Source organism: Meriones unguiculatus, chromosome 3 (assembly GCF_030254825.1).
Source record: "Meriones unguiculatus strain TT.TT164.6M chromosome 3, Bangor_MerUng_6.1, whole genome shotgun sequence".
Taxonomy (NCBI): domain Eukaryota; kingdom Metazoa; phylum Chordata; class Mammalia; order Rodentia; family Muridae; genus Meriones; species Meriones unguiculatus.
The window spans coordinates 71,408,051-71,480,139 of record NC_083351.1 but is presented as its reverse complement, the minus strand read 5'-3'; the positions used below and the strand labels follow the sequence as shown (position 1 = coordinate 71,480,139).

Here is a 72,089-nt window from a genome sequence, read left to right as displayed (position 1 = left end):
TCCCTTTCTGCTTCATTTAAAGGACCCCCAGAAGGCCCCTAGACACCCTCCATCTCAGAGTCTAAGCTCATTAATACAGTCAGAGAAACACAGAAAAAATACCAAAAGCAAAACAGACTTTGAAAAATGAAACATGTATTCCTTACACACACACCCATTTTCATATTCACTCACCCTTAGGTACAAACACTGAGCAAACAGTGCTGGCCTCCATCTGAAAAGGCATTTGCTTGTTTAACAAATAGTCCTAAAACACATACTTAAGCCAGATAGTCTGCTAGGTCTTAGCCATAAGGTATCTTTATCTGTGCCATGCTTATTATAACAGACCACCTGAGACTAGGTAATTAATTTGTTAATAAATAAGAGGGGGTCACGATAAGTCATTATATGTTTCTTGTTTACTATAAAAACTATTTGAAACTGGTTTATTTGAGAGAGAGGAAGGGTGAGGGAGGGAGGAAAGAGAGAGAGAAAAAGAGAAAAAGTCACACATACACACACACAGAGAGAGAGAGAGAGAGAGAGAGAGAGAGAGAGAGAGAGAGAGAGAAGAGATTCTAACAGTTCTGCTGATTAGGAAGGCCACCACCAAAATCCAAGAATGTTGAAATCCAGGATCTTCTGTTTCTAAAATTCTGTCAAAGTGAAATCAACTTCTTTTCAAACTGTGATGTTAAAGGACAACCAAGAGCATTTTGGAGAACATGGCTGGATGAGACATTTTCCCGCTTTTCTCACAGGGATGCTTTCCTGGCCACGGATGCCCAAGGGCAGCTTTCTGCACAGTCCTTGTTAACTAGGAAAATAAAGAGATGTGGATGGAGCCTTCAAGGCCAGGATAATCTCAGACAGGAGGCACCCACATCTGCTATCTCCAATTCCACTCTATAAACCAACCAGCTAGCACAAAATTTAGAGTGCTTGTACAAGGTTAAATAATAACTCCAGGAACCCAGCTCAGCTTCAAGACTTCTTTCCTGGCAGGTATCATGTTTTAACTTTTTATTGAACTTTTACTGCATGCCTTGAAGTCAGGATGCTCATCATCGTCCAGGTATAGAGAATTTTTGATGATTTTTATGATGTTGATAGTACTGATTTTGATGATGATGATGATGGGTCATCATCATCATGATCAGGATATGATGGTAATGGAGAATTTGCCTATAGAGGACTGAGCTCCTCCCAAACAACTTCTGGGTTTGTGGAGTGCTCGGAACACTCCTGGGTGAGGAAAGCCCGGTGTGAATGGGGTGATGTACCGCAGTACGGTCATTTCCCAGCAGTGCTTTGGTAAGGCTCTCTGACTGCTGCTGCAACTCATGTTGGCCAAAAAGCCATCACAGAGCCAGAGTAATGTCATTTCACTCCTTTCCTGGGTTCCACACAAATGGGCCCCTGAAGTACAATATCTCTACCAGTGCCCACAGCTGTCTTTCTTCCTTGGTGAACATCCCAGTACCCACCTCGTCCTCTGTCACTTCAAGATCCATTTCAGAAGACAGATGCTATTCATATTTCTCATGATTATGAATAAAACCCTATTAATAAGGAAACCAACTAAAAGAAAATATTTATTAGATTCTCAGGCCATTAATAAGACTCATGAGAAAATACAGACTGAGAGTAACTGAAGAGGAGCACAATGTCGGGTGCGAATGTAGCACTCTCAGCTTGACTGAATATAGAGTCACTTGGGAAATGGCATGCCTATTATGATGACTACCTTAATTAAGGTGGGAAGACCCACCCACTGAGGGGGCCCCTCTTCCAGGGTGGAATCCTGAATGGAGACTGAGGAGCTGCACACTTTCCTCATTCTCTCCTTTCTGACTATGGGTGTCACGTGACCAGTTGCCTTATGCTCCTGTTGCCTTGACTTTCCTGTCATCATGACTGAGAACTGGAATAAACCTTTCTTCCTTAAATTGCTTTTGTCAGAGTATTTTATCACGGAAACAGGAGAAAAAACTGAGACACCGGGCATGTGTGAAATAAGACACTAGACATGCATGAAATCCTGTCAAGAATATTCTATCTCCTTCAGGTAGACACCTTAGCTACATGAAGAACAATACCAAGGCTATTTATCTGGCTTGCTTGAGCCACTGACCACTCCATTGTCTCACCCCCTTCTAAACTCCTCAAGAAGCCCTTTACTGCTTGCTTTGCTTAACTCTCCTCCATCAACCTTTGCGATATTAAAACAAGAAGAACGAATGTAGTTATATCGATCCCTGCCTCATCGTATGACTCTCAGACATAGCAAATGCAATGGAGCTTACAAGGCTAATGGTTCATAATAAGCAGCACTGAACAGTAGCTATTATCACACACATGCATCCTCACAATCCTTGCTTATCTGCACCAGTCAGAAGAGAAGACACTAGGTTAGAAAAAAATGTCTGTAAGAAAGTCAGATAAATATGAGAGTCACGCTGAAGCCTGCTTACTGGGCATCTGAACTTTTTTACCACTGATGGCAACTGCAACTGAAAAGCAAAAGAATCTAACGCTATCGTCCAGAGTTCTTGGTCTACACTGCAATTGTACTTTTATTGTTTAAGTACCCCTGTTTTTATTACTGCCGTGACAAATCACCACCAACTCAGGAGATCGGAATAACATAAGCTTATTATTGTTGCCATTTCTGCAGGTCATAAGGCAAACAAGGGTCTCACCAGACTGGAGTCAACGTTACTGTATCAGGGCTACATTCTTTTCTGGCCCTGAGGAAGAACTCAATTTCCAGCTCACTCGGGTTATTGGACAAATAAATCCAATCCCTTGCATTCTAGGACAGCGGTCTGTTTTGGTGCTGGCTGGGAGTTAAGGCTATGAGCTCTCAGAGGCCTTGCATAGGTCTTTGTGTGGGGCACCTGCAATCTCAAAACCAGCAATGACTCATCAAATTTGCCTCCCATCTGGAACATCTGCCTTGTGCTTCTGAGGCATCTTGTGTGCCTGCCTCTCTGCTTTAAGACCCTGTGTTATCATAATGGGTCTACTCACCTGGATGTCCATGATTATCTCCCTGTTTTAGGGACTTTTATCTGAATTACATGTTCCAAGTCCCCTTTGCTATGTTATCTGATCTATTCATTTAAAAGCTTTGGGTGTCCACATGTGGATATCTTTGGAGGCCATCACTTGGGCCACTCTTGGTTCCAAATGTATTTCCTCATCTGCATTGGAATAACCCATATTTTTAACAGGATACAGCAACAACAAACTGAAGCCAGAATGACTGAATTTAGAGACAGGCCCCCAGACCTTAGGAAGATCTAGCAAGAAGGTGTTGAGGTACCATCGTTTGAAGATGGACCACAATGTAAATACCCCAGGCAGAATTTATAGACCGGGGCAGCTAAATAGGAAGCAAACTCCTGCCAGGACAACTAGGCAGACTTTCTGCTCACAAGGTCAGAGTGGTCTGGAACAAAGTTGACTGACTATTGGGCCTACTGAGCTTGCAAATCAGAGGCCCTTCAAATTTTAAGCCTTAGAAGAGGGTGGCCTAAAGCTCTGTTACTTCTCCATGCTCCAACTAGACAAACTTAAAGTTGGAAGGAGTACATTGGGAAAGTCCTCGTATCCTCAAGGAACCTCACTGCAGCAGCATCACCCACTACAAAACATTCAGACACTAATAAAACATGGAGGAATCCTACTTTCTTCCTCTGTGTTTTGAATGTGCATGAATCTCTAAAGTATAACATTGGACCAATTCCTTTCAGACCCTCTACCTGATAGGATGCTAAATACACTACTACCAATTATAAAGATTTTTTTTAAATGGAAACTTTGTAGCCGACGGAAATACAAGATCCACTAGAGGGTTCCCTTAAGCATGTCACGTTGAGGTATATCACTCAGGGCACGAGAGTGGAAAAGGTGGTAGAGAGACCCCAAGGCTGTACAGAAACAGTTCAAAACAAACCTCAGCTCTTGGAACCTTCTCCCCTTTCACCAGAAGCAAAACAATTGCTCCAGCTTCCAGAACCAGTGGTACTTGTTTCTGTCCTATACCCCACTCTCTAACTCCCTTTCCAAATCCCAGAAGCCACTTTTCCTTCTGGCTTTTCTGTTCTCCTCTTGCGTTCTACTGCTGGCTAGCTGCTTTGGTTAATTTTAATTGTCAATTTGTACTGGGGTAAGGGTGCCCAAATTAAACTCTAAGTGTCTATATGGCAAGACCAGCATCCCAGCCTACAGTCGTGAGATCACCCTCCCTAATGTGGATGGCACCATCCAGTCTGTGGAATAAATGGAAAAGAACAAGAAAGTGAGAACTTGTAGTGCTGGTCCTGGCTGCTCCAGAAGCTGGGGCAGGAGCATTCCTTGAGGTCAGGAATTTCAGACAAGTCTGGACACATAGCCAGACTCTGTCTCCAAAACTAGAACAAAAAGGTGGAGCAGGCAGGAATGTTTGCCTTCCCCTTTCTGCCTCCTGCTTGAGATTCAGGGTGTTGGTCATTTTATGCCCTTGAGCTAGCTCCTCAGGTTCTTCAGTCTTGGAGTCTAAGACGAATAATCCTCTTCACTGGGTTTAAAGCCTGCCTGCCGCAGGTGGCAGGATGCCTCAGCCTCCCCAATCACCGGAGCCAATCTGTCTTAGGTCTCCTCCTCTGTATGTCTAACTGGCAGTATTTCTCTAGAGGACTGCAACTAGAACACTGACCTACCTGTGGGTTCTTTGTCAGTGACAACAGCGTCTCTGGGTGCGTATTGAAACTAGAGTTTCCCGGATGAGAAGCACTTCGGGTCAGAGCAGGGCCCACAGTGCAGGATGCTCTACCCACCGAAGCCTTTGGATTGGTTTTTAGCACCCAAGTGTGCAATGGACTTTGCAATCACTTCAAGTAGCAAGTGTGCCTGTAATGGCACGAGGCTTTTCTGTGAATTCCCTTAGCTTACGGAAATGTAAGCGAAGAGAAACTCCCACACCAGACCTGTGTGGACTCCTGGGAAGCAGGATGGCAGAGTTCGAGGGGATGCCCCCCATTCTATTCTACCCTAAAGCTGACGTAGCTGCCTGGCGATGCGTTGAGTTGGTCTGTCCAGAATTCTCAGTGCTAAGACTCTCCTGTGTGCCGGAAGTTCTCACGTGCACACCATCCCCAAGAGCTTGCTGCATGACTCCTGGCAAGTCACACCCTCCTCGGGAACTCAGTGTAGTCAGTAGAGGAGCTCGGATGAGATTACAGTACGCACTGAGTACAATGGACCTCTGACCCTGCCCGCTTCTGCTTTCTCAGACCCCGCAACACCACTGACCCACGAACACCGTGGGAAAGTCTACAAGTTTTTAGTCACAAACACACTGTGGAAAGGCGCACTTCTGCCCTACTCTATGGTTTTTCCAACACAGGTGGGTCCCGCAGTAATCTTATAAATATGATGGAACACATTACTAGGATGTCAATAGTCCCCTAACTGGCATAAGCTCCTGAAAGTTGAGGAGACAGTCATACCTCTTCCGCGTTCTCACGGTACTTCCCTGAGGGTAGAACGCAGGTTCTCAAATGTGTTACAGTGAAAAGCAAGCCCAACTCATCTGAGTGAGTCCCAGAGCCAACTCACTCGGAATCTTGACAAGCAGGAAACTGGTGGTGGTGGTGGTGGTGGTGTGTGTGTGTGCGCACACGTGTGCTCCGTGTGTGTGTGTGTCAGTACATGTCCACATGTGTGTACAAAGTATAAAGGCCAGAAGACCTCAGGGGTCATCTCTCAGTTGTCTACCTGTTTTTCAATACAGGGTCTCTCATTAGCCTTTACACAATCTAGAATAGCCTGGAGGATGGGTTTCGTGCCTTTGAGGGATACTGATTACATGAACTGATGGAGGAAGATGCTTCTTAACTATAGGCGGGACGTTCCACAGGTAGGGGAATCCTGGGCTACAGATGGAGAAAGGAAACTGAGCAACAGAAAGCATGTACTACTCTCCCTGCTTCTTGACTGGATGGGATGTTACCAACTGCTTCAAGCTCCTGCTACCTTACCTTCTGTGATGTCCTGTGTCTTGAACTGCGAGCCAAAATAAGCCCTTTCTCCCTTAAGTTGCTTTTGCTAAGGGTCTTTATTACAGAAACTGGAGAGGAAACTGAGACATCCTGACACTTGCCAATTAAGCAAGTCTGGCTGTTCACCAAACCTCAGAGAATACAGCTTTTCCACTTCTTCAGAGCTGGCATTGAAAGCATACATCATCAAAGTCAGCTTTGCACATGGGCTCAAACTCAGCATTTCATACTTTTGCAGAAAGTCCAAAATTGTATTTTTCAAAGCCTCCAACCCCCCCCCCCCCATGATTTATTCTAGTGAGAGGCGAGCTTCAGAAGACACGGGGTGAGGAAAACACACATTATGTGTTGCTCTATTGACTGTATTTTGAAATCTGACCATGTGGTCAACCAAGTCAGATAACTAAAGAAGACAGAAGGGAAAAAGTTTTCATTTTTTTACTACTGTGAGTAAGACATCCTATGACTGTCCTGGCTGCAGGAGCAAACCCAAGCTGCTTCCAGGGTTCCATTTCTGATTAGTTTGTCTATAATGATTACATCTGCCCTTCAGGATCATAATTATAATTCTTGGAGTGGCAGGCACACTAAATTAAGATCACACAAGCACCAAATCCTTCCACCAGCTTTTAGGTACAGAAAATAAGCTTGGCTATTAATGAACAAAGCCAGCCTTAAGGATAAGAAGACAGCAATCGGTGCCCTTGGTCAATCACATCTTTTTATCGTTCATGTTTGCTAGATGTCAGAATGCAATAAGGTGTCTGGAGGATGGAGGTTTGGGGAGGGTAGAGAAAATTCTTTGGACCTTTTCTAATGTTTCAGTCTTCCTGAACATCCACTAGGGAAAGAAGTCATCCTTGGCACTTTGCCTTTGCCTGCAAATATTGATAATGGTTCCCTTGATCTAGACGAGGCTTGCAGCCCTAACACAAGAGATAGGATATCGCAAGCACCAGCCACTTGAGCTCTTTTCTCTCCCCGTGTCGGGCATGTGGTTGCTGCACACAAAAAAGGGGAGCAGGGGTTGGGGGAGGCTACCAGCTGCAGAGGCGGGGGGGAGGCAAAAGCAAGGGAGGCTTTTGGTGGGTGATTAAGACATTTTATGTCAGGGGAAAAAGAATCACCTGTGAGAGCAGATTGTCTTTGCCTACAGCTCAGTTCCTAGGCCTTGGTGGGTGGGCAGCCGTAGGCCTTTATAGGAAAGCACTATGACCTTGGAGGATATGAGAAGAACAAACAGCATCTGTTGCCTTATTTGGTACCAGAATCTCCCAGAAAGCTTGTTAAAGCCCACGTTCCTGGTGCCCACCCACAGTTGCCTTCACCCCAATACCAGACTGTTTTGGTAGACCACTCAGAAATGATACAGCCTCTTCACGGCTCCCCTGCAGGTTCATCAGCCATGGTCTGTTTGGCATATAACAAACAGTGACAGAGTGAGTCTCCAGCAAGACAGCTTGCCCTCAAAATTTGGTTTGTAGCTAAACTTACACTGGCAGAATCTGTGATCGTATTCTAAAAGTTAGCTGGCCTGGCCTCACCTGAGAGGAAACTCAGCTGTGGGTATGTGTCAGGAAAGCTGTGACACTTGAGAACTCACTGACAATGTGACCAGGGTTAGATTACCGTCTTTTTGAGCTGGTCTGGTCAGATTTCCAGATGTAAGACAGGCCATGTGGGGACAAGGCTCCTCTGTCATTGACAGTGTTCCACTTTGAACTGTCATGCTGCCCTGCAAAGAAAGAGACTGTGTTCATGTGTATGTGTGTACTCACAGACTTGGGGTACACAGGAACAATGGGTCTCAGTGGATGTGTATATATACATATATATATATATATATATATATATATATATATATATAGAGAGAGAGAGAGAGAGAGAGAGAGAGAGTAGTGTCTTTAGGGTTGGCTATCCTTCTTTAGCTTAAAATAAAACACTTCAACTGTATAATTGTTACTTGAACATCTGTGTATTGAACCATGAGAGGAAAAAAAGTGCTGTATGAGTCGGGTTTTTCCAGAACAGAAGCAAGAGAATAGATGGTTTGCTACATTATTGGAGGTTGGGTAGTTTTACCATGACTTTCTGTGCACTGGCAAAGCAGAAGCCCCAGTGGCTGCTCAGTCAAAGAAGCTAGAAACCACATATCAATAAGGACCAGTGAAGTAGCCCCAGTCCAAAGCTGAAGACCCAGAAACACCCTGGAAATTCTCTGGAGAATTGCTTGGTGGTCCACGTGGAAAAGCTGAGGAAGCAGGAGTCTAAAGCCAGACTGAGGTCCATGGGCAATGGCAGCATCAGTAGACCACTCACTTGGGAAGAATGGGGTCCCCATATGCTGCCTCACTTTCTTCTTCTCTTTCAGTTCTTCTGGACCCCCAGGTTAGTGGACGGTGCTACCCAGGTTCAGAATTGGTCTTACATGTCACTGTCTCTGGAAATGTCCTCGTAGACACACCAGAGGTGCACTTAGCTAATCTCTTAGCCATCTTTCAATCTAATCAAGGCAACAAACAAAATTAACCACCTCAGGCCCCTCCACTATCAGAACCCACAGCCTCATTAGAGAACTCTGCAACAAAGGAACAAATCTTCGTTCTCCTTATCATCCATTTCTAACCTATTCACACCAACCACAAACCATTTCATACTTCTCAAATAAAGGCAACCATTCCCATTTAGTCAGTGTTTACTGACCTACTTATTCTGGATGCTGCAGTATACCAAAGATGTGTAATAAATTAATCAGCAGGAAAAGATTAGAAGACAATTTCTGATGTCAATATTATGTATGTAATTCAAGGGTCTTTCTGTTCAGCTGGGTTTTCGCAAATTAGGATAATGATGGTGAGTCCTCTCAAAAAAAAAAATTAGTAACTTTCTAGGATTACTCAGAAAGCTTTTGTCATATCACCTATGCATGTATAAGTATAAAACTTGGTTCAGTTTTTTTAGCTTACAAATAAATGCCAGGAAAAATGTGTGCAAGACACACTAAGAAGAAAGCCTTTTGAAAAACTAATAATATTCAAATTAACAATACCAGTTTAATGATAGTGTTTTGCTGAAACCAAATTAGCAGTGTTAAGTTCAATAACAGAAAGAACCTCAGGTCTGGCTTTTTCTCTAATCAGCTTTGAAGTTTGTCTTTTGTGGTAGTAATTCAGCAAAGGCCTATTTACAGAAAAGAGCTGTTCACGATTATTATATTAATGGTTTCAAGGCTTTGTCTGCTAGTCGAGATTAATCAGACCTCAGACTTAACTAAAACTTACAAGCATGAAATTCTCAAATGCTTGCTTCAGAGCTGTATCTTCTGATAACATTAGAGAGTTCACTCAATTGAAGATAAGCTTAGCATTGTGATACAAACTCCAGAGTTTGTATCAAATTTCATCTTTTCACCGCTCATATTAAGAGAACAAAAAAATTTGCAAATTTATTACTATAGTTAGATAGAAAAATGGAGAGGGAGACAGTGAGTGGGAGGAGTGGGGAATCTACTATGTACCGTAAGCTGGCCTCAAACTCTTGACCTTCCTGCCTTGGCCTCTTGGATGGTGGATTCCAGATATTTTCCCACCAAGTCTAGATACTAAACTTATTAAAATCTGTACACCTACAGAAGCTAATGAAGAAGGAGGATTCTGGGTAAGATGCTCAATCTTCATTCAGAAAGGCAAAGAGGATGGACATCGGAAGAAGGAGAAAACAGGGAACAGGACAAGAGCCTACCACAGAGAGCCTCTGAAAGATTCTGTCTTACAGGGTATCAAAACAGATGCTGAGAAACATAGCCAAACTTTGGGCAGAATGCAGGGAATATTACGAAAGAAGGGGGAGATAGCAAGACCTGGAGGGAACAGGAGCTCCACAAGGAGAGTAACAGAGCTTAAAAAAAATCTGGGCACAGGGGTGTTTTCTGAGACTAATACTCCATCCAAGGACCATGCATGGAGATAACCTAGAACCCCTGCACAGATGTAGCCCATGGCACTTCATTGTCCAACTGGGTTTCCTAGTAATGGGAACAGGGACTGTCTCTGACATGAACTGATTGGCCTGCTCTTTGATCACTTCCCCCTGAAGGGTGTGCAGCCTTACCAGGACACTGAGGAAGACAATGCAGCCACTCCTGATGAGACCTGATAGACTAGGGTCAGACAGAGGAGGACCTCCCCTATCAGTAGACTGGGGGAAGAGCATGGGTGGAAAAGAGGGAGGTTAGAATGGGATTGGGAGGGGTGGAGGGAGGGAGCTACAGATGGGATACAAAGTAAATAAACTGTAATTAATAAAAAAGAAATTAAAAACAAATAAATAAACTTTGGGTTGCAAAATTCGGTTTAAAAACCAGTGTATCTGCTTTTAGGCAAAACTACTGTGACACTCTTCATCTGTGCCACTAGACACTATCAGAAGATAAGACTTGTCTAGATACTAAAAAGCTTCATCCTTGCCACTGGCTTATATTTCACTGGGCATCCACTTAGGACAAAGAGTTTTGGGTGCAGAAGTATAAAACTAAACACAAAAATATCATGATGTTTGAAAACTAGCTGTTTAGATTCGTAGTTTTAGTTTTTTCACTAGAGCAAAGCCAAAGTTAAAAAATAATTATAAAGGGGGCTGGAGAGATAGGGTAGGGTTAAGTGCACTGGCTGCTCTTCTGGAGGGCCTGGCCTCCATTTCTAACACCCACATGATGGCTCACCTTAATCCTGTTCCCCGAGAGCTGATGCCCTCTTCTCACCTCTGCAGGCACTAGTGGAGCACAGACATCAAGATAAAGTATCCATATATATAAATTTTCAATTAAAAAAAATCATTATAAATAAATTATATTATTATAAGGAAAACCACTGAAATGCACTTGTACTCTTCACTCAGACTGCCTATCAATCCATCTCCTCTGGTTCTTCATGCCAGCCTATATCGGACTCCACTCAGAAGAATTAGATTAGTGAAAATAATGCTCACTATCCAATGGGGAAGGGATAAACCAGAACCTGGAGGAAGCATGACTTTACAAGCCTCCGAATGAAAGGCAACTATAACCTGTTACCTCTACACGGGTGTCAAGGGCCTGAGTCTCTCTCCTGTCTCTCGTCATTCCATCTCCTTTCATCAGAGTTCTCAACTCGGAATCTCCACCCACTTTTCAAGAAAAACCAAGCCCTGTGCACCAAAAGTAACCTTAATGCCCACTCCCATCCACCTTCTCCTCATTACCTCATTTTCCAAGCCTAAGTCACTTGAGTAGTAGAAGGTTCTGAGAAAGCTTCTAGGTGGTTGTGGCTATGGCTTGAATCCATGTATCCCCTGGAACATTCATATAGAAACAGAATTCCCAATGCAACAAATGGTGTTCAGAGGTGGAGCTAGGACATGAGAGCTCTGTCTTTATAGATGGACAATGCTTTAAAAGATGACTTAAGGCACAAGGTAGCACTTTCCATCTTCATTTCCATTCCCATAATGATGGGAGACTCAGCATTAAGCCAGCCACACCAAAGGATGTCAAGCAGAGGACCCTCACCAGCAGACACCAAAACCTAGGACTTCCTAGCCTCCAGAACCATGACAAAAAAGTTCTCCTCTTTATAAATTACCTGGTATGTGGTATTTTGTTAGAGCAGCAGAAGCCAACTCGGACAGTCATTATATGCACATTAAACTCCACAGAACAGTCTAAGAGAGCAGCCTGGAAATGTCGGGTCTTCAAGGTCGGGTTTTTCTTGTGATCTCTCCCCTGCCTGAGCTGGAGGCTTTGCTACTCCTGTTGGACTTACTCTTGTAGGCCTGCTTTTACACATGGCTATACACATGAAAAACATGTTCTCAAAGATAATTGCTTGTTCTATGGAGGAAATATTTCTGACTTGCATAACTTTCAAAGTACCATCTCCATATCAAGGATTTAAAAAAAAATCACACTATTAGACAGAATAGTGCTTTCTTTCTTTCCTCAGTCCCCTGTGGATTTGGAGAGTAAGAAAGAAGAGAGCACACTCTTTAGTAGCTGCTCTGACAAGCTGCTCTTGTAGAGACAAGAGAGGCTCCGAGCTGACCTTTTCACAAGCCTTGTCTAGATTCCCTACCCTTGGCTTTCACCCATGGTGCTGACACTGAGGCATAGGGACACTGTGAGACCCTCATCTTAGACCCTCATCTAAGTTTTAACACAGGCAAGCTTAGCATGTTCTAGGGTTACCAACATGGCTTCATGAGCAAGATGAGGGCAAAGTAGCAACTGGGAAGATGAGTGGGCTCTGCTGTGGGCGGCATGCTTTCCCAGCTGGGAAGCTGGGTCACATCCCCTAAGAGGCTTGCATGCCAGATGTTTATATAATGATTTATAACAGTAGCAAAATTATAAAGTAGCAATGAAATAATGTTATGATTGGGGGTCCCCACAACATGAGGAACTGTATCAAAGAGTCATGGCATTAGGAAGGTTGTGAATCACTGCTCTAGGAGTGACAGAAGATGGACTGGAAACCAGGACAGGATAGAGCCCAGCCAATAAAACAGCAGGCTGAGGTTACGCTTAGCCCAAAGAGCCATGCAGAGCTACCACACATCTGTGAGCAGAGAACAGGAAGTTTAGGAATGAACTAGTGTTTGAAGGATATAAATTTGGAGTGCCTGGCTGTAGTGAGAGCTTCAGTTTCTGTTATGTTGTGTTAACATGCTTTTGTTTTAATTCTGGGTGTGGGATGTGGGGATGCTCCAGACTGTCCACAGCAGAGCAGACTATTTGCCTTGTGCATGCTCTGGCAGTGCTGTGATTCTGCCAGCTGAAGACAGGTTAATTCTGGGGACTCTAGAGAGAAGACCAGAGCCCCAAGAGAGGAGCTATGGCTGTTCCTGCTGCTGCTGTTGCTGGTTTGTCAAGTGGTCGCAAGTAAAGAGATGATAAGGAGTAACTGGAGATACCCTAATGAAGTGAAGATTCAACTTTCCTCAAGGAACTCAATGCCACTAATCAGCAGGAAGCAGTCTAAAAGGGACTCCTGCCCTCTCTCCCCACTAACTTTTTGTCTCTCCTACCTAGTGTTGTGTTCCACATAGACAGGCATGCCATGCAGGAATTGTACACCCACACAGGAGTTGCTCACCTCATTAACTAAATCTACTAAATAAAGCTCATTCAGGAGCTGCCAAGGATCAGTGTCCCTGCCCATATTCTAATAGATATTTCCCGATCACACATACCGCATAGCCATGATCTCCTGTTTGCTTTTATTTTAAAGCCAGACCCTCCTGAGGCTAACACAATCATCTCCCACTACCCAAGATAGGAAGAGGAGTGAAGAGCCAACTTAATTCTATCCAGAATCTTAAAAATAAAGCTAACATTGATGGTGTCCAAATTCAATGCCATGGGCGGGAAGTAGTGACCCACAGCACTACAGTGGAGTTCAACTATGAACATTTATTTTGTTCATGAGTTGATGGATGTGTTGCACCGTTATGCTGATCTGAGCAGTCCCGCTCCAGTGTCTAGTTGCCATTGTGTCCTTGCAAATTCACCTCTATGGTGCTCCTGTTTGGTGACCACACCAAATTCTACATCACAGAGGCAGAGTAGGCAAGGGACCAGAGTGATGCAATGCAAAAGGAAGGATTTAGATAAGCCATTCACGGGCCACTGATGATGTCATTTTGCTCTGGATCCTGAAAGGAAAAAGACTAGAAGAGACTAAAATTCCAAAAACAGATCAAGAGCTTGAAATGAGAAGAAAAAAGAATCAGGAGAGGCTCACCAGCAAAGTGAGCCTTTCGTAGCAGGATGTATGGTGTTACCAAAGGACCTAGTGACTTACTCTCAAATTTTCCATGCCTGTGCCTGGAGAAAGCTTGGGCACTGAGTGGCTGAGAGCCCTGTTTGTTTTCCTCTTCGTGCTCAACAACCATGAATACTTTTGTTTCCCGTGCTGGCTTCAACTTTCCCTTCAGCATTCAAGCATAATCTATTCGCCTTAAATAAACACACACTTGACCTTATGCGCCTCTCTGGATACTCTAAATTAAAAAAAAAAAAAAAAAGAAGGAATGAGGAAAAGACATCAGTGTCCTGACATGGTTGTTTCTTTCAACACAGCCAGGCCATGACTGTCTGGGGAGGATGTTGGCCTTGCCACAGTCTGTGAGGCTCAAAGATGGAGGCCCTGAGCATCATGTTGCTCTGGACTCTGAGATGTACAATAAAGCAACAATTACAGCAGCTCACAGCCTCCTCAGAAGTTAGCAGAGAGAACAGCACCAGGTCACAAAACTTCCATAGCCTACTTCCCAGTGACGGTGTCTGTAGAAACGGGGTACAAAGACATAGTCACGGGGCTCAGGAAGGGGACTTGGGCACAGCAGAGAAAATGTCCAGGAACCCAGGCCACTGGCATATGAGGAAAATGGAAGCCCCTAAGTAAAGGAATGTCACCTGGAAAGGCTGCCAAAGCAGGCTGAGTGTGTATGGGCAAAAGAGGAAACTGAGGCACTGCCAGCAGCAGCTGGCTCAGCAAGCAACCATGGAAGTGCTGGCTACAGGACCATCAGCCAAGCCAGCAAAGAAAGCAGAACTCAGGGCGCTGTTTTGGGCAGGGTGTAAGGGGGAAAGTTACCAGGAACCAAAATGGTCCAAAAGAAAAGCTTTGTTTGGACTGAGGCATCCAGATCCAGCATAGCACCAAAAGGGTTAGAATCGCCATGTTTCACGTCAACCACAGCTGTCAAATGTCAAAGGCCTAAATTGAGTGGACCGGTTCTCAAATCTGTGCCAAGCTGCTAGGGTAGCAAGCTTCTTCTCTGCAGCTCTTACAGGACTTCACTGCAGCTTGCAGCTTCTGCAGCTTGCAGGACGTCACTGTCACCGAAGATGCATGATGCGTGGAGGATGTGGGATGACGTGTTCCAACCGGAAGGGCTGAGGGAGGCCAAGAACTCAGAATCTGCAGAGGAATCTGAGACACTTCCTGTATCTTCCGTCTGGACCATGAGGTTGGCTGTGTTCTAGAACCTCGGGGTCAATGTTAATGTCCTCTCCTTAAGTCTCCAAACACAAGATTCACCAGCAGCTTTGGCCCGCAGTTCCCTCCCCAGCGTTGGCAATAAATAATGCTGACACAAATGGCCTCAGAGACACATTTATAAGACAGCAGACCACTGATTTTGGCCTTAATGTTGCTCATCTTAAGCCAACTGCGCAAATGCAATGGATTAGAGCAGGCACACAGGAGCCCAGCCCTCAGGCAGCTGGCTCAGCAGTAGTACTTTTTTTTTTTTCCTTTCTCCTAGGAAGACAGCGCCATCTTGTGGAGAAGCTGTGAAATTGGGAATACGCCATTCCATTTTCTTGAAGTTCATCACGTTTCCCCACTCAGTTTGTCCCCTTCTCTTAGACTTCCAGAATATACAGAGACACAGCTTTACAAGAAGCCTAAGAAGTTGCTAAGTACTTTACAAGACTGCCAGGTGTAGATCATGACAATGAAGATGTGGACCCGAGGGTGCATTCCCAAATATAAACTTCCTTCAGAGCATGTGCACAGGAGCCGGGGAAAGTCTGTGAAGTATGCTTGCCTGGAAGCATGTGGCTGATTTAGATCCCCAGACCAGTATAGAAAAGGAAGAGAGAAAGAAGCAAAGAAGGAAGGAAGGAAGGAAGGAAGGAAGGAAGGAAGGAAGGAAAAGGAAGGGAGGGAGGGAGGGAGGGAGGGAGGGAGGGAGGGAGGGAGGGAGGGAAGAAATACCATATGTGGTAGTCATACTTGTAATCCTGGTCTGGAGAGGCAGAAACAGCCGGATCCCAAGTGTTCACTGGCCAGCCAGCCTAGTAGCCTACTTGGTGAGTTCCAGGCCACCGAGAAACACCATCCCAAGAAAAGGTGGGGTTGCCCAAGGAAGCTAAGGCTGTCTTCTGGTCCCCACTTGTACACATACACACACACTCGACATAGGCGCACCTGTGCATATATAAATACATACGGCAATCACAATTTAAGTCTGAAGCACTCCGGCGAGCCTCCCTCACAGTACACAGGCAGTCCAGGCTCTTGGGGGTGAGCTAGTCCTGATTTTCCACATTCTGCTGACTTTCCTTACCCAAATACTCCCAGTGTGATGTCACAGCTACAGAAGAGACACAAGCCGTGACTCCAGCATGTGGAATGAGCTGACTCCATCATGCCACCAAAGACCACCTCTTGTGTTCATCTGTATAGAAGGTCTCCTGCTCACTGCTCAGAGAAGTCAAAAAAGGGCAAAGAACTGAGCACAGTGGTTCATATCTGTAATACCTGTACTTAAGAAGCTGAGGCAAGAGGGTTGAGAGTTCAAGGCCAACCTGAGCTACACAGCAAGACTCTGTCTCCCAAAACAAGATCTAGAAGGCCGATCTAGACCCTAAAGATCTAAAGAAATGACCAAGCAACATTAAAAATAGCAAGCAGAGAAACTGTATCTTCTCACTCATTCAGAAAGCTGGAAAGTTCACAGGTCCAGGATGTCTGTCCCGCCAGAGCTGCTTGTCAAGAGAGTGGTACGTGGGAGGCACGCAGTGTGGCTCTGGTTAAAGTTCATCAGAGCCATGTACCTGGGTAAACAGGTCATTTCCTTCAAGTAAGCTCCAATCTCATCTTCTCCCCGTCCTCCATTCGGTGTTTCCATAGGAGATTCTGAGGCTCTTCACATTAAAAGGACCGACAGCAGGGTGGGCAAACAGTCCTTAAAGCAGGACAATGCCTTGGAGACATGGCACTCATTCAGTGCCTGATCGTCAACTCCAGGGGCCAGCCTAAGCTCTCTTCATCCTTTAAGCAACTCTGTAAAGACAGTGCAACCGACTCAAGTGGTAAGTAAGAAATACAGAGGTTTCAGGGACATTAGGTGGCTGTTCAGGGCCATTCAATGAGATGGTAGATCAGCTGGGGTGACTCAAAGGGGGCATTTCAGAGTTCAGAGGATATCAGTGTCTCTATAGTGCTTTGACTGAAAGAAAATGGAGGTCAATGGAGACACTTTCCATGTCTTCCACATCATATTGCCGTGTGATCAACACCTGTGCCTTTATGCGGTGCAGGCTCTGTGTGCCCTTGCAGAGCTATGTGTGTATTTCTGCGCCCTCTTCTCCGTTACCTGTCTCCCAGGCCTGTTTTCTCTTCTCATCCCACACCAAAGTCAAACAAAGTTCCAAGGAAGCATGTCCTTCCCACTCCAACCCCTTGTCTGGAAGTATGATCTGGGGATCTCAGAGTTAGATGGTGAGTCTTGAGGCCGGGATGGGGGGGTGGGGGTGAGGCCAGGACCGATGACCTGGGTGTGGGCAAGGCGGGAGCAGGGGAGAGGGTGACAGCAAGGTAGTGGGGAGCCGGGGTCTGCTGCTGCTGGAGTCTCAGGCAGCCACTTGGTGAAACACATTTTTAACACTGACAAGACTGTCAATGGATCTTTGGCGATGAAGAAGCAACTGTGGTCACCTCGGGTGACCCTGGTGTGGGGGAGAGAGTATGCAAAATGAAGACTTAGGGACTGGAATCCACAGTATCCCTGTCTGCGCTGGACCCCTGGAGTTCAGGAAGCTAAAGGGTCAAGGCAAGCTGAACTACTTCGTGTGCCTATGGGAAGCCCACGCTGGCTTCTGTAAGAGCAGATGACAGAGGGAGAAACCGCCAGTCCAGCAGGGCAGGTTCAGAGGGAGCGACAGCGCGCGTCCGGTTGACGCCTAGGCACCCAGGTGCAGCAGCGCGCATGCTCTGAGCCCCTTGCCCACTGCAGACATCCCCTGCCTGCGGGAGAGCTGAGAATAGAGTATGGGGTGAAAGGGGAGGCTTTTTCCATCTTAAGGAAAGGACCTGGCCTGGAGAGATGGCTCAACAGTTAAGAGCACTGTCTGCTGTTCCAGAAGTCCTGGAATTCCTCAGCACCCACATGGCTGCTTACAACCGTTTGTATAGAGTCCCAGGGAATCTGATGGGGTTCTGTAGGCACCGGGCATGTATGTGAGGCACAGTCATACATTCCGGCAAGACATCCATACACAAAAGACAAAATAATAATTAAAAAAAAATAAAAGAAGAAGAAGAAAAAGGGACCAGGTGGAAATGTCTTCTTTCTGTCACGTGTGGTATGATAAGCATGGCTCCATCAGCCCAGAAATGCGACTGTAGTATTGCACGTGGGCACTAAATGTTTGTGGAGAGAGGGAGAAGGGAGTTCGTAAGCTAACGGTCAGCACACTAGACCCTCAGAACACTTGAGGGTGTGAAAGAAAAGTTAAGAGTTTTGACGATAGGGGGCGCTATCCTGTTGGTGATGGAGGAGAAACCTGACCTGACTGCACTCCGCAGGAGGCTGGGAGCCGAGCTCCGCCCACCTTCAATATGGGTTTCCGCAGTTGGCTTGCTTGCTTTGCTCTGATTCTCATGTTCAAAGGCAAAAGGGTTTGTTGATGCTTTGGATAAAGAACGTGCCTTCTGAGAAACTGCATTCTTCAGCCTAGAGTGAGAAGGAAGGGTAAGGATAACAGAAGCAATGTTTGGGGTATACGTTCATATCAAGACACCACGTGAACCTTTTTTTCTAGCTTCCTTCATGACCATGCTGAATCTCGAACCCAGAGCCTTGAGCTTTTGCATTTAACTACTGAGCTATACAGCTTTTTGCTTTTTAAGACAAGAGTCTCATTATGTAGCTGGAGTTGCCCTTGAAGTATGTAGCCGCTCAGGAGACAGAGGCAGGAAGACTGGAATCCTGGAATGCTGGAAGATGGCAGATCAGAAGACATGGCGAGACCATGTCATGGCAATCGGTCTCAGCCTAATAAAGGCAAATGCGTTTCTTTGGAGTCATCTAGGCGAGAAGAGGCACACAGCTCAGAGAACCTCTTATCTTTCCCTGTCTACCGTCCCTGAAAGGCAATGAAAACAAGGGCTTGCAAAACAGTCTGCCTGTGTTTAGTTCTGTGTGCCAACGTCGGGCCAAATGTGCTAGTTGATCTCCTGGCTGGTGGACACCTTTTTAAAATTAGGTACATTTTCAGCTAGTCTACTTATAACAGTCTTAAGTGCAGGGCCACAAGCTTTCCAGTGTAGTAGGAGACGGGGTGAGTAATGGGCTTTGGACCTTAAGAAGGCTAAGTTTCCACATCTAAGTAGCTGTGGTATGTTAGAACAAGAAACTTACTTTTGCCTTCCAAGGTGAGCCAAGGCCAAGAAAGCAGATTGCTGGGGGCCATGCAAGTTGACACATGCTCCTTAGGCCAGAAGCTAGATAGGGCAGAGAGGTCGCCCAGGGAGGTAAGCATTGACCCTGCAGCCTGTTCTCACTTCATTAGGCTGGGATGAGTCTTTCATCAGCATCTATACTACTCTCGGAGATCCTGGGGTTGTCAACACCAGCCTGAAACTGCCTATGGGCTCCTCAGCCTTGCGACTCTCCTTTCTACAAATGCCAGGATTCCCCGGGTTTGCTGAGTTTCCCATTCCAAGTCCAAAAGCTTGGTGTCTGTGTATTAAGTACACACAGATGCCAGAGTCTCTCTGGGGCCAAATGTTTGGATTGCACAACGCTGAGGAAGAGCATCCGCACAGTTGAGTTTTCCTTTAGATAGATATTTGGCACTGTGTAAAGACGGTTCGTTTTTAATAACAAACTCTAAGAATGGCCAGGGCTGGCTAGTGGCAAGATGATGCTACATAGAAATCATTTTATATTCTTAAAGCTGTTGACCATTTTCACAGAGCTGAAGTTCTGCTTTGTCTGAGGTTCTTCATTCCAGAGGCTCAAAGTGGGTGGAGCCCTGTGGCCAGCACAAGAATGTAGCTGCAGGGCTGAGGTCAACTCAGATTGAACTGATGCCACCAAAGACAAGGAGACCAAAGGGCAGGTCAACTGCAAAGAGCTTTTGAAGTGAAGCAAGAGAAACCCAAGTCCTGCTTCCCAAAGCACAGCCAACATGGTTAAAAGTCAAGGGATCATCATTCAAAGAAGCAAAGAAGGACAGGTCCCAAGATGGTTTCTGTGACTGGGACTGAAGCACTGGGCCTTGGCTACAGTAGATCCACTCCAGGACTAGTCAGAAGAGAGAGCTGTGGAAAGGACTCTCGTGCCAGCCCTGGGTCTGTTTAAGAACAGATTTCTTGGGACTCGTTCACAGAACCCAACAGTTGTCAAGATCAACTGGGTCGGCCCTGTCTCAGCTTAACAAAAACAAATATGTTCCTCAGTGTCATCTAAGTCAATGCTCCAAGTCCCAGATGCCGTGAATGAAGAGGGATATGAAAAACACATTAATTAATTAATTAATTAATTAATTAATTAATTAGCAGGACACCAGTTGGGAAGAGGAGGGGTTTAGCACCGGTGGGCAGGGAAGAGACAGTGAAGAGGATGGTGAATGTACGTGCATGTATGAAGATGTCATGAAGAAGCCCGCTGTTTTGGTGTTTGTCTTTATGTGTGGGGTGTTCTACATGCCTACATGTCTGCACACCATGTATGTACAGTATCCAGCGAGGCGAGGCCAAAAGTAGGCACTGGATCCCCTAAAATTGGAGTCGCAGACATCTGTGAGCCATCATGCGGGTGCTGGGAATAAAAGCCCTCTAGAAGAGCAACCAGGGCTCTTAACTGCTGGGCCAGTCCTCTATCCTCCAAAAAGCCCATTGTACATATAATTAATATATGCTAACCAAGCATTTAAATTAGTAAACTGATGCCCCGGAACAAACCCCCACTAAGCTGCAGATCCTGGAGGCGATAAGGAAGGAAATGTAGGCTAGTCTGAAAACAGTTCAGCAAATGGTTCACAATATAGCCCGTAAATTCAGGATTAAAGTCCCTGAATTAACTTCAAACTTAACTGATGTTTGAACAAAAGAAACTGACCTTCTCTGAGTATAGAATTTACAAAGTGATGTATCACTGAGTGGAAAGAAAGTCCCATGGGTGACATGGTCCCACGGCATGCATAGTGACAGCACTGACTCCAGGAGAACATTATGTGCTCCGAGGGCAGGATGGTAGCTCCTGCCTGGCCTTGGAGGATGCTGTGGGCTTATGGTGTTATCACATGCTTTGCAAATGGCAAGACACGGTGTCAGGTGAGGTATTGTCTGTAATTCTAAAACATTCATGAAGAAACTTCCAGTGAGCGACCGAAAAGTATTGTTTATTTAGTTCAAGTTGCTGTGAATATACAAACTTCTGGCGGAGTCTGAAGAACCACTGCCGGATGAGAAACTAGCCATGGCTTCTGCTCATGAGAGCATCTCATCTGGGATGGAAGACAAGGTAGACAGGTGCTTCCTGATGTATATGAGAGCGTATTTGTGTTGCAATCGATGCAAGAATACATGAGTATAAACAAGAGAATGAAACGTCATGGTGGAGGAAAAGAGGACAACAGAGTAGACAATGATGGTGGCCTCGCCCGCCACCGAATGTCACCTCCCTCCTCTCTCCCTTCCTAACAGTGCACTCACTCTCCCAGCCTCCTGTGCAGCGGGGGTTTGGCTACAACGCTATTTCTGCCATCAAAGAGAAAGGCTACTGGAGCATTTAAATGGTTTTTATTGGCGAAAGGGAAGCTTACTGATGGTGACAGCTTTGTGCTTCTTCCTAATTTGAGCATGGCCAAGCTGCTTGCTGCTCTTTGCAACCATCCTGCAGTCATCCAGCATGCCAAGATGCCAGGAAAGCACCATAGACACAGTTGAGCTGCAGCAGCAGCAGAGTCGGCCTTGATGCTTCTCCTCATGGGAACAAGTGAATATTTTTCATGTTTCCGTCACCTCTGGTTCAGTCTGAGGTTACTAGCTGCTGAAAGCATAAGCGTCCCTAGGAACAGAGAGCAAAGGCACAGATGTGGGAAAACCCAGTGTGCTTTCAAGGAAACACAAATAAGCCTTGATACGCTAGAGCATTAATAATAATAATAATAATAATAATAATAATAATAATAATAATAATTTAGAGATAAACAAGAGATGGAGCATAGAAAATTCTAGAAACATGGGCTAGGACCTTGTGTTGTCTAGTAATTTATACTGGACCAAGTGAGGAAATCAAGCTTTTGTGGAGGAGAATGATTTTATAAGAACTGAGCTCCAGCCCAAAATGCAGAGACTAGGTGACAATTGTGAGCCCAGCCCTAAAAAAGTCACCAATGCTGCCCCCTCTAAGGCCCAGAGGGAACATTCCAAAGGAGGGAATGTAAAGTATGTAAGAGCCAGATGACCAATGAAAGGCTGTGAAATTTTCTCTACTATAATCTCTAGCTCATATCAATTCTATTCGCCTACATTGGGCCCACAGAGGACTGGCCCTATTTACAGTCCTAAAAGGGGGAACCTCAGGGCACCCTACCCTTTACTTCTGAACTATTAGCTAGTGATAGATTCAGCAATTGATAGAGTGAGAGGGGGAGTCACTGTCTGTAGATATGTACACACTGCTGAGCCCAGCAGGCTCCAGTTCATGGCCATGCAGTTGCCTGATTGAAATCAGTGAGTCACACACAAAAATGGATGGATGGGAGAGAGGATGGAGGAGGATAGGCAGGGAAGGCAGGCGGTGGGGAGTGGTCAGTATACACTGCCTATGTGTGCAAGATTGTAGATTAAACTCTTTTTAAAAAAGCTGGTTTGGGGAAGATGCAGCTGGGTAGTTTGGAAGGAGAATCCACAGCCACTGGTTAACAAGCATGGAAGATGTTCAAGGAGGAAGCGGGAGCATTTGCCCTTGGGAGGGGAAGTGGGAAAAGGTGAAATAGGCCTTTTAATCTTTTTTTCAGTAAAGATGAAGTCTATTAAAAACAGGGCTTAATGGGGCTATTCATGGGTTAGATTCTACGCAAAATATGCTCTCACCACTCACTTTAAGGAAGTGTATCCCTGGGACCCGTGGACAAGGCAGCGGGCCAGCCACCATGAGCACTGGATAGTCCTCAGAATGTATCTGCTAAGGAAATATGATGTTGAAAGTTCTGGAAACACAAAGGAAGAAGCTACAGGTCGTCAGCACCTGCTTACAGCCTTAGATGGTTCCAGAAGTGTTCACAAACTTCACCTCATGTCCACTGCCTTGCAAGGCTGGCGTTATTCACTCTGTGCCACTAGAATGGGCCCACTCCTCAGGGTCAAAAGGATCCAGTTAGCTCAAACATCTGTAAGGGTCTCCCAAAAGTTAAACATACAATCAATATTTGACTTGGCAATCAAACCCTTACATAGACAAATTAATCATCAACCCATGTTTGGTAGGCTAAAGTGATGGCTCAGCAGATAACGAGTGTTTGCTGAACCAACACAAAGACCTGAGTTCAAATCCCCTGCCATGTAAGAAGCCATATATACCATTTTGTACACCTGTAAGCCCAGTACATATGAAGGGTGGAGACAGGAGGATCCCTGAGGCTTGCTGGCCACCAACCTAGCTCCAGGTTTAGTGAGAGATGCCTTTAATCCCAGTACTCAGGAGACAGATGCAGACATATCTCTGTGAGTTCGAGGCTAGGCTGGTCTGCATAGTGAGTTCCAGGACAGCCAGGGTTATATAGAAAGACTCTGTCTCCAAAATTTAAATAAATATATCATCAAACAAATAAATAAATGGATAAATAAATAATTGGACTAGCTTAGTGATGCTTACCTTAATCACAACAGTCAGGAGGCAGAGGCGGGTGGTTGCCTGTGAGTTTAAGGTAGCCAGAGCTACATAATGAGACTCCGACTCAAAAAAACAAAAGAGAGAGAGAGAGAAGGAAGGAAGGAAGGAAGGAAGGAAGGAAGGAAGGAAGGAAGGAGGGAAGGAGGGAAGGAGGAAGGAAGGAATGAAGGAGGGGAAAGAAAAGAATTGCATTGAATAGATGCAGACGTTTTTCCCTGTCATTATCCCTGGACAATACAATAATTATTACAGAAATGTGCACTGATCCAAAGATTATTCCAGTATGCAGGAGGGCTACACAGATCATACATAAGTGCAATCTGCTTTTACACAGGCCTGGAGCAGCCTTGGGTACCAGGGCCTGCAGGGTGCTGGGCTCCTCCCACCTCGGGCCCTGAGGAGCAACTGCATGAACTTCTCTAACCCCCTTCCAAGCACATCTTGCTTTTTAATCAGTTCACTAGCTACTACTGTCAACACAAAACTCTACGCCAGAGATGCCAGAAGAGAATGCTGCTCTAAGGAGTACCCCTGCTGAGTCCAGTGCGCTGAGAGCAGGGCGCAGCAGACAGCCTTGAGGGAGAGGACATTGTGCTTCTGGCCCAACAAGTGTGGTCTTCTGCCTCAGCACCCTGCAAAGCCAATGAGGAACACACTGCAAATAATCCACCATGACATTGTGTATAACCATGCACTGTAAAGCCAAGGGTTCGGTGGTTGACCCTGATGTCAACTTGACAGAGTTTAGAATGCCTTGGAGATGCATCTCTGGGCATGTCTGTGAGAGAGTTTCTAGGCTGCTTAAGCTGAGATGGGACCACCCTCTTCAAATGGGGATGACTGAGTGAAGCTGAGTGGCTCATCCAGACCCCCAGGAACTTCCTAAAGCTTTGGGCCCCCAAGCCTGGGTCCCAGAGAGTCCAGTTCAGCAGGTCTGGATGGGACCTGAGAATCTGTATTTTCTGGTTTTTTATTTCTTTTTTTTTAAGATGGATTTATCTTATTTTATGTGTGTGGGTGTTTTGCCTGCACATATGTCTGAGCACCACATGTATGCCCGGCACCCAAGGAGGCCCAAAGAGGGCATCAGATTCTCTGGAACTAGAGTTGCAGATGGTTGTGAGCTATCATGTGGGTGCTGGGACCCAATCCCTGGTCCTCTAGAAGAGCAACCAATGATCTTAGTCATGGAGCCATCTCTCCAGCCCTGGGAATGTGCATGTCTCTAACACTCCCTGGGAGCTGGGAGCTTAGAGCCAAGTTTCTATCCCTCCAGCCCAAGCTGTTGTCAGAACTACAGTCCGGGGGCGTGAAAGTAATTTGCCAATGATCTCCAAGCTGTGTAATCACTATGCCCAGGGCCATCTGGATCAGTGGTTACCACAGCTCTTTGGACATGGGTCACTTGTTGGCCCAGCCCAGATAAAAGCGTCCAGAGCAACTGGGATCTGCTAAGGCACCAGCAGCTCTTCCCAGCCTGATAGGAAGCCATAGTGGAAGATTCTGGACCAAGGCTTCTGGTTCTTTTCATTCCCACATACTGGATACCACATCAAGGCTAGAACCAGGGATCTCATGTCTGCTACCACACAGCTTCCAGCAAGTTTCAGTGGTTTAGCAACTATGCTTCCCCCATGAGAAAGAAGAGTCCTGAGAAAACAGAGCTTCCCACTGATATTGCAGGGCCGAGTATGTTGCCCATTTCCCATGGTAAAATGAATACCAAGGAGGAAGGAGCCGGTGGCCACGCCACCCTGAACATACCCCATCTCATCTGAAAGAGCAAGAAAGAGCCATTGTGCTGACCCAAACGGGGTGACACAAAAGGAAACCACATTCCTCTGACACCTCAAAGTCCTCAGGCCATTCTGATCCCTAGAACCTCCCTTCTGAACATATTTAAATCTCGGGATTGCTTAGGCAAACTCAAGGGCTGCCCTTCCTACATTCACTGCATGGCCGCTAGGTGTGAAAACTTCCTGCTAACTGTGAACCTGAATCTCAGGGCCCCTAAGCTTGAAGCTAATACTGCATCTCTGCATTTACGTGTTAAAGGATTGTGATTCTTCTCAGTTGCCAAGAAATGAAACCAACTTAGTTGCCCATCAACAGGGGGCATAAATCTGGAAAACACAACTGCAGTTTCATGTAGCCATAAATGTAGATTTGGAGATCACTATTGTTGAGTGAAATAAGCCAGAGTCAGAGAGACAAATACTATAGTTTTCTCCTTTAGTCTAGATGTTTAGATAATAGATGTGTGTAATATAAATGTGTGTGAGTGTGTGTATTTGAATGACGTGAGTGTGGAAGGAAGACTATGAAGGGGAAGCGATGATCTGAAGGGTGGCAGGGTGATCTAAAGGGAACAGGAGGTAGTGGGGGGGAGGAGGAAAGATAACTATTGCATGTTCACTCCCACCTGTGGAATTTGATTCATAGATATGACATGACATGAAAGCAGAAGAGGGACTAAGGGTAGGAAGGGCCCAGCAGAAGCCAGGATAGGGGACAATGGCATAGGGGTCATCATGACAAGCAACCTGCAAAGGTATGCACAGATGAACTTGTCATAATGAGATCTATTTTTTCATGTGTTAACTAAAATTTTAGTTTTTAAAACACAGTGGCCCGGGCATGGGAAGTTTTACTATTGGGGTGGTCTGTGTTCTCTGGGACAGTCTTGCTGACATTAGGCCAATGTTTCCCCACTCCCGGGTGGGCTCTTTAAGTCTGTCAAGATCCTTGGTGGGATTATGATCTTAGAACATCATTCTTGTCTAATTCTCTCTAACTCATCCTTCAATACTGAGCAGATCTGAGAGTGTTGATGCTGTGAGTCAGCTATGGCTTATATGGTTCCACAGCCAAACTGAATATGGACTTCAAAGTCTTGGCCCTCACCTGAGCCAACATTAGGCCAGAATGTCCAGAGACAGTTCATCTGTCACCGTGTCAGTGTCTTTGATTTCAGCAGCTTATCACCTCTGCCTCCTTGTCATTTCTCAAACCTCTCTCGTGTTACTTGAAATGCTCTTTGCTCTTGAGCCTCAGCACTTAGTAGTAATATTCTCCCTCTCTTCCCTGACATACGCACACACAGTAATCATTAAACGTTGTGGCTGCATAACATGTCCATTGTGACCATCTGCCAGGCTTGAGCAGAGCTGGAGAGCTCAGCTCTGAAGCTCTGCAGGCTCCAACTTTGCAGATGAAGAAGCTTTTGTGCAGTGCTCAGACTTCGCAAGCCCCACTCTCAACCCATGATGTCTGTTCCAGGGCGTGAGGAATGATGGACCTGGAAGTCACATGACAGGGTGGTGGAGACTCCATTCTTCAGAAATAAAGGCAGTGCGGCTACAGCTGTGGCCATGCAAAGGCACCCTCCCCCAGCACTCATACCCAGGAATGGTATATGTCATGGAAGAAGGTAGGAACCCACGCTTCAAATGGCAGAGAGCATCAAAGCCTACTTTTTTATTTTAATTTTGTTCTTTTTTTAATTTTATTTTTTAATATCAGCTACAGTTTATTAACTTTGTATCCCAGCTGTATTGCGCTCCCTCATTCTCTCCCAATCCCACCCTCCCTCTCTCATCTCCTCCTGGTCCCTTTCCAAGTCCACTGATAGGGAGGCCCTCCTCCCATTTCATCTGACCCTGGTTTATCAGGTATCTTCATGACTGGCTGCAAAGTCTTCCTCTGTGGCCTAGCAGGCCTGCTACAATTTATCCACTTTGTATCCCCTGTAGCTGTAGCTCCCTCCCTCCTCTCCTCCCAATCCCACCCTCCCTACTTCTTCTCCACTACTAATAGAAGAGGTCTTTCTTTCCTTCCTTCTGATCCTAGTCTAGTAGGTCCCATCAGGACTGGCTGCACTGTCTTCCTTTGTGGCCTGGTAAAGCTGCTCCCCCCTCAGGGGGAAGTGATCAAAGAGCCAGCCACTGAGTTCATGTCAGAGATAGTCCGTGTTTCTATTACTATGGGACCCATTTGGACACTGAGCTGCCATGGGCTACATCTGTGCTGGGGTTCTAGGTTATCACCATGTGTGGTCCTTGGTTGGAGTATGAGTCTCAGAAAAGACCCTTGTGCCCAGATATCTTTGGTTCTGTTGCTCTCCTTGTGGAGCTCCTGTCCTCTCCAGATCTTACCATTTCCCACTTCTTTCATAAGATTCCCTGCACTCTACCCAAAGGTGGGCTATAAGTCTCAGCATCTGCTTTGATACCCTTGTAGGGTAGAGCCTTTCAGAGGCCCTCTGTGACAGGCTCCTGTCCTGTCCCCTCTTTTCTCCTTCTTCTGATGTCCATCTCCTTTGCCTTCCTGAATGGGGATTGAGCATTTTAGCCAGGGTCCTCCTTCTTGATTAGTTTCTTTAGCTGTACAGATTTTAGTAGTTTATCCTATATTATGTGTCTAATATCCACTTCTGAGTGAGTCTATACCATGTGTGTCTTTCTGCTTTTGGGATACCTCACTCAGGATGATCTTTTCCAGTTCCCACCATTTACCTGCAAATTTCATGATTTCCTTGTTTTTTACTGCTGTGTAATATTCCATTGTGTAAATGTACCACAATTTGTGCATCTATTCTTCAGTTGAGGGGCATCTAGGCTGTTTCCAGCTTCTGGCTATTACAAATAAAACTGCTACAAACATGGTTGAGCAAATGTCCTTGTTGTGTACTTGAGCCTCTTGGATATATGCCCAGTAGTGGTATGGCTGGATCTTGGGGAAGCGCTATTCCTAGTTGTCTGAGAAAGCGCCAGATTGATTTCCAGAGTGGTTGTACAAGTTTACAGGCCCAAAGCCTACTTTTTTCATGTATATCTACAGGAAAATATATACATGTGCACACGTGTACACACACACACACACACACACACATATACACATGCACATACACACATGCAATCGTGGCCATATTTTTTCAAACTGGATCAAGGATAGCTCCAACCCTGAAGCCCTCTTGAGCCCTGTCGGTGAGCCCATCCTCAGAGCCTCTCACCATCCATTCCTGCCACCTGCACTCGCTGGGCCAACCGTAGACATTTCTAACAAGAGTGGGGGTTGCTGGGAAGGTTCCAAAGGCTCAGCCTCATTCCTCTGGACATACTCCCATGGAAACCTCCCCAAGACTGAGAACTTGTCTGACATGTGTGCCACTAAAGAACATTCCATGAACTTCCCAGAGGAAGTCAAGAGAGTGGAGATGGGGCTGGAGAGATGGCTCAGAGGTGAAAAGTTCTGGCTACTCTTCCAAAGGTCCTGAGTTCAATTCCCAGCAACCACATGATGGCTCACAACCATCTGTAATGAGATCTGGTGCCCCCTTCTGGCAGGCAGAACACTGCATACATAATAAATAAATAAATCTTTAAAAAAGAGAGTAGAGGTAAAAAAATAAAAGAGAAATAAAAGTAAAACACCATTATTCAATTTAGGGAGAAAAGATGGACTTATACTTAGATTTTAATTAAAAATTTAAGAATTATTATTCAGGGTTTCTATGATGATAATCCAGAAAATTCAAGAAAATCAACAAAAAAACTTACCAATAAAATATTTAGTATGTAAAATCTGTACACCTTAAAGAAGCTAATCAGGAAGGAGGACCCTGGTTAAAATGCTCAATCCTCATTCAGAAAGTTAAACGGGATGGATGTTGGAAGAGGAAGAAAACAGGAAACAGGACAAGAGCCTACCACAGAAGGCCTCTGAAAGATTCTACCCTGCAGGGTATCAAAGCAGACGCTGAGACTCATAGCCAAACTTTGGGCAGAGTGCAGGGAATTTTATGAAAGAAGGGACAGATAGAAAGATCTGGAGGGGACAGGAGCTCCACAAGGACAGCAAAAAAAGAAAAAAATCTGGGCAGAGTGGTCTTTTCTGAGACTGATACTCCAACCAAGGACCATGCATGGAGATAACCCAGAACCCCTGCACAGTTGTAGCCCGTGCATCTCAGTGTCCAAGTGTGTACCCTAGTATGGGAACAGGGACTGTCTCTGACATGAACTGATTGGCCTGCTCTTTGATCATTTCCCCCTGAGTGGGGAGCAGCCTTACCAGGCCACAGAGGAAGACAATGCAGCCAGTTCTGCATTGTCCTGAGACCTGATAGGCTAGGGTCAGATGGAAGGGGAGGAGGTCCTCCCCTATCAGTGGACTGGGGGAGGGGCATGGGAAGAGATGAGGGAGAGTGTGTGGGGTTGGGAGGGGATGAGGGTGGGGGCTACAGCTGGGATATAAAGTGAATAAACTGTAATTAAATAAATTTTAAAAATAAATAAATTTTTAAAAGAGAATATTTAATATGTTACAAAAAAATGCAAGTGTGGAAGCACCCTCAACTTATCATAGAAACTGTAGAGGGGGTAAAAGATAAACAACCAAAAACTTATCTTCATGTGCAAAAAGTCTTAACTGTAATAACAAAACTGACATTTATTTTACTTATTAATGCACAAAATAACAGATCTAATTGTGATGTTTTCACATATGCATACCATTGCGCTTTGCGTATCACATCCCCTTCCACCTTGTCCCTCATTGCAGCTCCTGGGCCTCTCTTACCTCTAAATACTCTCTCTTCTGCCTTCATGTCATATCCATATCTGGATTCAAATATCTGAATCCAAATCTGGATTCCATGTGTGGAAGTGATCATATGATATATGTCTTTCTTCCCTAGAGGGAAAGAAAAGCCTTGAAAATGGCAGAAGAGGACTGAGCAAAGGAAAAGACAGATTATGTTATAATAGCACTCTTAAAAATGAATTCTTAGTTTTAACATGTCAATATAAATCTAAAACATTTTAAAATCTCCCAAGAATATTCTGAAGAAAAAAGATAACATTAGCAGACCCTGGTATATGAGGTATATAAGAATATATTGGTATAGTGCTTTTAATATATATTACTAGGTATTTGGATTTTAAATTGTTTAGTATATAAATAATCAGACAGGCTAATGTAACAATGCTGAGAAGCAGTTTTAAACACACAAAGGAATTTGCTGTATGATGGATTAGGAGTTTTGGGCCGGAAAAGCACATACTTACCTGTGCCTGGTGTTATTATAACTAGGTATGTCACTCACCAGGTCCACCTTCACATGGAGCAGAACCTCTAATGTGGCTGGCAAAATGGCTCGGCAGGTAAAGGCCTTTGCTGCCAAGCCTGACAACACAAGTTCAGTTCCCACAACCAACAAAGGGCAAAGGCGAACCAAGTCCTGGAAGCTGTTTTCCGGCCTATAAACACAGTGCACACTCACACACACGTCATAAATGCGCATGAGATGATGAGTAAAATGAAAACTTCAAACTCAAATGAAACAAGACAGCTATCAGAAAGCACAGGAGAATTCAGTCAGAAACTTAGAACCCTTTCTAAATCCAGATGCCATGAGGAAGAAAAAAAACAAGAATTGAAAACTTTTAGTTCTTCAACACTAGAACTGCTGTGTAGACCAAAACAACATCTGAATGAAACATAAGAGCAGCAATTAACAGGAGAGATGCTTTCCACTCATATTCCATGACACTCCACATCACTCGCAATAAAACTAGAGTTAAAGTCACTTGGGTGGTGCTTGCTTCGGCAGCACATATACTAAAATTGGAACAATACAGAGAAGATTAGCATGGCCCCTGCACAAGGATGACATGCAAATTCGTGAAGCATTCCATATTTTTGTGGATCAAAGATAACAACATAAAACCAGATACACTAAATCAATCAGAAGAAAAAGTGGGTAAGACATTGGAACTCATTGGCACAGGAGACAACTTCCTGAACAGAACACCAACAGCACAGGCTCTAAGAGCAACAACCGATAAATGGGACCTTATGAAGCTGAAAAGCTTCTGTAAAGCAAAGGACATTGTTATCAAAACAAAACGACAGCCTACAGATTGGGAAAGGATCTTCACAGACCCTACATCTGACAGAGGGCTGATATCCAGAATATATAAAGAACTCAAGAAGTTAAAAAGCAGCAAATCAAGTAATCCGATTAAAAAATAGGGTACAGAGTTAAACAGAGAATTCTCAGTAGAGGAATACAGAATGGCAAAGAAATACTTAAATAAATGCTCAACGTCCTTAGGCATCAAAGAGATGCAAATCAAAACAACCCTGAGATTTCACCTGATACCCACCAGAATGGCTGAGATCAAAAACTCAAATGACAACACATGCTGGAGAGGTTGTGAAGAAAGGGGAACCCTCCTCCATTGCTGATAGGAATGCAGACTTGTACAACCACTTTGGAAATCAATCTGGAGCTTTCTCAGACAATTAGGAATAGCGCTTCCTCAAGATCCAGCTATAACACTCCTAGGCATATATCCAAAAGAGGCTCAAGTACACAACAAGGACATTTGCTCAACCATGTTTGTAGTAGCTTTATTCGTAATAGCCAAAACCTGAAAACAACCCAGCAGTCCCTCAGGAATGGATACAGAAATTGTGGTACTTTTACACAATGGAATACTAATTAACAATTAAAAATGAGGAAATCATGAATTTTGCAGGCAAATGATGGGACCTAGAAACGATCATCCTGAGTGAGGTAACCCAAAAGCAGAAAGACACACATGGTATATACTCACTTATATAAACCTATAAGATAGGATAAATATACTGAAATCTATCTACCTAAAGAAGATAAACAAGAAAGAGGACCCAGGGTACAATGATCAATCCTCACTTAGAAAGACAAATGGGGGGGGAGGCAGGGCAAGATGGCGGCGCCGGGAGGACTCTCGTTCTGAACAGCAGCACTGCAGGATCAGCACAGTGACCAGCAAGCAGAACTCGAGGCCATAAAACACAAGTGATTGTGTTTCCCAGGTGAGAGGATACCCCATGGTGGGGTATTCAATCAGCTTTAACTCACCCGGCAAAACCACGGAAGAAATCCTGGTTCCGCCAGGCGCTTGGTCGCCAGCCCAGAGCTACATGCCAGCGTGATCTGGTCACTGTCCCAGACTGAACTGTGGGCCCACAACATCACAGACTGAATTTTCCAGTCGAGAGATAACCCCACGGAGCAGGAAACGATTGGGACCGACCTTAGGTCACCCAGACATCCCCTGGAAAAGACTCAGGTTCCGTAGGCGCCCCAGGAGCCAGCCCGGAGCCAGAGCCGGGGACCCAGGCACCTGCACAGAGCCCTGCCTGCCTGCACGCCTGATTCACCGCCTCAGATAGAACTGTGGGACCCAGGGCACCAGAGACTCAGTTTCACCATTGGGTGCAAACCCACAGGGAGGGAAACGACTGGTCTGATCTCAGAGCACTCAGCTGATACCACCACCCCAAAAAGGTCTCAGGAAAATTACCCAGTTTAGGCAGACGTCCAGGCTCCCAACAGCCAGAAAGGCAGAGCCACGGGCGGGAGTGTGTGCCTGTGGGTTCTACTCGCTGCCACCCCAGACAGAACAGCAGTCCCCAAAGCAAAGACTGGGTGTCCCTGGCAGGAGGAAACCCCCAGTGGGGGGAATCATCAGGTCTAACACTCAGGACACCCAGCACCAAAAGACTCTCTGGATTCACGCAGATTCTAGGCTCTAGCCTTCTACTGCAGGCAGGAGCACTGTGCTCAGCCGCCATTATTGAGTACCCCTAGGGCACTGGGGCATACAGCTGCATCCTCAGACCTACAAAAGCCAGAGAGCCATTACAGCAGCCCTCAGATACTGTGCCAGGGATCAACCAGTTACCCCTAGCTAGACTGACAAAACTGTGGGAACCCCTGGTCCTTCAAGAGGGCTGCACCCACAGCGTCTGGACCAGAGCAGTGCCTGCAGCCAACATCCCAGACAGGGACACATAGCTTGCGGTCCAGACTGAGGCACCCAGCCTCCAGACCAGAGCGGCACCCCAAGGTGCCAACTCAACCTAGGTGCACATTCTCTAGGCCCAGAGCAGAGCACTCAGCCTCTGGCCCAGAGACTTGCTGGGTACTCCTCTCACTTTCCCGGACAGAACTGTGTGCTCCAGGATAACAGACTGAGTTTCCCTCTTGGGAGAAAACCCCACAGCTAGGGAATCAGCAGGTTCTTCAGGAGGACTGTACCTGGAAAACTGTAACAATAGCAGCAGCTCACTAAATTTATAATGAGAAACCCAGCAGTGGGGCAGCTGTCTTGAGAACTTCTATGGGTAAGAGGAGAGCCCCCCCTGCCTAACAAAGACCACAGCTACTACTCAGGGCTAAACACCTGAGGTGAGCAGTGGCAATTCCTGAGAAACACTGGCCATACAGTGACCATAACCAAAAAGCACAGGAGGACTCCTTCAGGAAAAATCATCTTCCGGCCAAGGGGATTCTCCCTACCTCAGGACTCCAGGAAGCACAGAAACTAACAGCCAACACCTAAAACAGCCCAATGGGTAGAGGTCAGCGTAAAAGCTCAACCAACAAAAGACAGAGCAATATGGCATCTCCAGAACCCAGCCATCCAGGAGCGAACAGCCCTGGACAATGCAGCACAATAGAAAATCAAGAAGATGACCTTACATCTATGCTGATGAAGAGGATAATAGAGGAAACAAATAAAATACATAAAGAATTAGAGGAAGATAAAAACAAACAGATCATGGCTATCCGTAAAGAAATGGAGGAAGTTAAAGACAAGCAGATTATGGCCATCCGTGAAGAAATACGGGAAGATGCAGCCAAACAGTTTGCAGCCTTCAGAGAAGAAATAATTAAATCACTGAAAGAAGTAAAAGAAACAGAGTTGAAGGAACTAAAAGAAAAAGAGGAAAATACAATCAGACAGGTGAAGGAAGTAAACAAAACAAATCAAGACCTGAAGATAGAACTGGAAAAATTAAAGAAAACACAAATGGAGGAAATAATGGAGAGGAAGAATTTAGGGAAGAAAACAGGAACTACAGAGGTAAGCATAACCAACAGACTACAAGAGATGGAAGAAAGAATCTCAGGTGTAGAAGATACAATAGAAGAAATCAATGTATCTGTCAAAGAAAATGTTAAATCCAAAAAATTCCTGACACAGACTGTCCAAGAAATCCAAGACAATATGAAAAGACAAAACCTAAGAATAATAGGAATAGAGGAAAAAGAAGACTCCCTTCTCCAAAGCCCAGAAAATATTTTCAACAAAATCATTGAAGAAAATTTCCCCAAGTTAAAGGAGAAGCCAATAAGAATACATGAGGCCTACAGAACACCCAACAAATTTGACCAGAAAAGAAAATCCTCCCGCTACATAATAATCACAACAGTAAGTATACAGAAGAAAGAAAAATTACTAAAAGCTGCAAGGAAAAAGGGCCAAGTAACATATAATGGCAAACCCATTAGAATCATACCTGACTTTTCAACAGAGACTATGAAAGCCAGAAGGGCCTGGACAGATATCATGCAGACCCTAAGAGAACACAGATGTCAGCCCAGGCTACTATACCCTGCAAAACTCTCAGTCCTCATAGACGGAGAAAACAAGATATTCAATGACAAAAACAAATTTCAACAATACCTACATACAAATCCAACATTACAGAAGACACTGGAAGGGAAAATACAACCCAAGAAAATTAGCTTCTGTCAAGAAAACACAGGAAATAATTAACCTTACTACAGTAAAACAAAAAGCAACCAAGCACACAACCTTATGACCACAGCCAACATCAAAATCAAAGGATCTAACAGCCACTGGTTATTAATCTCTCTCAACATCAATGGACTCAACTCTCCAGTAAAAACACAGATTAACAGAATGGATATGTAAACAAAACCCAGCAATCTGTTGCATACAAGAAACACACCTAAGGCACAAAGATAGACATTACCTGAGGGTAAAATGTTGGAAGACAACTGTCCAAGCAAACGGACCCAAGAAACAAGCAGGAGTAGCCATTCTAATATCTGATAAAATAGACTTTTAACCAAAATTAATAAAAAGAGATGGGGAAGGACACTTCATACTCATCAAGGAAAAATTCCACTAGGAAGACATCACAATCCTGAACATCTATGCCCCAAATACAAGAGCACCCATATTTGTAAAAGAAACATTGATAAAATTTAAACCACATATAGATTCCCCACACATTGATAGTGGGAGACTTCAACACCCCACTGTCAAAAAAGGACAGGTCAACAAAACAGAAATTAAACAAAGAAACAATATCCCTGACAGAGGTCATGAATCAAATGGACCTCACAGACATTTACAGAACCTTACACCCAAACACAAAAGAATTTACCTTCTTCTCAGCACCTCATGGAACCTTCTTCAAAATAGACCATATAGTTAGTCACAAAGAAGCCTCAACAGATACAAGAAATTTGAAATAATCCCTTGTATCTTGTCTGATCACCATGAAATAAAGTTGGACTTCAACAACAACAGAAATAGCAAAAAGCCTACACACACATGGAAACTGAACAACTTGTTACTAAATGACAACTGGGTCATGGAAGAAATAAAGAAAGAAATTAAAGTCTTCCTAGAACTCAATGAAAATGAAGACACAACATACCCAAACTTGTGGGACACAATGAAAGCAGTGCTAAGAGGAAAGTTCATAGCACTAAGTGCCTTCAAGAAGAAATTCGAGACAGGAACTTAATGGTTCACTTAAAAACCCTAGAAAAAGAAGAAGCAGACACACCAAAAAGGAGTAGACGGCTGGAAATAATCAAACTCAGGGCTGAAATCAATCAATTAGAAACAAATAAAACAATTCAAAGAATCAATGAAACCAAGAGCTGGTTCTTTGAGAAAATCAACAAGATCAACAAACCCTTAGCCAAGCTAACTAAAAGGCAGAGAGACACCACCCAAATCAACAAAATCAGAAATGAAAAGGGGGACATAACTACAGACATTGAGGAAATCCAAACAATCATTAGGACTTACTTCAAAAGTCTATATGCCACAAAATTTGAAAATCTAAACGAAATGGACAATTTTCTTGATCGATTCCACTTACCAAAGCTGAATCAATTAAATAGTCCTATATCCCCCAAAGAAATAGAAGTGGTCATCAAAAGTCTCCCATCCAAAAAAAGCCCAGGACCAGATAGCTTCAGCGCAGAATTCTACCAGACCTTCAAAGAAGAGCTAACTCCAATTCTTTCCAAACTATTCCATGAAATAGAAACAGAAGGAACATTACCAAACTCATTCTATGAAGCCACAGTCACCTTGGTACCTAAACCTCACAAAGACTCAACAAAGAAAGAGAATTTCAGGCCAATCTCCCTTATGAACATTGATACAAAAATACTTAACAAAATACTCGCAACCCGAATCCAAGAACACATCAAAGATATTATCCACTATGACCAAGTAGGCTTCATCCCGGGTATGCAGGGGTGGTTCAATATACTGAAATCCATCAATGTAATCCACCATATTAACAAATTGAAAGAAAAAAACCACATGATAATCTCCCTAGATGCTGAAAAAGCATTTGACAAAATCCAACATCCATTCATGTTTAAAGTATTGGGGAGATCAGGGATACAAGGCACATATCTAAACATAGTAAAGGCGATATACAGCAAGCCTATAGCCAACATCAAACTGAACCGAGAGAAACTTAAAGCAATCACACTGAAATCAGGGACAAGACAAGGCTGCCCACTCTCCCCACATCTCTTCAACATAGTGCTGGAAGTCCTTGCTAGAGCAATAAGACAGTTGAAGGAGATCAAGGGGATACAGATGGGAAAGGAAGAAGTCAAATTATCACTATTTGCAGATGATATGATAGTATAGCTGAGTGACCCCAAAAACTCTACCAGGGAACTCCTACAGCTGATAAACACCTTCAGCAAAGTGGCCGGATACAAAATTAACTCAAAAAAATCAGTAGCACTCCTGTATACAAAAGACAAAAGGGCTGAGAAAGAAATTAGAGAAACAACACCCTTCACAATAGCCTCAAATGACATAAAGTACCTTGGTGTAACCCTAACCAAGCAAGTCAAAGACTTGTATGAAAAAAATTTCCAGTCTCTGAAGAAAGAATTAGAAGAAGATATCAGAAGATGGAAAGATCTCCCATGCTCATGGCTTGGCCAAATTAACATAGTAAAAATGGCCATCTTACCAAAAGCAATCTACAGATTTAATGCAATTCCCATCAAATTGCCAACACAATTCTTTACAGACCTGGAAAGAAAAATTCTCAACTTCATATGGAATAACAAGAAACCCTTGTTTCTTGTTAAACAATTGCTAAAACAATCCTCTACAATAAAACATCTTCTGGAGGTATCTCCATCCCTAATCTCAAGCTGTACTATAGAGCAACAGTTATAAAAACTGCATGGTACTGGCGTAGAAACAGAATGGTGGATCAATGGAACTGAACAGAAGACTCAGAAATAAACCCACACACTTATGGACACCTGATTTTTGACAAAGGTGCCAAAACCATACAATGATAAAGATAGCATCTTCAACAAATGGTGCTGGTCCAACTGGATGTCTACATGTAAAAAAATGCAAATAGATCCATACTTATCACCCTGCACAAAACTGAAGTCCAAGTGGATCAAAGACCTCAACATAAAACCAGACACATTAAATCAGCTAGAAAAAAAAAGTGGGGAATACCCTAGAACTCATTGGTACAGGAAAAAACTTCCTGAACAGAACTCCAACAGCACAGGCTCTAAGAGCAACAATCAATAAATGGGACCTCATGAAATTGAAAAGCTTCTGTAAAGCAAAGGACACAATCATCAAAACAAAGCGACTGCCTACAGATTGGGAAAGAATCATCACCAACCCTTTATCTGACAGAGGACTCATATCCAGTATATATAAAGAACTAAAGAAGCTGAAAAGCAGCAAACCAAGTAATCCACTTAAAAAATGGGGAACAGAGCTAAACAGAGAATTCTCTGTAGAGGAATATTAAATGGCAGAGAAGCACTTAAAGAAATGCTCAACCTCATTAGCCATTAGGGAAATGCAAATCAAAACAACCCTGAGATTTCACCTTACACTCATCAGAATGGCCAAGATGAAAAATTCAAGTGACAACACATGCTGGAGAGGTTGTGGAGAAAGGGGAACCCTCTTCCACTGCTGGTGGGAGTGTAAACTTGTACAACCACTCTGGAAATCAATCTGGCCCTTTCTCAGACAACTAGAAATAGAGCTTCCTCAAGATCCAGCCATACCACTCCTACATATACCCAAAAGAGGCTCAAGTACACAAAAAGGACATTTGCTTAACCATGATTGTAGCAGCTTTATTTGTAATAGCCAGAAGCTGGAAACAGCCCAGATGCCCCTCAACTAAAGAATGGATGCAGAAACTGTGGTACATCTATACAATGGAATATTACTCAGCAATAAAAAAACAAGGAAATCATGAAATTTACAGGTAAATGGTGGGACCTGGAAAGGATCATCCTGAGTGAGTTGTCCCAGAAGCAAAAAGACACACACGGTATATACTCACTCACATAAACATACAACATAGAATAAACCCACTAAAATCTGTACATCTAAACATACTAAGCAAAAGAGAGGACCCTAACTAAAATGTTCAATCCCCATCCTGAAAGGCAAAGAGGATGGACATTAGAAGAAAAAGAAAACAGGAAGCAACCTAGGAACCTGCCACAGACGGCCTCTGAAAGCCTCTGCCATGCAGACTGTAAAAGCAGATACTGAGCCTGATGGCCAACTGACGGGCAGAGTGAATGGAATTTTATGTAAGAAGTGGGAAATAGTAAGAGCTGGAGAGGACAGGGTCTCCACTAGGAGAGCAACAGAACAAGAAAATTTGAACACAGGGAACTTCCCAGAGACTCATACTCCAACCAAGGATTATTCATGGAGATAACCTAGAACCCTGACAATGCAGCCACTTCTGATGAGAACTGATAGACTAAGATCAGAAAGAAGGAGAGGAGGACCTCCCCAATCAGTGGACATGGGGAGGGGCATGCATGCAGAAAGGGGGGGGGGGGAGGGTGGGACCAGGAGGGGAGGAGGGAGGAGCTTATGGGTGGAAACAAAATGAATAAAGTGTAATTAATAAAAGTTAAATAAAAAAAATAAAAATAAAATAAAAAAAAGAAAGACAATTGGGATGGACATTGGATGTAGGAGCAAACAAGTAACAGGGACAGGAGCCTACCACAGAGGGCCTCTGAAAGACTCTACCTAGCAGTATATCAAAGCAGATATTAAAACTCATAACCAAACCTCCAGCAGAATGTAGGGAATCAAAAGGAGGGGGGGAGTTAATACGACCTGGAGAGGACAGGAGTTCCACAAGGACCAAATATATCTGGGCACAGGGGTCTTTTATGAGACTGTTTGTCCAAACAAGGACCATGTATGGATGCAACCTAGAGCCCCTGCTCAGATGTAGCCCTTGGTAACTCAGCATCCAAGTGGGTACCCTAATAAGGGGAACAGGGACTGTTTCTGACATGAACTCGATGGTGGACTCTTTGGCCTCCCGCCCTGCCCCCCCCCCTGGCCCCGGGAAGGAGCAACCTTGCTAGTCCACAGAGGAGGACTTTGTAGCCAGTCCTGAAGACACCTGATAAACCAGTATCAGATGTAAAGGGAGGAGGCTCTCCCTTATCAGTGGACTTGGAAAGGGTCAAGGAGGAGATGAGGATGGGAGGGTGGGATTGGGAGGGAAAGAGGGAGTGGGATACAGCAGGGATACAAAGTTAACAAACTGTAACTAATATTAAAAAACTAAAAATTTAAAAAAAGGAAAAAAAGTCATTTGGGTGCCATTTTCCTACCTGAAAAGTCATCATGATCCAAAAGCTTCATGAGGCAGAAGAATAAGAAGCTGGTGAGACATGGGTTTAGACTCTCTGTCCCCAAGTAAAATGTTATTATCTCTTCCATCACAAAGACATGCTCCCTTTGGAACAACTATCTCACTTCTAAGAATTTATCCTATAGTTACTTCTTTTTTTATTTTTTTTCTATAGTTACTTCTTTACATGTGCAAAAATTACCTAGGTATAGCGTAAGTTACTAAAATGTAATATGCATTAGAGAAATGATGGAATCAGATCAGAAATAAAACACTAGTTAAACAAATCATACTATAGCTACCTGGTGGAATATTATACACCTCTAAAAAGGGAAACAAGGGGAATTCAAGATGGCAACACCAAGAGTACACTGTGTCTGACAAGCAGGATGGCAGTGACTGCACAACAATCGAAAGACCGAACTGGGGGCCCTAAAACACCAGCAATTGTGTTCCCCAGGTGAGAGGAAACCCCACAGTATGGGAAGCAATCAGATCCAATCTCAGGTCACCCAGATAAACCTAGGAAGAGTTCCTGGATCCCAGCAGGCACTCAGTCACCAGCCCAGAGCCACATGCCTGTGTGCTCTGATCACCGTCCCAGACTGAGCTGTGGGTCCCACAACACCAGAGACTGGGTTTTCCATTTGAGAGAAAACCCCACAGCAAAGGAAGCAAATGGGTCCAATCGACCCCAGGTCACCCAGCCAACACCTCTGGAAAAGGTCCCAAGCTCTGGCAGGTGCTCAGGCACCAGCCCAGAGCCACACAACTATGCCTGCATGTTCTAATCACCATCCTAGACTGAACTGTGGACCCCAAAACTGGGTCTCCCTGTTGGGAGGAAACCCCACAGTGGGGGAAACATCAGGTCCGACATCAAGACACCCAGCTAATCCCCGGAAAAGTTCCTGGGTACCTACACGCTCAGGGACTCTAGCCTCCAGCCACATACCTGTGTGCTATCTCACCTGCCACTGATTACCTCTTAGGTACTGGGGCACAGAGCTTCAACCTCAGACCCACAAACACCTGGGAGTCACGAGCTCTGCTCCTAGACATTGCTCCAAAGCTCAACCTGTCTCCCTAGCTAAACTGACCAAACCTTGGGTTTCCCTGGGCTCCCTGGTTCTTCAAGAGGGCTGCACCCAGGAAGCAGCTCACTAAATTCAGAACAAGAGAGCCAGATAAGGCAGCAGTCTCTAGGACTTCTCCTGGTGAGAGGAGAGCCCCTGGGCTCCCAATGAGCCCAGTTAGCTCACAGGACCATATACCTGAGGAGAGCTGTGGCAATTCCCTGAGAAGCACTGGCCATTCAGTGACCATACTCAAAAAGGAGCTGAGGAAGGCTCCTTCAAGAGCAACCATCTTCCTGCCAAGGGAATTCCCTCCACCCCAGTATTCCAGCAGGTACCACAAACTAAAAACTAATATCTGAGACAGCCAGATGGGTAGAGGCCAGCAAGAAAGCACAGTCAACAAAAGCCAAAGCAATATGGCATCTCCAGAACTCAGTTATCCTGGGACATGTAGCCCTGGATACCCTAACATAACTGAAATTCAAGAAGATGACCTTATACTTATGCTTACGAAGATGGTAATGGAGGAAACAAATAAAATCTATAGAGAAATACAGAAAGATAAAGTCAAAGAGATTATAGCCATCCATAAAGAAGTACAGGAAGATAAAGTCAAACAGATTGTGGCTCTCCATAAAGAAGTACAGGAAGATGCAGTCAAACAGTTTGTGGCCTTTAGAGAGGAAATAATTAAATCATTGGAAGAAATAAAAGAAAAAGAGGAAAGTTTAAAGAAACAGGTGAAGGAATTGAAGGAAAAGGAGGAAAATACAAACACACAAGTAAAGGAAATTAAAAAAATGGTTCAATATCTGAAGACAGAAATGGAAAAAATTAAAGAAAACACAAACTGAGGAAATCATGGAGAGGGAGAACTTAGGGAAGAAAACAGGAACTACAGAGGTAAGCATAACCAACAGACTACAAGAGATGAAAGAAAGAATCTCAAGTGTTGAAGATACAATAGAAGAAATCGATGTATCCGTAAAAAAAAAAAAAAAAAAAAAAAAAAAAAAGTTAAATCTAAAAGTCTAAAAGGCCAAGTAACATATAATAGCAGACCCATGAGAATCACACCTGATTTCTCAACAGAGACTGTGAAAGCCAGAAGGATCTGGATGGATGTCATGCGAACCCTAAGAGAACACACCTGTCAGTCCATACTATTATATCCAGCAAAACTCTCAATCATCACAGATGGAGAAAATAAGATATTCAATGAAAAAAAAAAACAAATTTAAACAGTACATACTCACAAATCCAGCCTCACAAAAAATACTAGAAGGAAAAACACAACCCAAGAAAGATAACTATATCCATGAAAACACAGGAAATAAATAACCTCACTACAGCAAAACTAAAAGTAGCCAGGACACAAACACACTACCACATCCAACATCAAAATAAAAGGATCTAACGGCCACTGGTCGTTAATCTCTCTCAACATCAATGGACTCAACTCTCCAATAAAAAGACACAGACTAACAGAATGGATGTGTAAACAAAACCCAGCAATCAGTTGCATACAAGAAACACACCTAAGTCACAAAGATAGACATTACTTCAGAGTAACGGGCTGGAAGATGGTTTTCCATGCAAACAGACCCAAGAAGCAAGCAGGAGTAGCCATTCTAATATCTAATAAAATAGACTTTCAACCAAAATTAATCAAACGAGATAGGGAAGGTCGCTTCATACTCATCAAAGGAAAATTCCACCAAGAAGACCTCTTAATTCTGAACACCAAAGCCCCAAATACAAAAGCACCCATATTTGTAAAAGAAACATTAATAAAACTTAAACCACACATTGATCCCCACACATTAATAGTGGGAGACTTCAACAACCCACTCTCATCAAAGGACAGGTCAACAAACCAGAAACTAAATAAAGAAACAAGGACACTGACAGATGTCATGAATCAAATGGACCTAACAGACATCTACAGAACTTTTCACCCAAACACAAAAGAATTTACCTTCATAGCACATCATGGTACCTTCTCCAAAAGACCATCTAGTTGATCACAAAGAAAGCCTCAACAGATACTAGAAGATTGAAATAATCCCTTGTATCATATCAGACCACCATAGACCTCAACAACAACAAAAATTGCAAAAAGCCTTCACACACATGGAAACTGAACAACTCGCTACTCAATGACAGATGGGTCAGGGAAGAAATAAAGAAATTAAAGTCTTCCTAGAATTCAATGAAAATGAAGGCACAACATACCCAAACTTATGGGACACAATGAAAGCAGTGCTAAGAGGAAAGTTCATAGCACTAAGTGCCTTCATAAAGAAATTTGAAACAGCTTATACAAGCAACTTAATGGCTCACCTGAAAGTCCTAGGAAAAAAAAAGAGTCAGACATACCCAAGAGAAGTAGATGGCTGGAAATAATCAAACTCAATAAACCTGAAACAAAGAGAACAATTCAAAGAATCAATAAAACCAAGAGCTGGTTCTTTGAGAAAATCAACAAGATAGACAAACCCATAGCCAATCTAACTAAAAGACAGAGAGACCCTATCCAAATCAACAAAATCAGAAATGAAAAGGGGGCCATAACAAAGACACTGAAGAAATCCTAAATATCATTAGGTCTTATTTCAAAAGCCTATATGCCACAAAATTTGAAAATCTAAATAAAATGGACAATTTTCTTGATCAATTCCACTTACCAAAGCTGAATCAAGATCAAGTACATAGATTAAACAGTCTTATATCCCCTAAGAAAATAGAAGCTGTCATCAAAAGTCCCACATCCAAAAAAATCCCAGGGCCAGATGGTTTCAGTGCAGAATTCTACCAGACCTTCAAAGAAGAGCTAATACCAATAGACTTCAAACTATTCCACAAAATAGAAACAGAAGGAACATTATCAATAGTCACCTTGATACCTAAACCTCACAAAGACCCAACAAAAAAAGAGAATTTCGGGCCAATCTCCCTTATGAACATTGATGCAAAAATACTCAACAAAATACTTGCAAACCGAATACAAGAACACATCAAAGATATCATCCACTATGATCAAGTAGGCTTCATCCCAGGTATGCAGGGGTGGTTCAATACATGGAAACCCATCGATGTAATCCACCATATAAACAAACTGAAAGAAAAAACCTTATGATCATCTCCTTAGATGCTAAAAAAGCATTTGACAAAATCTAACATTCATTCATGTTTAAAGTCCTGAAGAGATCAGATACAAGGCACATAGCTAAACATAATAAAGGCAGTATACCTCAAGCTGATAGCCAACATCAAAGTAAATGGAGAGAAACTTAAAGAATCCCACTGAAATCAGGGACAAGGCAAGGGTGCCCACTCTCTCCATATCTCTTCAACATAGTACTTGAAGTCCTTGCTAGAGCAATAAGACAATTAAAGGAGATCAAGGGGATTCAAATTGGAAAAGAAGAAGTAAAAGTATCACTATTTGCAAATGATATGATAGTATACCTGAGTGACCCCAAAAATTCTACCAGAGAACTCCTACACCTTCAGCAAAGTGGCTGTATACAAAATTAACTCAAAACAAATCAGTAGCGCTCCTGTATACAAAATACAAAAGGACTAAGAAAGAAATTAGGGAAACAATACCCTTTACAATAGCCACAAAAAAAAAAAAAACATAAAGTATCTTGGTGTAACTCTAACCAAGCAAGTGCAAGACTTGTATGAAAAAAAATTCAAGTATAAAGAAATTGAAGAAGTTTCTATAAAGCAAAGGACACTGTAAACAGAACAAACAACAGCCTACAGAATGGGAAAAGATCTTCACCAACCCAACATCCAATAGAGATCTAGTATCCAGAATATATAAAGAACTCAAGAAATTAGATCCCAACAAACCAAATAATCCAATTAAAAAATGGGGTCCAGAGCTAAACAGAGAATCCTCAACAGAGGAATATTAAATGGCAGAAAAACACTTAAAGAAATGCTCAGCATCCTTAGTTACCAGGTAAATACACATTAAAACAATTCTGAGATTCCATCTTACACCAATCAGAATGGCTAAGGTCAAAAACTCAAGTAACAACACATGCTGGAGAGGATGTGTGTGTGTCTCCATAGCCAGAAATCAATCTGGAGCTTTCTCAGAAAACTGGGAATAGCACTACCTCAAGATCCAGCTATACCACCCCTGGGTATATATCCAAAAGATGCTCCACCATTCAATAAGGACATTTGCTCAACTATGTTCATAGTAGCTTTATTTGTAATAGCCAGAATATGGAAACAACCTAGATGTCCCTCAACGGAGGAATGGATACAGAAACTGTGGCACATTTACACAATGGAACACTACTCAGCAATTAAAAACAAGGAAATTATGACATTTGCAGGCAAATGGTGGGATCTAGAAAAGATCATCCTGAGTGAGGTAACCCAGAAATAGAAGGACAGGCAAGGTATATGCACACTTATAAGTGGATATTAGCCGTATAATATAGGATAGCCAAAGCAAAGCAAAACAACCAGGCTCAGAGTCAAAGAGAAGGAATAATAATATTAGCAAAGATGCAGATCCCTGTCTGACAGAGTAGAGAGCCCACAACAATTGTAAACACAGAAGCTTGTAAGAGCCGTTCTGTGTAGAGGCAACAGTTAGGTGTATTTTTAAAGAGTATGGCCAAAGCAGAGTTTTCTGATAAAATCAATTGGGTGAAAAGACATTCAAGGCAGATCTACTTGGAGAGAGCCAGGCTAATCAGGCAGCCTCCCTGAAGAGCTGGCCGAATGGTGGGAGTTAGTGAAAGCTGAGGCTGTTTCATTTTCATTTCAAATAATAATAACAATTCCTGCCTTGAGGACAGACTGGCTATAATGTCTGAGTGTAGGAAGAATCATTATAGCAGTCCAAGGTGCCTAGAGCCTTGCCTGACAGACTAGAAGTCTCCCTAGTAAAAGTGTTTGCTGGGAAAGGAAGCCAAAATGATGGGGAAATGATGAAAGAAGCTAATCATTGAGATTGTGTAGAGCAATCTGGGGGCAGCGGCCCACACCTTTAATCCTAGCACTCAGGAAAGCAGAGGCAGGCAGGGCTCTATAGGTTAGAGGTCAGCCTGGTCTACGAAGCAAGTCCAGGACAGCCAAGGCTACGCAGAGAAACCCTGTCTCAAAAATTTTTTAAAAAGATTGTAGAGCGTGTGGAAACAATGACTAACTCTTCTGTTCTAGGGTCCACAGGTGCTTCTGGACTTGAAGGGACCCTGGGTGACTTCCCCATTGGCCACCCCTTTGCCTCACGTTAGCTCAGAATCGGTAACATTTATATCATTAGGTTCATTGCTTATACTTTAACAAAGTATGGAAGTTTCCTCTCATGGCTGTGCTCACTGGACTCCATCTTGATCAGTTCCTCAACAGCACTGAAGTGTCTGCTCTAGAGAAGCTGCTGGCATGTGCAACTAGCAGGTGGGCCTATCTGAACCCCACAACCCCCACATGATTGTACATTAGGACCTGGATTTTGGCTGAATTCAGTTTTGAATCAGGTGTTGAAATTGTGTGGCATCTAAGCTTTTGGTTGAGATTGGTCTTTTCATGTTGCCTGACTTGGAAGGAAAAAGCAATTTGGGCTATGAATATTTTTCCAGAAATACACTCCCTGTCCCAAACTGAGTCAGCACTGGGAGAAGGAGTCCCTGGAAAGCTCTGGTTCAGGAGGGCTGGGGGAATGGTGAGGGTTATTTTTAGGCTGTGAATGGCGTCGCGGGGAAAGGAGAGCTGGCCCCCTGGACTGAGCTCCCAGCCCACATTCCAGGAGCTACTGGCTGGTGAATGGCCCTTTCGGGGTTGGGGGGGGGGGGCTGGGCTGTCTGGATGAATAGAGGTTCTGTTGGGGATTTACTAGCTCTGCTGACAGACCTGCCACCAGCTCTCCTCCTCCACACTTCCCCCTGCTTTTTCTGTCCTTTCCTCCCTTCCGTCATCTTCCCTCCTACCTGTCATGATCACCCCAGAATCACGGCATAGCAAGCAGAGAACGGGCAGGATAGTGAGTTCAGCAAGCCCTCCTCAATAATTAGAACCATCTGGACCCAATGAGACCCACGATCTCTGGCCCTACTGCCCCAGAAACTGGCTTCCTCCATGTCTACTGGCGTTTCCTCTGACTGTACACAGATGTCCCCTAGTCCACCTCTCAGACCGCATCCTCCTGTTTGAAATGCAAAAATAGTAACAAAGGAGCATAATGTGCTAAGAGATATGGGTGGGTGGCTTCAGCAAGACTGGAGAGCTACCAAGTTGCCAACTTGAGGTTTAAGCATACAGGAGTATCTGGGTAACACAAATTGACCTTGATGGTGGCAGAAAAGAAAAGAAGGAGACACAAAATTGGATGGGAGGGAGATAAGGGTGGAGAGGGTTGAAATGGAGGAGTTGGGCGAATGTAGTAGAAATACATTAATTCTCAAAGAATAAAATTATTATTTTAAGAAAAAAAAAAAAGAAATTCTTCCTTACACCTTTTTTTCTGAAAAGCTTACAATCTACCTTTCACCTTTGAACCCTCCACCAGTATAGAAAGTATCTTTGTACATGATGTGCTTTGGAGTTCCAGTTTTTATTTTTCCTGTGGGTTGTGGCTGGATATTCACCACATCTCTGCTTTCCTACTATGTCACTTTCATGTTTTGTCAAGTTTCCATACTGGACTCTGTGATGTTCAGTGGGGATGGTTTTTTTCCTGCCCAACTGTAAGAATCCACTACCTTTTTTTTTTTTTTTCCGATTTATGTCTTTCTACATAGTGCTGGCTGTCCTGGTCTGCATAGCTCTGGGTCTACTCACTCTATAGACCATGCTGACCTTGAACTCACATAGATCTGCCTGCCTCTGCCTCTGCCTCCTGAGTGCTGGGATTATGCCACTACACCCAGACACAAATAATCCACTATCTTAATGATTATTTCTTTATAATGAGACTTTATACTTTGACTGTTTTTATTCTAAACTGTGTTGGCTGTTCTTGGAAGCTTGCGTTTTCAAGTAAATATTAGAATCAGCTTGCCAAATTCCATGAAAAGCCACACTGGTATTTTTAAGAGAAATGCTTTCAATCTAGAGCTCAAAGTTAGAAAGGTGGACAGAATGCCCACAACCATGCATGTCTCCACTTATCTGTGTCTTCTCCACGGCTTTTCTATTGATAAAGATAGAAACAACCATCTAGATTTAGATTTTACCTATTTTTACTATATTTATGTTTTAAATTTTCCCAGAATTTCCTCTGGCCTCTGCAGGGACCTGCACTCACATACATGTACATGCAAATACACACATGATTAAAACAAAATAACTTTTAAAGTAATTAGCAAAAGACTCATCAAGACAGCCCAAAGAAAGTATAATAAAAACAATGAAGATTTGAGAAGATACTGATAATTTAAAATATTAATTAAACATAGAATAAAAATGTTCAGTACAGAGAAGTTGTTTTTTTCCTATGACTAACAAAATTAGCAAACTTCTGTCAATACTGATAATAACAGAAAGAAGAAATAAGTTAATATTAGGAATAGAAAAGAAAGAGATAGCAGACTCACCAAGATTAGGAAAACCACTATGGATAAATTTATACCAGTGAGCAGAAGCCAATGGTAGAGGAAAAAATGAATGGGAAAATATGAATTATAGAAACTGTTTTACAATGGAAAGAAATATTGGATTGTCCCAGAATCACTAAATGAATTGAATTGGTAGTAAAGAAATAATCTTCCCTTTAAGAACATGCTGCTGGGGTAATTTTAAAACGGATCCCATCAGAAAGAAATATTTGACAAACCGAGAGAGATGAAGGGTCACTGCTAGTTCAGTTTGAGGTTACAAAAATTCTTCACACCAAAAGAGAGTGAACACAATAAGAAAGGAAAACTATAGGCTGGTCATATTCTTGAGCATGCATGTAAATGTTTAAAAGAAAATTTTTAGCAAACCATCTGGGTTTTATGGCGGCTGAGGCAGGAAGAGTAAGTCCCAGCCTGGGCTACAAAGTAAACTAAAAACCAAAGTAGGCTGCATAATGCGACTCTGTTTTAAAAAAATTTTCATAAATTAAACAAATTGTTTCTATGTATGTGTATGTGTGTGAGAGATATATAGATTCATATATATATACATCCATATATATACGTATGACATATGTATATATGTATATAAATATATATATTTATCAGTAGTTTTGAAAACAGTTGTGATTAATGCCAGAAATCCACATGGTATTTCTCTCAATAAAAAAAGGAAAAGCTGTTCAAATTATGTATAGTATTGTTTTATGGTAAAGAGTTTTGGCAAACCTGGAATAGACCTTTCAGAACTAATAAAGGATATCTACCTATGTCTCCATAAAATAATTCATGGTAAACACAACAGTTAATGGAAAATAGAAGGAAGCAGGAGAAAGACAAGGATTCTTGCTTTCACCACTTCCCAACTGGAATGATGTGGAAGCAGAGAGCATGAAGAGGTATGGGAACCAGAAAGGGAGAAACACATCAGCTTTACTTGTTGGCTAATAAGCACACAGATGGTGAGGTGTGGAATTATTAAGAGAAGCGCAAAGGGTTTACAATGACAAATGTAACATGAACACATCAGCAGGATGTGTATATGTGAGTAACATTTAGAAACTGCTCTTAAAGAAACTGCCAAATGCAATTGCTAGAAGCGACACTAGTTGACGTATTGCTGGAAAATGAACCCATGACCTCTGGTGGCCTTCCCTACCAATACAAATCCTTCACTTCTCTACTGAAAAATCTACAGGCTAATGTGGAACATCACAGAGCCTGGGCCTCTAGTCAGCTGTAGACAGGCAATCCTGAACGCTTTAAGAGATTAAACAACACTGTCATGGACACAAGAGCACACACATGGACACAAGGACACACATGAGACTTTTAACTTCATTTCCTAGTTTGAGGCAATATTTCTTAACAGAATAAAGTTCATTTCATCTCTTGAAATGAACTATGAACAATAATGTTGGTGCCATACTCTGTCCCTACCCACAGCCTCAGTCACAACTATCCCAAACCCAACTGTTAGATGCTGAGTTTGGGAACTTCCTCAGGGCTCCTTTTTGAATGAGGAAGCAAAGTCTATCATTTTGTCACAGCCATGTAAGTTTACAGTCATGTTTAAAAAGTAAAAGTTGTCTTACAGAGAAAGAAGCCACTTTAAGCATGAAGAAATAAGGAGTTTGAATGGGACAAAGGAAAGGAGAGAGAAAGAAGGGAGGATAAAGAGAAAGAATATAAATGAATGAATATGAACCAACTATGTTCTGATGGCTTTCTGTGCACTTCATCTAGGCCTTCATGAAGCTTCATGGAGCCTAGGTTTCAGTTTCTGTGGGACACTCACATGCCCCATGTCCTATAAAGGTCTTATCCGCATTTAAAGGGAAAAGCCTAAAGAATGGAGACAGAAAAGCTCAGGAGAGGGCTCTATACCTAAGAGCACTTGCTGAGTCTAAATCCCCAGAACCCCAGAAAAGGCTGGGCATGGCTGCACCTGCCGTAACCCAGCACTTGGGGTGGGAGTAAGTAGGTTCCAGTTGCTCACAGGCCAGTCTGCACACCCACTATGTCTCTAGAAAGACCCAAAGAAAGTGGATGGGAGACAGGGTGTGAAGAAAAGGGAGGGTGGTTGGATAGGAGAAAGGTCTTGCCAGAGAGCCAGGCTGTCTAAAGTGACCTAAACTGAACCTGAGACCCCATGATCCATGGAGGACATAGAGGTTACCAATCCCTGTGAAAATGATTTTTTTTATTACATTGGCGCACGAGAGAGCAAAGGGGAGCCTAGAAAGGAGTTTTTTTTTTGAAACAGCTTTTCAGAATTCATGAACTAACAAAAGGCCTGGTTTCCATTGCAAGGCTTTTAAGCAGTCACATCAAATAGAAACGCAGCGGGGCCCAGGGCCACTGCTGCTTCTAATTAAGACCCCAAGGTAAGGCAGCCCATTAGGGGGCCCAGGGCCAGCAAAACAGAAATCCCAGTCCTGTGTCTAGCAGCAGAAGGCTGATTTGGACTCAGTATGCTGTGTTTGTTCTCAGCTTGCATTAAAGTGGCAGGCCGCACCTGCCTTCCAGACACCCTGCAAGCAAGTTTATTCTGACACTGATTCTCTTGTTCAAACAACCCAAAGGGCTGCGAACAGATGTTAAGTGGAGGAGGAATAGGGACTGAGGCGGGTCTCCCTCGTAGTGAGCGTGTGTTTGTGTGTGGACGAGGGCTGCGATCCGTACCCACAGTTATTCCCTTCCCTTGACACCTCTGCACGGGTGTCAGCTTGACTGCTTGGGGCGGCCGTAAAAAGAGGACCCTGCTTCTGCCACTCACCTCAGGGAGTTCTAAAACCTGCCTGGTCATTAGGACCACCTGGAGGGCTTGGGAAAGTGCAGGGTACCAGCCCCAGGTTTTCCATTCAGCAGGATGGGGTCGCAGACCGCAGAATCAGCATTTCTGGTCATTCATCAGGTGATGCTGATGCCACAAGTGTAGGGACCATGACTGAAGGATGATAGTTCTAAGCCAACAAAGCAGTAGGGGAAGAAAAAAAAAAAAAGGCAAAGAAACACAAGCTAAGCCTTCGACCTGGCCTGTTGCTAATTTTGAGACCCAGCTGGCAGACGAAAGAGGCAGCTGTGTTTGGAATGGAGGAAGATATGTGGGCTGGCAAGCCCACAGCAGGCAGAGAAGTTTTCAAAACGATATCCAAGTGTGAAACGACTTAGGCAAAGTGGGATTGACCTCTGCTCTCAGAGAGGCTGTGGGCCTCGGTGGCCTCTGCCCTAGAACCCTAAACCTTAAAGGCTGTCAGCATAGGGCCCCTGCCTCTCACGGTCTCCCTGGCAGGGAAGCCGTGATACCCGACAGACTGCCTTTTTTCGTCCCTGTAGGAAAACCAGCCAATGGCAATGGCGTTTCCCAGCTTGGTTCCAAGTGAGGAGGGGCCCGGAGTCAGCACATTCTGGATTTGTTGTGTTGGACCTGAGCTGCACTGTCTACCTACAGTCCTGCTCCTAGGCAGGCATCCCTGCCACCATTTGGTCCTGCTGGAGAGGATCACGTTGCTAATTATGGGGAACAGAAGGGTCTGTCCCAAGGGCTGTCCAGCAGAGTGAAGGAATTCTGCATTCAGTTGCCCATGTAGTTTGCCCATCCCGCTGGCTCCTCTCCACACAGTCTAGCAGAGACTGTGACAATGACCTGGCCAAAGCCCCAGGTCTTGTCATACCTAGTATGAGCCTTGGACAAGATCAGCTATATAATTTTCAAAGTCCAATACAAAACAAAAATGCCAAAGCCCCTCCCTTAAGAAATAGAAAATTCAAGATAGTAAGAGTGAAATGTGAAACTGAGCATTCTTCAACACAGGGGTCCCTGTGTGGGCCATGCTGATGGAGCAAGGCCTGCTCATCGGATCCACGCATGGCTGCCCTTCCTTAGCATTTAGGTAGGATTCTTAGAGCCCCGCCCCCACCCCCGAAGCAGGATGGTTGCCCCTACTAGGCTTGAAGAAAGTTCTCCATTGCAGGCCTGCTAGAAGAGCTGGAGAGGAACCTCAGAAAGAAAATGAGGCCCAACCTCAGAGAGCCCTCACTGGAGAGGGAGAGAGATGGATTCTTAGCACAGCTTCACATAGCTGACGTGAGTGAGCTGCCATCTGCACATCTGCAGGCACTTCAGGCACTTCTCAAGGTTAACCAGGAGAGAGAACAGCAGCTGGCCCACCACCAGCGTGGGCAGGAAAGGGAAGGCAGCAGTAGAGGCTTAGGCACCTTCTGTGCGATTGCTGCATTTCGTGGTCTTGGACAATACTGAGATCTGCAGATGGAACCCAGGGCCTCTACTCCTCAGTGTGGTCACCCAGTATTCAGAGTTATGACCTTTATGCAGGGAACTCTAGGTCTCCCCCAGCTGGGTGAGCGTGTGTCTAGTTTTCTTTCCAATAAAATTCTAGTGGTCTCTATCCTACCACAAAGTATCCTGAAACTTGGCTTAACAGTTTGCTTTGTTTTGAGATTTATTTATTATGTGCACAGTGTCCTGCCTGCATGTGTGCCTGCACGCCAGAAGAGGGTACCAGATCTCACTATAGATGGTTGTGAGCCACCATGTGGTTGCTAGAAATTGAACTCAGGACCTTTGGAAGTGCTCTCTTTTTTTTCCTTTTTAATTTATTTTTTTAGTAATTACAGTTTATTTATTTTGTAGCCCCCTGCCTCATGCCATCCCAATCCCACTGTCCCTCCCTCTTCTCTACCCATGCCCCTCCCCCGGTCCACTGATAAGGGAGGTCCTCCTCCCCTTCCATCTCACCTTAGTCTATCAGGTCTCACCAGGACTGGCTGCATTGTCTTCCTCTGTGGCCTAGTAAGGCTGTTCCCATCTCAGGGGGGGTAATCAAAGAGCAAGCCACTGAGTTCACATCAGAGACAGTCCCTGTTCCCATTACTAGGGAACCCACTTGGACACTGAGCTTCCATGGGCTACATCTGTGTAAGGGTTCTAGGTTATCTCCATGCATGATCCTTGGTTGGAGTATCAGTCTCAGGAAAGACCCCTGGGCCCAGGTTTTTTTGGTTCTGTTGCTCTCCTTGTGGAGCTCCAGTCCCCTCCAGGTCTTCCTATCTCCTCCTTCTTTCATAAGATTCCCTGCACTCTGCCCAAAGTTTAGCTATGAGTTTCAGCATCTGCTTTGATACCCTGCAGGGTACAGTCTTTCAGGGGCCCTCTGTGGTAGGCTCCTGTCTTATTCCCTGTTTTCTCCCTCTTTGGAACTGCTCTTAACCAGTTCTCTGAACCTCTGAGCCATCTCTCCAGCCCCCAACTTGGCAGCTTAAAATACTCAAAATTACTATATTTTACAATTTTGTTTTGTAAGGAATCCAAATGGATTCAGCTATTTTATTGTTCTGTTCCATATAAAAGGCATTTGACATTGGACGGCACAGTATAGAGGGCCTACCACGGCTTCCTTCACATGTCTGATTTATTTTCTTTTTTTAAAGACGTGGTCTCTCTACATAGCCTGACTGTCCTGGAACTTACCGTAGACCAGGCCATCCTGGAACTCAGAGATCGCCTGTATCTACCTCCCGAGTGCCGGGGTTAAAGACACGCACCACCACTGCCTGGATTTTCCTGTTTTTGTTTTTGTTTTTAAGACAGGGCCTCTCTACATAGCCCTGGGTGTCCTGGAACTCACTATATAAACCAGGCTGGCCTCAGACACACAGAAACCTACCTGTCTCAGCTTCCTAAGTGCTGGGATTAGAGGCATGGGCCAGCACACCCAGACAACCGTCTGGCTTCTCGATGGGATGGCTAGAAGCTGAGCTCAGACAGGACCTTCCTCACCTGCTACAGCCTGATCTCATGCTTTGTATTTGACTGTTAATGATTTTGCTCCCCGATTCTGTTTGTTGTCTTTTATGAGCTGACCATCACGTAATCACAAAATGACGTTGTGAACCTTGCCTCCAAAATTATCCCTGATTGGCTCAATAAAATGACTTACCTGGACAGGGCAGAAGAGAGGTATTCAAGGCTAAGATTCAAGGGTGAGAAGGACAGAAGGAAGAAAGGAGAGACAGAGCCACCATGGGGAAACAAACAACACGTGGCCAGGAGGGGCCTGCGCTGAGATGATGGAGAGAAACGGCCCATATAAGGAACATGTGCAAGTATTTACGGGATATTGGATGGGAAGTAGCTCAGCTGGGAATGATTGGAGCAGTTGGCATAGGATGTGGGGCCGGGAGGTAAAAGGCAGCTTAGGGGGTTAGTTTCCTCCCAGATCTAGTGCATACATACGTTAAAATATAACCAGTGTCTCTGTCTTTTATTGATATGGTAGCACGTTGGAAAATAACCACTACAATAATTACATGGATTAATAGTAGGTATTAATAACCAGTTTTCCACAGCAAGTACCCACATATGGCCTCTTAGGGACTTGGTGGGGGGGAAGCTCCAAGGAACCCAGAGTGTGTTTCAAACCTGGCCTTGGAAATCCCTGAATATCACTTTTATTGTGTCCTGTTGGCCAAGAAAAAATCATGGCCACATTCAAGCAAAGCGTCTTCACATGGGATGAGTAGTGAGGGTTATGCCCATCACTGATCCATTGTGAATGTAGTCAGGACTGACAAAAAGAAGCCCCAGCTAGTCTAGCCTCACATTAACCTGTCAGCGAACAGATAATTGTTCATGTTTGAAGTAAAATAAAATATTTGAGATAGTCAACTTTTCCCTGTGTTTTCACATACTGTTTGGTATCACTATGAGAAGTAAGGTAGTGGTGGCACTCATCTTTAATTCCAGCACTTGGGAGGCAGAGGCAGGAGGATCTCTGAATTTGAGGCCATCCTGGTCTACAGAGTGAGTTCCAGGACAGCAAGGTCTACACAGAGAGACCCTGTCTTGAAAACACCAAAATTAAAAAAATAAGAATCCCTCTCTTGCAAGTTACCAAGCAAGGTGGTATAGTACTGAAATCTTCAAAACACAATTGGGATATGTTTGCTAATTCAGTGTGCACATGCACACAGACACACACATGTGAACACACATGCACTCACACACATACGTGTATGCACACCTGAGTTGTCTTCTCCCCCGAGGTTTACTCTGTGAGGCCCCAGTCCCTAAAAGCAAACTACCCTTGACACTTCCACCTCTTCTGTCCGCTGTCACCTCAGCTGAAACTACCATTCCCCAGGATATTCTTCAGCCCCATTCTTCTTGAACAGAAGAGACTCATTCTCTGCCTGCTTTAACTCGCACAGGGTCATGCTTCTCACCCGCAAGCTCAAGGCAAGCCAAGGCTTTCCTTTCTCTCGTTCTGCAATGCCCACAGTCTATCAGCCTCTCTGGGGCAATCACTATTGCTCCAACTCCTGACAGTTTCCTTAATGATTCAACCCCCAGATGCCAAAATACCTTCACCTCTTACACCCTCTATCAATGGCCCATCAGACCCTGCACCTCCACAGTCTTTGTTGCCATAATAACCACTTCTACACAGTGGTCCTCATGCCCAGGGTACCTACTTCAACAGCCTCTGGCAAACCAGACCAACACTTTTTATTCAACTTTAACATTAAGCCTTTTTCAATTAACCTCACCCATGGGTGTCCTGGTAATACCCTCAATCCCAGACTCCTCAGCCTCCCCGTTTTCTCATCACCCTTGAGTCACCACTAGGATTGTTCCTGTCTTGTCATGTCTCCCCATTCTCCACTGCAAAGCCATTTGAGAATGAAGACCATGGTTTATGCATGAGGATTGTTTGTTTGTTTGTTTGTGCTCAGTGTAGATTATAAGGCTAAATTTACAATATATGTCCTAAGGAGGTATACTGAAATTAAGCATCTGAAACAGTCTACAGAAATTCTCTCTTGCTGCAGACTGTTTGCTAGAATGGGATTTACCGTCTTGGACAAATATAACAAAGGCATGAACGTCATCAGGTGGGGCCAATGGCAGCAATTTCCTGGCAGGTGAACGTGACCGTAAGTGACTTAGACACTAGACAGAGAAAACAGAACAGGAAAGCCAAAGCCATGGGAACCAGCCATTTTTGAGTCCAGAGAGACAAGAAGTAGGTATCCCACTCCAGAGGGGAGAGGCTCCGTGGGAAGTGCAAAGAATGAAGTTGTGGATCCAAAATCCCACACCCTGAAAAGGCCAGACTTCAATTATCCAACATAACTTACAAAACTGGAGCCAGTGATGAAAAGGACGCAGAAATTCATTCTTGGCTTTCAACATACAACGGGGCCCCAAACCACGATCTTAAAGTCTTTTTGCTGTTCAGTGGGCAATTCAGAGACAAAATCACTCCCAAGTCTGGGAGCTCCCTGGTCCAGAAGCCATGCCAGAGGGGAGGGCTAGGAACACTTGCCAGCGTCCTGCTTCTGCTCTGGTACACTCTGTCCCTGCCCAAATGTGCTGCCAAAATTAGCTTTGCTCATTAATTTCAAGGAAATTATCTATCTCCTTGTGGCAGCTGGGATCCTTTATTAGAACAGTGGACACTGGAGTTTACAGAAGCGAGATGATTTCTGTTCCCTTGGAATTCCCTGGAACACTAAGTCACGACCCAGAGATCTGAGTGAGGCAAGGAAGCATCTAGGAGCATTTAAAATAAATAAATTAATTAAAAGTTCCAAGGGACATCTCTGCCTAAAGTGTGTAAGAGTTGGGTATTAAAAACAAATACACAAAATTCTTTGGGATACACACTGAACTTTCTCCCTCTCTGTCTCCTTCCTTCCTCTCCCTCTTTGTGTGTGTGTGTGTGTGTGTGTGTGCACACATGTGAGCATGCCTGTTCACACAGATATGGAGCTTGTCTTCTACTCTGCTCTTTACCTTCCTGATGGAGACAGTGACCCTCACTGAGCCTGGAACTCACCTCTTCGGCAGAACTGGCTGGTCACCAGGCTCCAGGTGTCTTCCTGCCGCTGCCTTCACAGGCACTGTGAATACCACTGCACACCGCTGAGCCTGGCTTTAGCTAAACACAGGTCCTTCTGTTCGCACAGCAAGTTAATCAGCCCTATATGTTGACGTCTTCTGCAATTCAGTTTGCTGGTTCAAGTACCTGGTAGGTGCAGACGCTAAAGTCACCCCTGCCCTTGAAGGGTGTCTAGTCTAGGACAAGATCGGCCAGAGAACTGATAATAAAGGAACTAATGATACTCATCATCTAATAAGAGAAAGCCATCTTGCCCAGCCTGCATCTTCAGAGAAGACTTCCAGATGTAACGTGGGTACTGGCTTGAGAACGACTGAATGTCTGCTCCCAGTCAGAAACACCCCAAGGAAACAGTATTGCAGTGATGGACAACATTGTCCTGTCGTGACATGCCACTGTCTTCTACAAATGTGTTGGGTAACATTCATAGCTTTTCTCCGATGCTTGAGGCCAGGGGATCAAAGGACTTGATAACATATTGTGTTGGTTGTATTTGCTGTCTTAAGGAGAAGGTCGCTAACTATAAGACTTGGGGGCAGAAGCCCTGAGACCATACCAGGTGACAGTGAGGCACTTTGCACCAATGGTCTGTTGCTACCTCAGGAAGCTAGTGGTGGTAAATTTCCCTTCTCCCTTGCCCCATATGGCCAGCCTGGGGTCATTTATTTTTCCTCCGAAATCAAAATCTCCTCCTCCAGCTGCTGGAAGACAGAACAAAGCGGCCAGCTGATTATTATTCAAGAACAAAGCAGGCCATTTATTTTAGCAAGTTCAGGGCCATTATCTCCCCAGGACACAAGCTGCAGTGTGAGCTGCCTTTATCTACCCTCTTCTGTCCTCAATCCTTAAAGAGTGTGTTGTTCCTCTCGCTAGGTCAACACAAAAGGAAACAGGAGAAAGAAGGTAGCTACAGGCCTGACCTAGGAAAGCTTTCTCCTTCCTTCCCAAAGCCACTAGCACCTGCTATCTCCTGAAGACCCCAAGCAGATGAGAGAAGGCCTCGGCAACCATCTTCTCCTGTGGAATTAGAGGAGCACCGCACACTCAGATTTACTGCCATCAAGCTTGTAGACTTCTTTGCTGCTGAGAATCATAAGAATTGCCAGACAAAAGACAAAACTTTCAGTTCGATTTGAATTTCAAATGACTTTAGTATATCTTAAATATCACATGGGTAGACGTTTTTTAAACGACCCACTGTTCATCTCAAACTCAAATTGGAGTATCCTATATTTTCATGTGTTAAATCTGGCAGCTCATCACACCGGACCTCTCATCTCCACCCATCCCTAGCCATGACTCAGTGGACTGTAAAGCACGGCAGAATTTAGTGGGTATAGAAGAGGATTTAGGGGAAGGGGTTCCAACAAGAAATGGATAGGAGTGTGTTGAGTTAAGCAATAGGTAGCAGAGCTAACCCTCACCCGGAGTGACATGAACTGCTCAGGCCTGCTTGCTAAGGTCACCCTGAATACATGGAAAACAAATAAATGTGTTTGGTGCTATCAGAGAAAGAGGCCATTTCCTCCATGGGAGCCTAACAGGGAAGCTTCCCTTGCATAAAGAAAGAGGTAGAGAACACCTGCCTCTCCTCTGAAAACTGTAAGGCTGCAGTGGTATTCCTAAAGCCTCCTGCTCTAAATCCTCAGCTTGCCTACTCTCCCAGGAGACTTGGGGCTAAGGGCCTGTGGGCCTGCTCAGCCCCAGCTCCCAGCGCAAAGGCTCCCAACCCAGCTTGTGTCCCTAGAATCACCTTCCTCACAATCCCTAAAATACTCACACACCTCTGACGGCTCCCCTCTCCCCAGCCAGAACACTGGTGCTAGCAGGACATTCTCATCAGAGTTGACCCCAAAGCACCTGCCTCCCTTTCCCCAAAGCAACCAATTAACAGTAAGTGTCTAGGTCAGGGTTATTATGCTGTGATGAAACACCATGACCAGAGAAACCTGGGGAGGAAAGGGTTTACTTCTCTGGCTTTTGTTTCCATGATCTTATGGAGGCATTGTCCTCCGTTGAGGTTCCCTCTTTCTCAGATGAGTATTAATATAAAACTAGCCAGAAAAATAAGCAAACAGATCTTATCCCTGAAAGTACCATTTGAGTTGAAAACTGAAAAGCAAGCACACAGCTTCTAACACAAGGAGGACCAGACAAGAGGACTTCATGTGGTACCTTGCTGCACTTTAGTGCCTGGTAGAGTTCACTTTTATAATTACTAATATAATGTATTTATTGTATTATTATTGTCCTGTGTATTAGTGTGTGTATGCAGATATGAACATGCCACAATAGACGGCAACTTTGAGAAATCAGTTCTCTCACCCACCTTTACAAAGGGTCCAAGGATCAAACTCAAGTTAGTAGGCTTGCATGTGGCCAGCACTTTTACCCCCTGAGCCATCTCACTATCTTTTGAATTTATTTTTAAAGTACCATTATTCCAATATCATCTAGCCACCTTCTACTATAATCCTTCCCTCTCAGCGTTGCTCTTCATTCTCTTTTATCCTTATTGCTGTTTTAACTATGTCAATATGTATGCCCTACTTGTTCTTTTGAATTAATTGGCATGTAAATTCAGCTTTACTTCTTCATTAATTCTCTTGTGAGAGCTCTCTAACAGTTAAATATTCTTTTCACTGTTGGAAAACTCATTTTTAGTTATGGTGGCAGGCCCAGCCAAGCTTATGGTTTGAGGAAAAGGGCCTCGACCCGCAGTTTATTTCAACGAATATAAACTGCATAATATCACTTTTGTTTTACTGTTGGTGGGTTAGCCTGTATGACTGTGGAACACTGGTGAAAAGAGTTTGAATTCTAGTCTACATTACTGATGTCAACAAGCAATCAATCATGTTTACAGAAGCAGAGACAAGGAGGTTAGAACAATTATTTTATATCTGCCTGTTTCTAACTGGAGGGAGATCTAACCAAAATGTTGATTACACAAAATAATGGTTTTCATTGTGACTTTTTGCTGAGAACCAGTCTTGCGTAACCCAGCCTGTGTGTAGGTAGGTGGCACTGGCCTTGGTCTCCTGATCCTCCTGCCTCTGGCTTACCTGTGCTAGAATTACAGGCATGTGCCACCTCACTCACCGTGTTGTGACATGTTCACAAATCATACTGAGACCACATTCATGCCTTTCCCCTTCTTATCCCCATCTCATTCCATGGACTCCCCACTGCTTCCCTAACAGAAACTGAATTTTACTATGTGGCACAGAAATTTCTCTGAAGGCACCAAGCAATATTTATTTTATTGTTGTTAATCCTGAAAGAAGACTCTACCCTCTGCGGTATTTACCATTTAGAAAACAGAAAAAAAAAAATTGTCACTTCACCAGAGTGAAATTTCTGGGATTAAGAGAAATGGAATCAGATTTTGTGGTAGACACATTTCCTTTTCTATTTTACTTGTGACTTTTTCCAGTGCCAAAATGTCAAGACTCTGTGACAAATATTCTCCCACAGCTCCCATGGCTTCTTGTAACTGTTGGTGCTTTGTTCTTGGAGGTTTAATGTTCCCAAATGTTGGTTATATCCCCCAGTGAGAAGATGCTCTTCCAAGTATTATCCATTTCCATTGTTTCACAAGAATGAAAAGAAGTCACATATCTAAGCTTACAGTGTGCAGAGGGAAGTTGAGAGAAGGCCTCCTGCTTGACTTTGATAGTAGATGGCGAAGGAGAGGGTCAGGACCCCAACTGTCTTCAGAGAGAAGATCATGTAGGTCATTCTTCTATTCCCTTCTGCCAGAGAATGCCAGCCTGATGCCCAATATAGTAGCAGATAGCCAGCAAATGGAAGGTTATCCTCCAGTGCTCACAGTCTGTCCATTCATTCATTCGTTTAAAGTCATCCATTACATTTCTCACATGCCAAATATTATGCAAGATGAGAAACAAAAAACTCTATAAAGAACAATCTTTCCACTCAAGGAATTATAGACTGAAACTAAGACAGACGTATAGACAATAAGAATGTCACACTGCATCTTGAAATGTTAAGCTAAAAGAACGCCATATCTCAAACAGGGCAGACTTTGCTCCCAGAGGACATTTGTCATGTCTAGAGATATCTTTGTCATAGGTGAGGGTTCTTACTGGTATCTAGAGGCCAGGAACACACTTAGCCCCCCCCACACACACACACACAAACACAGTGCCTAGAGCATGGTGAGGGCTCATCCAACCCAAAATGTCAGTGGCGCCAGGCTGAGAACCTCTGGTCTCCTGGGATGTCCAGTGCTATGGTCAGTTTGATCTGGCCAACTCTGAGCTCTGGGTCCCCTCAGTCATTTCTGTTCTTTTCTTGCCCCATCAGTGTCTGGCTACTGCCCCTCAACCCATTGCTTCACCTCCATTGCTTTAACTTCTTCATCTGTACAACAGAGTTCAGATCTCTAATCTCTAAATCCAGTCCGAAAGTCTATGGTTTGTTGGGCCCATGTTTGTGATTCCACTGAACTCTGCACCCAACAGGAAAATGCTGGGGCCAGTGGCTCTGCTCTGCTTCAGGTCAGGGAGATAAACTGGCTTCCTGTGCTGCTATCAACCATGAATCGAGGAGGAAGCCCAAGCACCCTGACTTGGGCTGTTCTTATCACAATTTAAGCTTCCCTATCTATACCCAAGAGCCATTTAGCTTACCTCCCCGGATCTGAAGAAAAGGTTTGAGTGAATGAAGCAGAGTGGAAATTTACCCAGATGCTGTTTCAGTGACTAGATCTAACCACAAATGACACTTTATTCTCTCTGGGGGATCTGAGGCAGCAATGGGACAGAAAGAGCCAGCCCAGAGTGTATGGTAGTGGACTGTGTCTCTAGATGTCTGTGGGCAGCCTCAAAGGGGACCTCTTGTCATCTGCAAGGGTGTGTGAATCAGATACCCAGAAACTCATTCCTGTTCCCTTCTCCTGTGATGTTTTTTTTAAGCTTAGCCATCAAACAGAAAGAGCCTGTCAGGGCTGGCTGGCTGGAAGACAGCAGCAGGTACAAGACAGAGAGGAAGAAAGGGCTTCAGGAGGTGGGTCCAGAGGCTCCAGAATATAAGGCTGCCTCAGTGTTCAGGCAGGGGTGACTGTTACCAGGGGGGAGGAAAGGCAACAAGGACAGAGCTGACTTTGGCAGATGCCCTGGTTCTGGTGTCACTAGACTCACTGTCCAGGCAGAAGACTATCCAGGTCTGCAACTGGAACGTCTCTGTGTCCTCTCCACTGCCCCCCTGGAGCCATTTGAGGTAGCAGTCTGAAGACCATGAAAAATAAGCCCTCTTTGTTCCTTTTTAACCGAGGAAAAAACCTAAATTCCAGACCCATCCAGCAACACACCCACGTTACCTCAGCTGCTAGACTAGGGGACTCTGTCAACGTTGCTATCAGATTTGCTCCACAGAAACCATGAACAGTAAATGTTCCCAAGTCAGCTGAACACAAATCTCGCATTCGCTGTTTGGTTTGGTTTGGGGAGAGGACAATATGATTTATATCCAGAAGTACATGGAAATCTTTCTTGACCTATTTTTAATTAAATATACGTGTGTATGTCTCTATGCATGCCTTTGTGCACATGACCACAGTGCCCACAGAGACCCAGAAGTAGACATTGCCCTAGAGCTGGACCTGAGGACGTTGTGAGTTGCCCGGCGTGGACAGTGGCAACCACATTCAGGTCATCTGGAAGCAGTCTTCACTGCTGACCTGCGCAGCAGATTGTAAGTGTACAGCTCGGTGACTTGCATGTGTCTGGGCACTTGTGGAGTGTGCATGCAGATCCACACACAATCATTTCCACCTCAGCAATCCCCTCATCCTGTCTTACAGTCAGCCCCGTTTGGATAAATCTGTTCCTCACATCATCGATCTCATATTCTTTTGTCTAATCTGCTCCCTGTTGTGCTCTAATAGCTCACGTTGTGGTGGTACTTTGCTCCTTTTAGTGTGGGACAATATCTCATTGTATAAATTTATCCATCCTCTAATGGAGGGTTTCTGTGTTGTTTTTAGGTTAGGGTTTTTGTGGCTATTTATTCTAAAGGTAAGAGTTGGGTGGAGACTCTGTTATTGTTGTTGATGATGTTAACTTAGCCTGCTTTAATTCCTCTCCAAACAAAAGTTAATCAAGTCACCCTCCAAAGGTCTCCAAAATAGTGAGTCAGGAAGACCCACAAGATACCTCCAGCTGATCTTTGCAGCAGTGAAACCCTCTAACGTCACTCTTTTCTCTCCGGTGGTGCTGGTCTGTGCCAGCTTGAGCAGCACTATGGATGCATTTCCTGTAATAAACACAGAGAGAGGTATCACACTATTCTTACTATCTCCACATAGGGAAGTGACCTATGCACCTGAAAGCTCTCTCACCTCCTCAGGTCACATTCATTCCCCAGCCGAGGGCAGGGGATGAAATGATCTTGTTCCCCAACCAAGTGCAGCTTAAAAGAAGAAGAAGAAAAAAAAAAAAAAAGCTTCTGCTTTGGTTTGGTTTAAATACAGTATTCTCCATCAAAATGCATGCTGGCTTCACCCTAGCAGGTCCAGAACAGCATTGAGAGACTTGAGCTCATCTGGAAGAGGATTAGGTTCCCAGGAGGAGTTAACACTTTGCTCCTGGAAATAGGCTCTTAGCCTTTCAAGACTGGATTAGTTACCAATCCAGAATGGGTTGTTGCAAAGCAAACTGGAGAGATGCTTTCTTCCTCCCTCCCTCCCTCCATCTTCTCCATCATTTCCACAGTGTCTCCTTGCCCTTCCATTTCTCCCAGTATCCCAGTGAATTTGGTTTTTTGTTGGGGTTGTTGGGGTTTTTTGGGGGGGTGGGGAGAGTTTGGTTGGTTGGTTGGTTCGTTGGATTGATTTGGGGTTTTTTGGTTATTGTTTTGGGTTTGGTTTGGGTTGGGTTGGGTTTTTTGGTTGGTTGGTTGGTTGGTTGGTTGGCTGGTTTTTCAAGATATGGTTTCTCTGTAGCCTTGGCTGTCCTGAAACCTTGCTCTGTAGACCAGGTTGGCCCCAAACTCATAGGGATCCAGCAGATTATATTTCTGACTTCTTTCCCATCCCCGAACACCCCCACCCACCTCTACCAACCTCTTGTTCTTTGAGGACAAATTCTTCCAGAAGAGAGAAAAAGAAGGTTTTCTTCCATTTTGATTGAGGATGAAAATAAATCAATTGTTATTTTATTACCCAAAATCAGATTCAGAAATGAACTGGTCCTGAGCTGGATTTGACTGTTAAGGACAAATGTGAATTGTTTCTGAGGTGTTTCTGGAAATTCGTGGATAGTGGCCAAGAGCCGAACCTGCTGAGCTGTGGTTATTGGCATGGCGATTCAAAGCAGGAAATTCCTGACATAACTCACCCTCTCCCAAGCTTGCTGGGAGCGGGAGGCTCCAACTGCTCCCTGGGCTCTCTCCTGTTCCCAGATTTCTACCCACTGGGTCTGCCCATGGCTGCCCTTCCACCTACTGGAAATCACAGCAAATGTTCACACCTAATCTTCAAATCTCTTCTAGGCCAGAGCTCAGGGGAGAAGATAAGAAAGACACTAGCTACTCTCTCCATAAGGCCCCATGTACCGGCTACATAATGCAGCCAATGAGCAATTTCAATTCTCTCTCCAGAGAACGCTCCGTTCTAGAACGTTCCTTCTGGCATCATACCCACCCCCACCTTCCACCTCTCTGACCTCTGACACACACACACACATAGGGTGTATCAGTCAGGGTAGGCTAGTTGCTACCTCAAACACGCCCAACATCTCAGTGCACTGACACCATGATAGTTTCACGTGCACTCGCATTTACTATCTGCTGGTCTTCCCAAATTGAGCCATGACTACAGCGGGAGATTTGTCTAATCTCTAAATTTTATTCCTTGCTTTTAGGTCACAGTTCTTGAAGGAACTGGAGCTTTCATGTTTTTATGGAACCGGGCGTTCTTTACAGTATGAGGAAGACTGTGTGAGCCCCACCACATTGGCAGCGTAGCCATTGGTGGGCCTAACCCTTACTCCTCATGCCACACTGCTCTGGCCAGCAGAGCTTCCAGAAGCAACTACATGTTCCAGCCTCACACAGACCTGGCAGCTGAGTTGCCCAGAGGACTCCTGCACCTGGCAGAGCATACTCTGTGCACATGGTCATTGCAGGAGGACATTCTGGGTAAGACCTGACATGAGCCTGCATGCCACTGATGATAGCAGGCCTGGAGCGCTGGATGACTCCTCAGCATTGGAGCCTAGCACTCAGTAACTTCAGCTGTGGTTCTGTTGTCAGATCAAATTACCTCACGTATGGATTTAAAATAGAATCCAGACCAAAAGTGCTGGCTGTGTAGACAAAGGGGGCTGATTCCGTAGATGCTAACTCTGGGTACCATGCCAGAAGAGAAGGCTGGAAGCTGACACAGGCATTCTCACTGTTCAAAACCTGTAGCTCAGTTCTTCATCCATCTGCTCATTCACTTGCCCTACAGACTGGATGGGTCTATTCCTCTTGCCCATCATCCTTCTCTTGGCCATCCTTCTCTATATCCAGGTGGCTGACTTCTGTGGGCCATATCACCAAGTTCACTTGCATTTTGGCTGCCAGATGGGTTGGGACATTAGGAGGCAAGACGTGGAAACTGAAAGGTGAAATGTAAGAGTCTGGAGAGTGACGGCAATAAACTAGCAAGACCCAAGGTTGCCCAGCTTCAGGGCCAATCAGCAAACATCCAAGGGGGCTCTGTCCCCTAGAGATCCTTGGAACAGTCCATGCAGATTTACAAAATAAGTTCCGTGAGAGAACATGACACCAGAAGCCAGCTGGTCTCAGAGGCAGGAAAGCTAACTTCTTGAGATCCAGTCACAGGCTGGGCCAGCTCATACAGGGTGCCCAAGAGCTCCTTGCTATTATCTCAGAAACTTTCAAGCTGCTTCTTAAACCATTTGGTAAATTCAGATCACCCTTGGTGGAGTATTTTCACCAGCAGAATAGGCTTCTCTTCAGTCCCGGAGACTTGGTTAACCAATACTCCACTTGGTTAACCAATACTCCAAAACAAAAAGCTGTGAGGCAGGCTGGAGGAGTGATTTTGCACGCAGAGTCGCACAGCCTCAGGCTGAAACCCCAGCTCCCCAAACAGGATGATCTTGGGCAAATTCCTTGACCCCTCCGAGCCCGCTTCATGTGTATATAGTACCTATACACTGAATGCATAGCCCTAGGTATAATAATTCATTGGTTCCTGATAGCAGTCCTCAGATAAAAGCTATCAGTCTCCCCGTTTTGGAGAGGGGGGAAATAGAGGCAAAGGTGGCTGGAGGAGCGACACCAAGATCTCACAGCTAGTAACTGGCAGAGCAACAAGAGCAGGCAGCCTGGCTTCCAGCCCTGATCCACTGGTCACTGGCCACCTCACACCACAGAGGACTTCGTTTGGGTGACTGACCCTGAAGATAAGATCACATTCCCCGAAAGTCCTGTTTCTGCTCAACTGCAGCATGTTTAAGGCTGAACTACCATTCTTCTAGGAGTGCAGGCCTTAAAAGAGGGTTTTGGCTTTGGGTTCTAATTTCACAAAGAAAAGACAAAGTGTTTATTAATTAGAACCACAAGTTTCTTGAAACTGATACCTGAAATGGTGACGTGTCTGAAATTGGTAGCACAGCTATGTGCAATCAGACAGCAGACTGTCCTTTGAGCCGCCTTCACTGTGTGGGAAATGTGTTGAATGGGGCGTGATTGGGGTCTTCACTGGCACACTGTCTGTAAGATGACTATATGCTTACGAGGCTTCATAGTGACCTGAGTCTGGATGCCTTTATGTTTAAACTTTAATTTTAAATTTATTAATAATTAATAACACAGTAAAACCACTTCCCACCTACACTGAGGACTGGAAGGGTTGATTTGTGTGCAGTGTGTGTGTGTGTGTGTGTGTGTGTGTGTGTGTGTGTGTAGTTCCCAGAATATTTAGGTATGGGGGTGGAGAAAACTATGCCTGAGCCTTGAAAATACTAATTAATGGAATTGGTCTTTTAATCCTGCCTTTTAGTACTTTTATCAACTATTAAATACTTGATTTAATACCCCCCAAAAGAAGAAGAAATTGAAGTATGTGATGAGAGATAAATGTAAGACTTCAGAGATTTTGTATAATGTGTGTGTATGTGTGCATGTGTGTGATTGCCTTGTTAATGCTGCATTGACTGTATGTAAAAATGATACTTTGGATGTGATAAATTAAAGAAGAAGAATTACATTTAACTACACCTGTTTCTTTGCCTTTAAGGACTTTAAGGAGGCTGCTAGAATTTGTATCACATCCATGACTCATATGTCTGCTCCATACTGACCTCATCACTTGTTGTAAGCACTGACCAGTTAACACAGGGGATGAGTCTAGCACAGAACCTGAAACACACCAAACACCCAAGGGCCACTGTTCATATTAGTGACTTCAGTGGTTTTCACTGTATAGCAGGGCTCTGATGGAAGTAGAGAGGACCTCATGGTGTCCTCTCCATTATCCCATAGGCCTCGGCCACCAAATCCACAGGCTAGAAAGCCATAAAGGTAGAGCCTCTGAAGTTCTTCAAGCATTCCCATTCTCCTCTGGATGTCAGAGAAGGAGGAGAAATGGCACATAGTTAAAGACAGTTAGTATGTCTACAACAGCACTTTCATGGCTGAGAAATATACATACATACATGATTGAGCACATACATGATTGAGAAGCAAGTGTGCATAAGATCAATGTCAGGTGTCTTCCTTAATTACTCTCCACCTTCTTTTTAAGACACCAAACCTGGAGCTTACAAGTTTGACTGGCTGGTCAGTGGACCCCAGGGATCCTCTTGTCTCTGCCTCTCCCACAGAGATTACAAATGTGTGCTGCTGTGCCTGCTTCTTTCAGGAGTCCTGGGGACCAAACCCAGGTCCTCCTGCTTACATAGCAAGCACTTTATCAGCTGGGCCATCTCCCAATACTTTTAAAATGATGATATATTTCCATTTTGAAGATGTAAAAAGATTTGGATCCTGATCTGGGCACAGTACAATGAGGTTCCGTGGCCCCGCAGGTCATGTGGCAAACTTGGTCCTTGGTGTTGCAGGGTTAAAAAGTAATAGAACCTCCAAGATAGGGAGTGAGAGACCTGGTAAAAGTAAGGCACTGGGACATTGTCCTTGGAAGGCATTAATGTAGTTCTCCGGGACCCCCTGGTTGGTTTCCATGAAAGGGTTTTGCAAATAGAGAAAGCCTAGTCCCTGAAGGCTTCCTGGATCACGATGAAATCTCTTCCACACAAACTTCCCCATTGGGGTGTCTTCTGCCATCAGATCCAACCAAAACTATGTGGAAGCTAGTGTCATGTTCTTGGCCCTCCCGAAGAATGAGCTAAATAGACTTCTTTTTTTTACAAATTATCTAGCCTTAGGTATTTTGCTATAGCAACGGAAAGCACCTCATAAAAGTGTCATGGATGTGAACCGGAGCTCACCCCTAGCCTCCTGAGTTGTCATCTACATAGCTTCACAAGGTCATACCTATTTTCCATGCCACCTGTCCATTTGTGCCCCTCACAACCTGCTAACTCCCCACCTACCCAGAACCTAGGAACAGCACCAGACCCCAAGATCCACCCTCCAGGGAAGGGTACAGAGGCACTCCACCCCAGTACTCCAATGACTGTGCTGTCCTACAGGAAAGTCTGAGCTCCACACCAGCCCCACTGTCTGCCAGGCAACCTCCCAGCTCTTTCTCCAGCCCTTGGTCCTGGCTCTGAAGTAGCATGTGTGGACAGGGAAAACAGCCAGCTTCTCGCCAGGCTCTCTAACAAGTTCCGCGGGTCTGTTTGTTAAAGAAAAATTCCAGTGGGTGCATCCAACACATGGAGCTCAAGTACAGAAATTATATTTATCCAGCCCACTGCCAAAAAGATCACATGCCCTGTGAGTCACTCCAGATGTGCTCAAAAACAGAGCCTCTGTGTGGAAGCCCAGTCCCCAATCCCAGAGAGACTTAGGTTAAGAGAGGTACCAACTTCTGTCCCACCCAGGAGGCAGCATCCGCCTCCACCCTGTGAAGCCAGGGAGAGGCCCTTGCTGCTTCTCTAGACAAGAAAAGGCAGTGAGAACTCTGTCATCCCACAGAGAAGGACACGGGGCCCACCTGCAGCTCCTGGGATCCCAGGGGGATAGAAGGTCAATTTTTCGCCCTTCTGGAAGATGCCCTGGAAGGCCCTGATGATCCTGCTGCTGTTCTCCAGCACCCAGGCCACAATTCCCCGCAGGTGGAACAGGGGTGAGTTGTTTCAATTCTTGTGTTCCTCTGGTGCTCATTCATCTTTCTTGAATAGAATTGTGGATGTGCAGTGGAGTTAGAGGGAGGAAGGAATTAAAAGCCCTGCTTCATAAGCCAACTTTGCTAGCGCTCTGCGCTTCCTGGCATGCTCCCTCTTGGTAAAAGGTGATGGAAAATGACACTGGAAAAACATCAAAGCAGCTGATTTGGGAGCCTGATGGAGGCTGAGTCCATAGGGTTGATCCTGCTGGTGAGCCAGAAAGAACTCTTGACCATTTCAGAGGATGGGGACAGGTTCTCTCCATATCCCTGCTAGCTGCTACTGCTGGGACAGACCCCTGAGCGGAGGTATCCAATTCTGCTGCCTGTGTGATGGAATGGTGACCACAGGGAATGCAGGAGGCTGCTACCTGCGGGACTAAAGCAAAGAGCTCTTGGCCACACTGGCCAAGAATGAGCTCTCCAGGCTGCTGTAGATGCACTTTGGCAGCCAGGTAGGGAGAGCTGTGTGGTGGCAGGTAAGGAGAAAAGAGCCATTGGGGGCATTCAACCAGCGTGCTTGAGCCCTGACACTTCCACTATGCCACCGTGGAAAAAAAGGAGTATACACAAAAGGTTTTCTCCCATGCTGACATCTTCTCGGCATGTCACTTCTCAGAACAGGGGTGGTATCTTTATTCTGGGTCCTGCTGTGCTTGGCAGGCACTGGGAATATATCAAGCCAGCTAGCTATCACTATCGGGAAATGAACAGCCGAGAGTGCTCCCTACCCTGTGCCAGTCTGAAGGGAAATCTTTCCACTGCCTAAACTCATCTGAGTTTATGTTCCCAGAAAGACCTGGAAAAACAGCATTCCCTCGTGGCAATCCAGAAGCTCTTTATAGAGACCGATAATGGGCTGAGGATTGGCACGGTGACGTGGACATGCCCTTCCTTCTCAGAGACAATGTGGGGGAGGGAAAGAGTGGCCTGAGCAGCAGAGAAGAAGCATCTGCAATGGAAGAGAGGGGGTGAAGGCACTTATCATTTATTTTGTCCACTTTGTGCTTAAACATGCTGTTAGGGACTGGCCAGGCCTCCGAATAGAGCCAAGACATAAGTGTTGCTGAGATATAAATGACACAGACATTTCTCTCACACAGACACAGACATGGACACACACACAGACAGACAGACACGTAGACACGTAGACACGCACACCCACACCTGCCTGCTCATCACCTGCATAGTCTTAATTTAAGGGAGCACTTGGGGGTGGAAAGCAGAAAGATTTTAGAATGGGATTCTGTCACTTGTTTTTGTCACAGTGGAACACAACTTAATTTGCTGAAGGACACAAAGGTATCTGCTCGTTTTAAGGCAGTGACTGTCAGGAAGCCAGGAGATGACTGGATATGTGACAAGGCTCATAAACACTCCTGCAAGGACTCGGAGATTTCAGTTCTTCCTCTAACGAGCCAGCTTCGTGATCTCTGGCAGGCTCCTAATTTCTCAGGGTGTTGTTAGCAGAAAGCATCTTGATAACCACAAAACTTGCCCTCACAGGGTTGATTTGAGGGTCAGATTCAAAATTACACTTTAAAAATGATGAACTATATAAATGTTAGTGGCTACTTATCACTAAAAAGACATTATTCATCAATGAAAAGCTGAGGCTCTTAGCATGTAGTTAGGTTTTATTTTTCCTTCGTCTTAAACATTAT

The 72,089-nt window shown here is 44.5% G+C and overlaps 1 protein-coding gene and 1 non-coding gene across 2 annotated transcripts in view; both read left to right on the top strand.

Annotated features, from left to right (window-relative positions):
• The first annotated feature begins 31,298 nt into the window (after nt 1–31,298).
• Nucleotides 31,299–31,405, top strand: LOC132653431 (U6 spliceosomal RNA). Its single transcript, XR_009591170.1, has one exon. It is a non-coding gene; the product is annotated as a U6 spliceosomal RNA (small nuclear RNA).
• Nucleotides 31,406–70,066: 38,661 nt separating this feature from the next.
• Nucleotides 70,067–72,089, top strand: part of Fam180a (family with sequence similarity 180 member A) — a 13,815-nt gene continuing 11,792 nt past the window's right edge. The window contains exon 1 of the mRNA XM_021653563.2: nt 70,067–70,386. Within this exon, the coding sequence (XP_021509238.1) occupies nt 70,311–70,386 (76 nt within the window). The 5' untranslated portion in view covers nt 70,067–70,310. The remainder of the gene's footprint in view (nt 70,387–72,089) is intronic.